A 72,089-nucleotide genomic window follows, 5' to 3' on the forward strand; every position below is an offset into this window, starting at 1 on the left:
ACTTCCACCCATTCACAGGCGAAAGAAGGGTAAAAAGTTATGGATGTCCTGATGAAGGTGCTCCTAATATAGTGTCATAGACTGCAAAAGAAGAGATATGTTTCTCAAGGCAAGTTCTTTGTAAAACAACAGTAAAAAAAAAAAGCTTGAAAGCTCTACACACCTTTGAGGTATGAGTGTGAGGTTAATTGGACAAGTGAGATTTTCACATAGGCTAAAAATTATAGAACTGTCTGTAAGACTGTCCCCCGTTACACTCAGCCATTTTAATTGGTATCACTAAGGGAGTGGTCTAAGAAATACTGAGAACCACTATTTTAGAAATGCAGTAGCCTCCCAACTTCTGATCTTTGAAGCTGGCTTTTAAACTGCTTGCAAAGTGTGTATCATATTCCCATCAATTCTTTTGTGTTTACTAAACACTTTATATATTTTAAAAGAAATTGAATAGAAGATATGGCTAGATACAAGTATAAAACAATCCAATTTGAACAACCTAAACAAGATATTTCTCAAAACAGCAGCATTTAGAAGCCCGCAGCACTTGATATGAGTGGAAATTAACAAAGGCATCTGAAATAATCAGGAGAATTAAATAGGCATTTGCTACTTACCAAACTAGCAAACAATATGTTTCTAAAGGTCATTTCCATGGTAGTGGAAACTAGGGACTTTACCCTTTATGATAGCTTCATAGCGGATGAACATAGAGTAAAATTTGTTTAGGTTTTTAAATTCTGCATAGTTTAAAGCTGCAGCGTCTACCTATATGTTGATGTTAACATTTATCCTATTCTGAAAAAAGCCTGACTGAAGTAATAGTGAAAAACATAAGAGTCAAAACACTGAATCAAAACACTGAATTTTGAGCCATGAAAGTAAAGATGATTTTTCCAGTTTTTGTCTTTTTTGGTAATCCAAGTCTTTAAAGTCTTCTTTAGGCTTTATTAAAACCAATTTAACTTGATTAATTAATATTTTTGGTAAATGACACCACTGTTGAATATTTGGTGCTTACATAATTTCATTTATGAATAAACAGGCACTGTTAAAACAAGTCTTTGAAGTCTAAACATTCTGAAGTGAAAAACGAGGTGTCAACTGCCCTCTGCTTAACCTTCCTCCCTCCCCCAAACCAATATATCTCAAACTTTTACAGTGTAAAATACTTCCATGTTTCTTTCAAACAGCACAGAAAATAATACATTGAAAAGAGAACCCTTCTCTTACCTCGATCTATAATATAGTTTCTGGTTTTGCAGTTCACCTTGAAATAAATTTCATTCTTGTTTGTTTGTTTGTTTTATTTTCCTTTTTTTTTTTTTTAACCTGTCACTGTCTCTTGTAGACTTATGTCCATATCACTTTGTATCACAGTTTAACTTATTGTTTAGGGTTTTTTAGTTTCATAGGATAGGTTAGTGTTGACTGTGGGCTAGAAACTAGCCATAATCTGTCTCTTAATTTCTTTTGGTGGCATGGTGTAACATTCTTTGTGCACTGCATGTTTCTCAGCTTCAGCCTTCTGTCCTCCAGTTTTCAAGAACATCAGCTTTAAAGAACTATCTCTTTTTAGTAAAACTTGTATCAAATATTATTCTGTAGTTGTTCAATAATTTCATGTTTATCAACTTTTGTTCCACTGTGAATAATTTCATTAATTTTCAGACACCTATATACATTGACATATTTAGATGTTTTGTACATAATAACAAAATATGTATTTGTCATTATCCAAATCTCCATCAATGAATTGAATTATTTAGTGAGGGATAAGTTACATGATGTTTGCAACTACTTTGGCCAAGAGAGTTTGAAGGTACCCAGGAGAAACCAAAACTATTCAAGGAATGATTTTTTTGAACTCAGAGTGAGTGCTTGTTAAAATAAACAGCTCATTTAGATAATCTTTTCTTATGGCCTTGATATGGTGTCTTGAGCTGGATTGAGTAAGACTCCCTGAACTGTTTGCTTTGCTGAATTCTTATGTCCGGCTGGCCTGTGGTTCTCCATGATGACTCCGATTTATGCATGATGTTTCTATTGATTATCTTAAATTCTGTGCAAGATACCTATTTTAACAAGAGAGCACCCTGTGGGACCATTTCTTCATCTGCAGGAAGTTCCTTCTGACAAAGTGTCTCCTGTACTACAAAGGTCAGAATTTGTTTCTACACCAGGAACTACCTGGGGAAGCTGCTAGGACACCCAGGTCCTTGTCTCAGAATGTTATCAACACATTTAAGGATTCAGGAAGTGCTTGGCACAGGCAGCCTGGGCACATTTCTGGGACTGGCTGAAGTTCTTACCTGGAGAACTCCTATAATTGTCACATGCTTTTCTGTGAAGTCAATGAGGGTTTCAGTCAATTGCCTTCTCTCAAGCTGGTCCATTGCTTAGCACAGAGACTAGCTGCAGAGTTACTTGCATCACCCAGGGAATCCAGTGTGCTGGATGTACACACGGACATAGTCCTGATACCCAGCTACGCTGCAATAGGACAAATTTGAATTTCATCCATAAGGATTACAGTTACAACTTAGATTCCATAGATTGTGCCACAACTTTAATTATAGCACAGTGAAACACCTCTCCCTTACAGTAAAGCAAGTAAATTACTACCTTTCAGATAATGTGGCAGACAAGTGGGAATTCCAGTTTATAGTTCAGTGCAATTTTATCTTATTATCAGTGCAATAATATTGTATAATCAAAATACTCTCTTTTAATCATAGAATCATTTAGGTTAGAGAAAAACCTTTAAGATCATTGACCATTAACCTAACACTGCCAAGTCCTCCACTTAACCATGTCCTTAAGTACCACATCTGCAGGTCTTTTAAATACCTCCAGGGATGGTGACTCCACCACTTCCCTGGGCAGCCTGTTCCAATGCTTTGACAACCCTTTCGATGAAGAAATGTTTCCTAATATCCAATCTAAACCTCTCCTGGTGCAACTTGAGGCCGTTTCGTCTCATCCTATTGCTTGTTACTTGGGAAAAGAGACTGACACCCACCTCACTACAACCTCCTATCAGGCAGTTGTACAGAGCGATAAGGTCTCTCCTCAGCCTCCTTTTCTCCAGACTAAGCAACCCCAGTTCCCTCAGCTGCTCCTCATAAAAGTTGTTCTCTAGACCCTTCACCAGTTTCATTGCTCCTCTTTGAATGTGCTCCAGCACCTCAATGACTTTCTTGTAGTGAGGGGCCCAAAACTGAACACACTACTCAAGGTACGGCCTCACCAGTGCCGTGTACAGGGGGACGATCGCTTCCCTGCTCCTGCTGGCCACACTATTTCATATAGAGGCCAGGATGCTGTTGGCTTGCTTGGCCACCTGGGCACACTGCTGGCTCATATTCAGCCGGTTGTTGACCAGCACCCCCAGGTCTTTGTCTGCCACGCAGCTTTCCAGCCACTCTTCCCCAAGCCTGTAGTTATGCACCGGGTGGTTGTGACCCAAGTACAGGACCCAACACTTGGCCTTGTTGAACTTCATACAGTTGGCCTCAGCCCACTGATCCAGCCTGTCTGTCAACACATGTAGTAGTCTTTTTAAAATTAATTTAGTGCTCATCAATGATTCTGAACTGACAGCTCTTGAAACACTCCTGCTCCTTTGTTATTCAGTACCATTTTTTTATAAAGCTTCTTTCAGTGCTTTTCCTCCCTGTTTCAGCTTGACCTAGTATGATCAACCCTGAGATAGGGAAGCATGGTGCATGTAAGAGCTGAGACTTTGAGATTTGACTCACAAAGATGTTCTACAATACCTCAGTGACATGAAATATGAAATGAGCAAGGGTTCCATCTTGATACGAAGGAAAAAAGGTTTATATGCAGTCACAACTTTATCTATTCTAGACTTTTTTTACAAGTGATTAAACCAGAGAGCATATTTTTCCTATAGCTTTTTGACAACCCCAAATTTTATGTCATGTTAGCTATTGTCAATTTGTTAAGATGCAATGAGTTAAAATTTAACTTTTACCAAAAAGTGAAAGGGTCTGTAACCCTTTATTAATACCTTGTTTGTTGAATTTTTTTCTCCCCCTTGCTTTGATATTGAGTATTTGAAATTGATTACATAATTCAGCAGGGTGAACCATCTACTCTTAACTTTATGTTAAAATTAGGGCATTCTCATTTGAGTGAATGTCTGTTCTGCAAGCTGTTACATTTCCAATTTTTGTATCAGTAGGCTTAGATTGTCAAATATATAATTTTTAGGTGCTCACTGGAAATTTTGTAAGTAGTTAATTCTCATTGAAATAACAGCAATTGAAAAAGAACACAGACCTTCCTGAAATTAGTAAAACATTTTCTTATGATAATACAAAATATTTCCTGAAAATGTTTACTGTTATTTTTTCCAAAACTGTGTCATATAGTCCAACTAGATAATTTTTAATTGTTGGCTTTGAAATGCCAAGAATTTTAGTACTAGTATCCTACATACTTGCAAATAGGACTATGGATAGTGATACTATACTGAAATCTAAGCTGACAGCTGCCTCTTCAGTATTCATTAAGGGCGATATTAATATTCTGATAAATACATCAGTTTCATTTCCTTTGTTCTTATGATTTTGTTGCAGTTTCTAATTTAATATTGTAGTGAGAAACTGGTTTTAAATAAACCCATACAATTTTGTATCTTTTCTGTTCAGTGGGGTTTTTTTGTACTCATGAGAGAAATTTGAAATGTTTGCACTTAGTGTGAACACACTTGATAGAATCAGGCTGTGACTTGTTTCCAACCATTTCCAAAGCTACAGCATTACAGCTGTACCATTATATACTTTTTCTCCTGAAAAATTACAATGTGACTAAGCTCTTGTAAAACTAATGAAATACGTATTCTCTTCTGACCCACCCTTCACATGCATTCTTCCTCTTTCTTTTCACTACTTTCAGATGCAAAGGTAGATTGGAGCACTTGAAACAATTATTCGTGCTGAAGCACCACACTAAGAAGGTGAGGTTTGCCACATGAAATTTTCTGCTGGAAATTTAGCAGCTGGCATCCACACTTCTTGAGCACATAAGAGGCCTTGCTTATACTAAGGATTTCGTTACTGATTTTTATTGTCAGGATCAATGACCATGATAATTTTGGTTTGTAGCAGTATATTAAGTTTCAAATTTTTAATGAATGCAAGATTTGGAAAAAAACCAAGACAACCCTCTTTGGAAGGTTTTGATGAGTGGAATTGTCCTGAATTTTTCATTTTTAAATTAAAAAAATCAGTTTTCTAAAATATGTCTCTGTCTAGGAGCTCCACAATATTTTCTGCACTGTTCTGATTTATAGTATACATTGATGGGTTTAATACTGCTGCTGTTATACTTGTATTAAGGTATGATTCAGTTTAGTTTCCCATTGTATGGATTGTGTTTTGTGTAAAGTGTTAAGCCAGACCACAACAGAGTGGTGTCAGTTTGTCAAGAAATGTCTGTTTAGTTCTTGAGGTTTTGTTTAAATTTTGTTTCAGTTTTAATAGTTTGTGGAGTATTAGAAAAATAAACTCACATGTTCTTTTCTTGTATGTCCAGTACTGCTTCTTAAAAATGCTATTGTATGTCTCAGTGGTACACAATGTCACAGATGCGTAACTGGGTGACTGCACCATAACAATTCAAAAAGGGCAGAGGAAGGTAGTACAGAGACTAGTGTGTACTTTGGAAGAAACAGAACGTTTTTTAAGCTTTGATGTCTTGATCAAAATGTGGTTTAATAAAAAGCTTTTCTGTTACTGTTCATCATTCACGCAAGTAACTTGTTCTGTGCGATATTATTTAGGGAAATTTAATTTCAAACCCTTATTTAAGATGACAACATAATTCAAAGTAAGTTTTTAAAGAAGGAGTGGACAATCATCTTTTCAGAAATACCTCAGGTTCAGTGTTAGAAAAACGTGTATTTCTTTGGATGCTGTCCTAAGAATTTAATGTTTCTCTGTGAAATTCTACTGTGTTTTTTATTTACTAGAATATCCTGATCTAGTTCCTTCATGTTCAAATCTTTATTTTTATCCTATTATATTAGTACTAGGCAAAATCATAGTTTATGTGACTTGAAAATGCTAAAAAAGGTGCCTGACTTTACTATAACGTTAATCATGTAATAACTTAAGCAGGTCTCTCAGCATGAGTAGGGCTAGTGGGAAAAGAAATTTCTGTGTTGTAAGGGTTATCTAATCTACCTCTGAGATGTTAAACATAATCCTGGTTGTAAATATTTAGAACATTTCTCAAATAAATCTGTCAGGTTCATAAGAACTTTCACATTACCTATAACAAAATGCATTAGAGAAACAGCTATAGGATATCAAGAACTTTTATCTCTCCATGTAAAGCTTCCTAGGTAATTTCCTAACCTTGACTCCCACGCATTTGCTGACAGCATTTTCTAGTGCTAGCTCTAGCTACTAGCTAGTACTTTATTAAGCTTTCAAAAGAAAAAAAAAAAGGCATGAAGAATAATTGTTTACTGCAGTGTGATATTGTATTTCTATGTACTTGGATATGATTCTTCTCTCACATATATGTGATGTTGCCATCTGTCACCATATTTTAAGGAATGATTAATATCCCTCTCCAACAGAAAGAGCTTTACACTCCTCAACCAGACAAAAATGCAGTGATAGGAAAAAAAAACAGTAATATTTAATGACATGCTGCTGTATTAATTTCTGTATAGCTGTTCTAAATGAGAAAAAAGATTGTATAGAATACAAATCCTTATTAGGTTTGTCTGCCTATAGGATGCGGATTTACTCAATGTGAAAAGTGATATTTTAAACTCAGCAATCTGATTTTTTCATCTAATCTGATTAGAAAAAAGAGCTAGTTATGTATTGCAGGTAAAAAAAAACTTTAGAAGTTTCATGAATTATCACAGTTTTCAATAATGCATTGAAAGTTTTAGCAAAAAAACCCAAAGAAAAATGAACTAAAAAACTTCTGCAAGAAAAACAAACCCACCAAAACAAGTAAACAAACACAACAAAACCCAGAAAGGGAGAAAGCCAAAACATTTTGACTTCTATTTGTGAAAAGATTTTCTGTTTGTCATTGACTTAATTTAATGGTTAAAAAATGGGTTGAATAACCTGAAAAATGAAACTTTCTTTTTAGTAAAAAAATTTCATATCAATTCAAGATTGTTATCAGCACTAGAGATGCTTCAGAACAGGCTTAGTTAAACATCTATCATGTTTATAATCAATATCTGTCAGGAAACATGAAGTAATGGTTGATTCTAAGCTGTTTCCAGTCTGATTCTGTTTAAGTAAAGTTCTTTATTAGATTCCCCCCCTGCCCTCCACTTTCCAAACAAATAATAATGAAGAATAATAAATATCAGCAAACAAAATTTTTTTGGTAAGCCCATTTTTTTACTTCTTTTTTTAGTATTCCAGCTCAGCAAGCGGCAACACTCTTCCCAATGCAACCCGGCTGGCTGTTGGCTTTTCTGCTAGGGCATGCTGCTGATGGACATTCAGCGTGTTGTCCACCAGGACCCTCAGGGCTTTTTCTGCCAAGCTGCTTGCAACTGGTTATCCCCAGCATGGACTGGTGCACAGGGTTATTCCTCTCCAGGTGCTAGACTTTGCATTTCTCTTTGTGGGCCTTTGTCAGTTCCTGTTTGCCCCTTTCTCTGGATTGTTAAGGTCCCTCTGAATGGCAGCACAACCACCCGGTGTATCAACCACTCCTCCCAATTTTACATCCTCTACAAACTTGCTGAAGGTGCACTCTGTCCTGTTGTGTGGGCCATTAATGAAGATATTAGACCGTACTGGATCCAGTAGCAACCCCGGTGTCCACCACTTGTGACTGACCTACAGCTGGACTTCATGCCACTGATCACAACAGTTTGAGCCCAGCAGTTCAGCCATTTTTCAGTCCACCTCACTCATATTTGAACCACAAATACCAGTGTTTGTGAAGCTGTGATAATGCATTGTATATGGTTCCAAACCCATAATGTATTTCCACATCACAAGGACCTCTATTTATTGTGGCTCTACAGGGGCATGTCCTGCACCTGATAGAGCTGTGCACTCCAAGGGGTTACAGACACTGCACGTACTGTGGTTTTCTTCCTTAGGCTGCACCAAGTATTTGAATACTGCAATGCAGTTCTTCCAGCGTGAGTCACATGCAGGTTGCAACGACAAGGCTAATATGTACGTTTCATTGGTTTTTACATGCTTCATAAAGAATGCTGTATAGTCACTTTTGTAACTGCTTAGATGTGCATCTTCTTTACAAGGGAAGAGTGCCAGAAAGAGAAGGCAAATTCAACATATTTTCTTCACAGCTGAGTTTGTAGTTGTTTGGATGTGAATCAGAGCATGTAAGACTTGCTGGGATTTTGGTTTTGTTTTTTCTGATTGTAAACTCATGATTTTAATTAATTCCTTCTCTTTTCCTTAGGAATTAATTCTTTCTTTTCTTTTTATGACCCATGAGTGTCATCCTCTATTTTTAGTTTCCTGTAAAATATATATATAGTTTTATCATTTTCAATGTGCATACGCATTTTGTAATTTTGGTACTGGTCCAAACCCTCAATTAGGTAAGCCATATGTTCAGTAAAGCAGCTTCAGAGTACAACAGATCAAGAAATCAGAACCCTGAACTAGCATTCAGCTTACACAGTTGTCATTGCTGCCTATCCGTCCCTTGTTCCATTATACTGAAGTCCAGGCCACTTGTGGGTACCTGATAAACTGTTCTTCACAGTCCCAAAACTTTAATCTGTTTAGCTAGTAAAACAAGCCACTTTATTATTTATCATTTGAATGTTGTTACATGTACATAACCAACTACAGTTATGCGTGTCTTGGTGAAGACTAACTGTATGCATTGGAAATCAGTTCCCAAAATAGAAGGCTTTCTGGACAATTAAAAGTATTTTTCATATTCTTCTAGATACTTCCATGTACAGAAAAAAACTGGAATTAACAAATATTTGTTTCCATATCTAAGACTAGTAATGAGCCCAAGGCCTGGGTACTTGAAATGCAGTTAAAATTGATTAACTAAATAAGATATTAAACTTCTGAGCAGGTTTCTGGCAATTTGATGTTTGTATTGCAGTAGTTATAGGAACTCAAACTCCAGCCAAGATCTGGTCCCTGTCCTGGGTTCCACAAAAACTCAGAGTCAGGATAATACATCCTGCTATGATTGGCTAAAAATTAAAATAGAAGAAATGAGAAGTAGATGGTGGAATGGAAAAATAAATCCAGAAACGAAATAGCTGTAACAGCAGTTGGGATCAGCTGGAATCCAAGTTTGTGACTCCTGATCAAGCACCTGTTTGTTTGGCATGTGCTTTCTTCCTCATGAAATTGCTTAGCTTTTTCTACTCTTATAGTTCTAATGTGAATGCAGTGATGCTGAAGTGTCGTACACCTGTCTCTTGTGAGTAGTCTCATTGCTCCATGTTGAGCAGTGTGGTTCCTCCATTTTGAAATACCCTTTGTGAGTACCATCATGTTTCTGATTTTCATGGAACGTTTGATCTTAAGTGGTTCAAACTGGTCAGCCAGTAAACTTTGGCTTGTATCAATTAGGCAGAGAGGGTTTGGCTGCTGCTTTTATGTAACTGTTATCTGTATTTTAAGGCAGAAATGCTTCTGAGCTATAATGGCTTTCAAGGTTTCACACTTAACATGACAATTTGGAAAACTTTCAAAATTATATAAAATACAGACTGACTCCTGCTCCTCTTTCTGTCCATATCAAAATTCCCTGGTAGACTGGAATGAGTTCTTCTGTAGGGTTCTTCTGCTGTAGATATTTCAAAGTTAAGACTAGTGATGTGGATTACTCTGTGCTTTTACAAGAAGAGGGTCGAATTCAATGTTAAATTAAGTTTTAAAACTGCTGTTGAAGATATGATAATAGATGCTGTGAGCATTCAGTGGAAAATAGCTTTTTTATCTTAATTAGCAATCTGTCTTGAGTACAGGCTCTTCAGGAATCATTCCTTACCATGGGTTATATAAATCACCGCTTTTTTTATTGCATGATTTTCAGTTGTTCTTGTCAAATGTGCTCTGACAAACTTTTACTACTGAGGTAATGGTCAGCGATAAGTATTTCTTAGACAGAAAAACTAGAGAAACTCTTGTGGTATGCTGAGCAGTTTCAACTTCCTGGGACATCAATAGCCTTGGTTGAATGTTTTACTGACTACCTAAATCTGGAATAATACCTCTCTTCTTAAAATGCAACGATTTTACCTAGAATATGAGCGCCTTGTAAAACAGGGTGTTCACCCTTTGATCTCCCACACTAACATTGTGTGTGGTAGAGAATACTTTGGCTCTCCTTGCTGCCAGAGACAGCAGAGATATTGCAGAGGTCAGTATATGGAGTGAAACTGGGATATGGCTTAGCAGTGCTGACTCCATCCTTTGCAGTTCTCAGAACATGGAACCGAATGATGGATGTGACACCAATATTAGACACTCTGACTGTCCAACAGCATAAGGGAGAGATGAGAAATCTTATCTATCATCTGGTCTTATGTTGTTTCCTTGGGGAATTTTAATGAATAAAAATAACGTACAACTAAGAACAAATGGATATCACTAATCTCTCTTCCAATCCCAGAGCAGCAGTGATTTCAGTAATTCTGCAGAAGCCAAGTTGAGTTTCTATAGCATAAATTTAATTATGTCCTGTAAATTAAATTAAAAAGGCCTAGATCTTCATATTTCACAGCCATTACATGTGCTCAAAGTGTATAAGCAATAGCACTATCCTCATTTTATTGCATATATTGCATTTATTCATTTTACACTGAAGTTATTGACTAATTTAATGCAAGGTGAGGAGAGAATAAACAATATGTTTTAAGACACCATTTCATGAAGCAGGGAGCAGTTTGATTTTCCTAGCCAAGGACAGACAACAATGCCCCTTTTCCAGATTCTGCAAATTTTTAATATGGTATCACAGAATGGTGTGGGATGGAAGGGACCTTAAAGATCATCTAGTTCCAGCCCCCCTGCCATGGGCAGGGATACCTTCTTCCACTAGACCACGTTGCCCAAAGCCCCATCCAACCTGGCCTTGAACACTCTCAGGGATGGGGCATTCACCTTCTCTGGGCAACCTGTTCCAATGCCTCACCACCCTCACAGTGAAGAACTTGCTTTCATCTAATCTAAATCTACCCTCTTTCAGTTTAAAGCCATTACCCCTTGTCCTATCACTACATACCCTTGTAAAAAGTCCCTCCCCATATTTCCTGTAGGCCCCCTTTAGGTACTGGGAAGGCTGCTATAAGGTCTCCCCAGAGCCTTCTCTTCTCCAGGCTGAACAACCCCAATTCTCTCAGCCTGTCCTCGTAGGGGAGATGCTCCAGCCCCCTCATCATCTTTGTGGTCCTCCTCTGGACTTGCTCCAACAGGTCCATGTCCTTCTTATGTTGGGGACCCCAGAGCTGAACATGATACTCCAGGTGAGGTCTCACAAGAGGGGAGTAGAGAGGGAGAATCCCCTCCCTCAACCTGCTGGTCACACTTCTTTTGATGCAGTGAAAATGATAGGGAAGAGCTGTTCAAAGGCAAACATAAGTGCAAGAATCTGCTCTCTAAGGACACCTCTTCAGAGGAGAAGTAATTTTTAAACTAAAGGGTACTTCATTAGTATTCTTAAGTAGACAAACGGGATAAATAAAGGCTATACAAAATATTACAGGACACTTTAATTAATAAGGAAATTAAGACATCCTTGAAGCATCTTTGGTGGCTTTTTTTGCATTGAAGAACAGAAGAAAACCTCAAGAAAAGGAACAGAAGTGGATCCCCTCAACAGGCAGAATACTCTTAAGTTGCTCCCTGGAGTGTTATGGCTGATAAATGCCCTGGGAAGTTTCTGAATGATGGCAAGGACAAGAATTTGATTTCCTGTATGCTCCAGTTTTACTTTACAGATATTTTTCTTACGCAATTTTGTTTCTAATTTTGTAATCAAGAACCCCGACCATTGCTTGCTAGAATATGATGTTAAAGTTGTGCAAGATTAAAATGCCTGCATATGGTTTGCTACAGTTATGCGTCTACTTCTATAGAAAATGTCACTAAGGTAACCGGTGTTAAAGAAAACTTCCTAGGCAGTCTAAAGCCCATGGCAGTCTTGGCAATTTTATGAATGGAAAAGGGGGCATGGAGGATAATGTTGATCTGCAAAGATCACTTTGGAAGGAGTGGCATGAAATGTCTCCCCATTTTTATTTATCAGTTTTAGATTGGTTATTAGGAATTTCTTCCCTGAAAAGGTTGTCAAGCATTGGAATAAGCTGCCCAGGGAAGTGGTGGAGTGACCATCCCTGGAGGTATTTAAAAGACATGCAGATGTGGCACTTAGGGACATGGTTTAGTGGTGGACTTGGTAGTGTTAGGTTTACAGTTGGACTTGATGATCTTAAAGGTCTTTTCCAGCCTAAACGATTCTATGATTAGAAGAGGGTATTTTGATTATACAGGATTTGATAAAACTAGAAAGGCAGAGGGTTGACTTCTTTATCACATAGAATTTTTTAATTAACAACATTTTTAAAATTCCTCTAAAATTATGAGCTTTAAATGATCTAACATATAGTTTATTTTCAGAAACAGTATTTCATATGTCTGTTTGGTATAATTTGTACCTCTTTTAACCTCATTAAAATCCAAGGAGATCTTTTTTTTATGGCCAAGGGAGTAGTTAGTGAAGGACAAAGTAGTGTCTGTCATTTCAATAAAGGAAAGCAAAAAAATCCCACAGGTCATTTCTACTGAGAGATCTAGTTGGTATATACTAGGTCTCATGAGCTATCATTGTTATAAAAATTAAAGGACATTGGATCGGGTAATTAGGATTTATACAAAAGTCTTTCTGACAGAATAACCCCCCAAAATTAATTGGAAAAGTATCTATTTGATAATGTTATACTCGCAGGACTTCTACTTACTTCCTTCACTTTATTTTTTTCACTTTTTTTTTTTTTTTGCTTCCTCAACAAAACTGTCTTCAGTTGCTATTTATTCATGCAGCTGATAACATATTACTGGAGGTATGTGTGTTGGTTTTGGGGTTGGCATATTTTACTGTTAAATTTAACAAATGTTAACTTCTTTTATCGTGAAGTTATATCCATCATTAGAGGTGGATTATTATTACAGTTCTTAAAATTCCTTTATAAAAATATTTTTGTGAATTAAAGATAAAGATGTAAAGGAACAGTGCATTATTTGGTTTCATTTTTGTATCCGATTACATCCTTGAAATTAAACTTTTAAAGTACTTCTGCAAAATTCAAACTTTTAATATCTTTTCTATTTCCTTTGAAAGGAACCTAGTATCAATAAAAATAAAAATTAAAAAAGACAGTTAAAGTTGCTAAGTGGAACAGTACACTTATCTGTCACATAAGCATAAGCACTTAAAAGCAAGAAAACAAAGTTAAAGACAAATCCTACTCTGCCACATGATAATAAGACATTTTTCTTACTATCTGGATGAATACTTTGTCAAAGCATAGTAATCTTAAATTCAGCTTGCATTTTTCAGTTATTATTTTTATAATTTTAATATAAATATATGGTATTTGCTTTTTTTATAAGCATACTGGATAGGATAAGCCAAAAAATCAGTTAATGTGAGGGTTTGTTTGGGGAGGGGCGGAAGGTATTTATAGCTGTTTTCAAGAAATTATATATGCAGTAATCAAAAAAAGAGTGCATAGTTTTATTAAGTTGGGGAGAAATCATATATTTAAAATTCCGCTTGATGCTTAGCACTGTGTCACTGATGCATACTTATATAATTTTTTACATTTTCAGATTATTTTTTTGTGTGTGCTGTCAGTACAGCCTGTAGCATTTTCATAGACTGGGACTTCTTCCCTGCATCCTTAAATCTTGAAGCCAGGTTTCTTCCACATCCATCATCTCAGCATTGACAGTAAATTCTTGTAATGGGCCCATAACCTGTGTATATACAAATTAAAAAATAAAGGACTTTAAAATGAAAAAAAAAAAAGATATATTTTATATATGAAGGAATTTAAAATAGAAAAAATCTGAATAGGTAGAGCTATCTACACTTACTATCTGTAATCTAATATTACATATTAGATTCTTATATGACATTACTATATGCAATCTAAATAGAGATTATATATAATACTAAATAGATATCTAAGTCTAAATAGATATAATTGTAAATATATATGTGTAAATAGAGAAGTCTAAAATGATACTTGTGTCAAAATACATAAGTCTATAGATACATAGAATATCAATTGAGATTATATAAGTGTAAATATATAGAAGTGTAGAGGTAGGTCTAAACAGATATTATATATAAGTGTAAATAGGTATATATGTAAACATCTATATGCCTAAATAGATAAGTGGAAATAAATAATATAGATAAAATGTACATATTCCCTAAAAATATATATATGTAAATAGATACATAAGTGTAAATGTCTATGATATATAAGGTTTTTAAAATGCAAAGAAACCCTATTTATAGAAAGGCTTTAAAAACTCGACCCCACCCACTAACTATCTTTCAAAAGCTGCCTTTTCCCCCTTTTCCATCCCAATTTGGGGCCAATTCCCTCTAAACAGGGACTTTCCCCTGCAGGGCTATACACACAGAGCAGGAGCTGCCACGACGGCACAAAAATACCCCAAACCCTCTGATTCTGGGTTGTCAATAGGGAAAAAAAAAAAATAGTTGGTGCAGGGGAAAACACAATTTGGGGCTCTTGGGAAAGTCAAATCCACCTGGATTTGTGCATTCAGAAAGCAAAAAAAAAAACATTTTCATGCACAAAACCAAAAGCAAAAATCACCAATTTTTATGTTGTGGAAAAGCACTGAAAAAAAACCAAAATTGAATATTTTGGAAAAGGAAAAAATTCCCCAATTTGGGATGAAATGCTAGCATTTTGAAGGGCATCACTGGGGATTATCTGGTGGGGATTATCCCGTGTGGCTCAGTTATCCAGAGTGGATTATTTGTTATGGGTTATCCCATGTGAGTTACCTGCTGTGGATTATCCGCATGCACATCGCCCACCATATGTCTGTCTTCCCTCTTCCTGCCCTGTCCATCCATTCTTCGCCATCTGTCTGTCCCACTGTGTCCATCTGTCCCCCGTGTCGTGTCCATCCCATGAAGGCTCACATGTGAGTTTTTCCCATGTGAGTTTGTACCCACGTGAGATTTTTACTGCGAGTGATTTTTCCCACATGAGTTTTTACCCACATGGGACATTTTGTCTCAAGTTTTCCCATGTAAGATTTTTTTCCAGGGAAGTTTCCCACACGAGTTTCTTCCCATGCGAGATTTTTCCATCCTTTTTTTCACATGAAGTTTTTTTTTAGTCCAGGAGGAGCGCAGAGCACTGGACAAAATCTGATGCAAATAGGGTCCATTTTACCTAAGATAGACTGGATAGCAGTTCTACTATGGCTACTTCATTGGGAGTTCTAGTTTAATTCTGCAGGTATCATGGGTATGAATCCTGTTTACTTCAGATGCATTCAAGGAATCTGAATCTGAGATTGTATTGCCCACTGCTGGTTTGCTATTAGGTGTGGGGAATGGAACATAATTCTAGAATTTCACTCCAAAGTTAGGTGGTAAAATTGCTGGGTATTGAAAGAACAGAGAAACAAACTTGAATTATAGCATCATCTTTGTCTATTTAGCTTTGCTTTCTGAATATTGTTATTATTTATTGATTTAATAAATATACAATCAAAATCAACAGACATGTTCTTCAAAGCTCTGTTTACTGGGAAAATAAAAAAAAAGGAAAAAAATTATTTGGTCGGTGTAGTTTCTCTTAGTTTTATTGTCTCTGTACAGAACAGAATGGAAACACACGGGTAAGGAAAAGAGGGATAGAGTTTATCTTAGCTTTTGGAGTAGTGGTTCCCTCTGTAGTGAAGGCTCAGCCCTAGTGGTTTAATTCTAGTTTAACTCTACCTCTAGGTGATTTTTTTAAAGCTGTGTCTGAAGATATACTACATTCAGCGAAGTGGTATTTAAGAGGTTACCCTAGTATATGCCTTCTAGCGCAGGAGCTAGAGACCTCTACCAACTGCTTAGACACGAACATATGTCTTGGCAAATGTGTCTTAACAGCACCTGCTGGATGATTGGGCACTTTGTTTTTGCTTATTGTCCCTGTCCAGGGTTGCTAGCGAGGGACTAAAGGATTACAGGGACTACAGTGATGGTGGATTGTCATGAAAGAAGCTGGTATTATCTTTATTAAGCTCCTTACAAAGAGGGAAAAGATTTTCACCTTTTCTCCCTAGGCCTTCAGAGAGATGTATGAACCACCCAAAGGAAAAAATAGTGTGTAATTCCAGCAAGCAGTGGCACGTCTCTCTGTCCTCTCATCACCTGAAAAGCTTTGTTCCCAAATCTGACAAAGGCTACACAGTGGGTTTTTTTTTTTCTTTTTTTTTTTTTGGCAAGCATATCTCTGATGATCAACATTTTCTTATAGGTAAATGATGAAATCTTTGAACTGAAAGAGCTTAGCAGTTAGTTGTGTATTGATGCTCTGATACGGTGTAGACGTGGTTCTCTGTTCCTCCCTCTTTGTCATGTTAGTCTTCATTTTTCCTTGGTTCAATGTTGTCAATATAAGTTAAGAGAAAAATGCATCAATGATCCTAATCTGCAAATCCTGGCAGTTGAACAAAATAATAATACATGGAGGTTCTTTTATTTTACCTTCTGATTTCCGAGACTTATCATTTGTACTTTCTGATGGTCTCTCCAAGAACACCAGAAGCAGAAGATCACCTGTAAGCTGATGACTTGCTGTGGGAGTGGTATTAATTCCAACTGAGAGTGACGGAGTAATGACAACTGGGTTTGTGCTAGCAAGCATAAATAAGGTAAACAAAGTAAGCTTAAGCCATTGCTGACAACTAATTAAGAACTTGACAGAAGCACAAAACTAGAGGCAGTTTTCACCAAAGAATAGTCAACAATTTTTAGCAATACTATTTTAAAAATTATAACTTTCAAACAACACTTCAAAAACCTGTATTAAAGATTTAAAGATCTGATTTCTTTTAAATTTGTTATCTGCAAATTTATGTTTATTTTAATACTATTTGCCATATATATCCTACTTTTGTTTAGCATTTCTTGCTGTTTACCACACTGGAGTTTTGAATGATGGCGTGTGGTTTTTGGATGGTTTAATATTGGGAAAAAAACCCCAATATTTATGATTGCATAAATAATATGAAGGGTAACTTTTCTGAAATTAACACATGTAGGTTTGCCCATTGATAAAAAGTTTGGTTTTATATTTTTCTCCAAGATTCACTACTATTTATTGTAATGTGTAGTGGGATGACCCTGGTTGGATGCCAGGTGCCCACCAAAGCCGCTCTATCACTCCCCCTCCTCAGCTGGACCGGGGGGGAGAAAATATAACAAAAGGGTCAAGGTAAGGACAGTTTAATAAAGTGATAGCAAAGGTTGCGCGCACGAAAGCAAAGAAAAAACAAATGATGTTATTCTCTCCTCCCCATCAGCAGGCGATGCCTAGCCGCTTCTCGGGAAGCAGGGCTTCAGTACGCGTAGTGGCTGCTCCGGAAGACAAAATGCCCCCACTTCCGTCTCCCTTAACTTAGCTTTTATATCTGAGCTGACGTCATATGGTATGGAATATCTGTTTGGTTGGTTTAGGTCAGCTGTCCTGGTTATGTCCCCTCCCAAGATCTTGCCCTGCCCCAGCCTGCCATTGAGGGAGGGGCAAAAATGTTGGAGAGACAGCCTTGATGCTGTGCCAGCACTGCTCAGCTGTAGCCAAAACGCTGGTGTGCTATCAACACCTTTCTAGCTACTGATGCAGAGCACAGTGCTATGAGGGCTGCTATGGGGAGTATTAACTCCATCTTGGCCAGACCCAATACATAATGTTAACCAAAACTCTTGTAAACTGAGGTATATCAGATTGTCTTCTCATGTTTTATATTTCCTGTGTGGCAAAATCCTCAAAGATCCTAAATATCTGCCTGAATTCCTTTAAACACTACATGAAAGGCAACACCAGGAAGTGAATAGTTTTAAAATTTGCTGATTCTTGTGGGATTCCTGTGTATTTAATAGACCCATAATGCTGTACTTTCAAGTACGCATACCTGTCTTGGTTTAAAATATAAATAAAATCTAAAATCAGGATGTTGAATAACTTTTCACCCCCAAACTCCTGTAATCACATGGCTACTGCTGTTTGGATTTTTTTTATTTTTTAATTTTTTTTTTTTCTTTTAAGAAGAGGGGAGAAGACTCAGTATCTTTGTGAAACAGCAGCAGCCCCAAAATGCCAAATAGATCAGTGCTAAATCACACACAGTTTTAATGCCATTGTGGTAAGAGACTTATATTAGAACTCAGCTGTGCTTAATTGCTGGATTGAAAAATTAGGGGTAAATCTGTGATTTGTCTTGCTGTTGGTGTATTATGGGTACCAGCTATCCAATTTGCTCCAGCCAAAGTAACCTTTTTTTTTCTTCCCCCCCCGCCCCCCGCCTTTCTTATAACCATGGCTCGTGACTAGATATACAGAAATGAGGAAACTTCTTCTGTGGAGATTTTATCACTTACCTGGATAAAAATCATCTGTACTATTTCAAATTACCTCCTTTGGGCTAGAAAAATATTTCAGAAGAGCAAGGAAGCAGAGACTTACTGACTTTGTGAAGAATTTTCCTATAATTGTTTTCACTTTCAGCCAATGCTCTTAAGTGACAGAGGGATTTCATTTTACTGAAATGTTCCTCAAATGATTAGGAACAAAGAAAGGAGTGGGAATTAGTTGCTTATTCTTTTTTTTCCCTTTGAAAATAATAATAAATAACTAATGCTGAAGAGCACTAATTTCTTAAATAGTTTTAGTGTAGTCCTGATACAGTACTGGAAATATTTTTATCTGATTTTCTTGTATTATTTTCCTTGTGATTTTAAAATTCCAGGATATTCTTGAGACACTGATGCCAACATTTTGATAAACAAAGAGCATCTGTGACCCAGAAATGAGGATATCAAAAATGTCTAAGATTTAACATGATTTGACAAGATGCTTTGCTGGTGGACTTTCAGTAGGAATGATTCAGCCTTGCTGAAGCCCAAAACTTGTATTCAGGACTTCACAGTAGCAAATTTCAGTAGCATCTAAAGTGTTATAGCCCTGGAAGTAAAAGAAGGGGCTGTTCCCAAGTAATGGTTGCTTTCTGGAGAAAAGTTACTCCATGGGTTTAGAGAGTGGCAAAGAAGAGAGACAGAAATTGCCCTAGGCAAAACCCAGGTAGTTGTCAGAAAGGTTTGGAAAAATGTAGAGAAGGGTCTGTATAGCCTTCGGGATGCTGCAACCATAGGGAGAGATGTGACTGCAGAATGAATTGGATTACTCAGTTACACACCAGCTGCTTTGGAAAATTACAGTAATGCTTCCTGTGTCAACACAGAGGAATTATCCAAAATATTTGGATAGTCTTTTTAAAAATAATTCATTATATAGTAAATACTTTACAAATATTTTCTTAATCTGTGAGTTTTCAGCACATAGGTCTTGATTTCTATTAACATATTCATTAATTCCTTAGGTAGTTTGGACAAACATCAGTGTAAAAACTACCTGTTATGATTTTCCTCAGCCGTCAGCTCCCTGTGGTACAAAACTGGGAGGCTGAATTGGGCAGTATTCTTGCTGTAAGCTAAGTGAAAGGCTGATTGCATTTTTAGGCAAAAAAAACCCCAGGCATTAAGTTTAGCAGAGAATTTTTGAGTATATTATTCATTTGGATAACTGAAAATATTTAAGATAGGCAAATATTTTCAGATACTAAACAACAGGCAGCAGTATTCACAAGCATGAAGTTATAGACAGTTTATTGTTTAGAGGTAAACTCTCTGTTCCCACAAGAAAATATATTATGCAGATATATCTCCTGAAGATATAGTTAAAATTTTTTATTAATTTTCACTGAAAAAAAATCTAAACCTTTTAAAATATCCTCTGAACAATCTCTGTTACCAACTGAGTAGATATAAACAAAAAGATTTCCCCTACTTTCTGTTGCCAGGATTTTTGTAAAATTTTCTGTGAGTGCTATTTCACCATCATTCAGATATTATTCCCTATACAGCAGATAATAGTAGATAGTCCAGCTTTCTTTTAAATTTCTAAGACAAAGGCAGGAGGGAGATGAGACTTGCAAAGAAGGATGTCTTGCTAATAATAGGATATATTACATTGTAACAAATACACTCAACAAAGCAAATTAGTACCTTGCAGGAAGCTGGGAAGCATGGAAGAGAGGTTTCCAGTAGGTTTCCTCTAAAGAAAAGGGAATTTTTTAGGGTTGAAATTTGAATAAATCTTTATATATTGGGGGTTGAAATAAGTAGCATAAAGATGAATATCTGACCAGGAAACAATGACAAAACATCTTGGATATCCATAGCAGTGCAGGATTCTTTATCACTCTGCTGCTTGTGTTCATCATCATTCAGTTTACTGCTATTTTATTTACAAAAAATTATAGTGTTTTATGATGATCTTAAGATTTTGCTGGCTGCAGTATCTGTGTGTCAACATAATCAGACTGAACAGTTATAGAATGTGCCTAAACAGATGGAACATTAAAATAAGTATGAGGTTTAGTTGTACATTATGCTAGAAAAGATGACTAAAATGGGCACAAAACCAGATGTGGCTGTTGGGCATTCTACATGGGACTGAATTTCTTCCTTGTGCTGTTATCTCTGGAGTCCTTTAAAGTATTTTGAATGAGATTTGTATCCAGTACTTTAACAGCTTAAAAATAGGTTCTTGCCTTCTTTTTTCAATAGACTGATTTTTGACAAAGGTAAATCTATCTCCATTTTCTTGTAACAGCTTTCTGCTACAGTCCAGGACTGAACACTTACTTGCTGTAAGTTCTCTCAAAATATATTCTATTTAAAAACCTTAAAATCCTATAACTTTGGTGAAGTTGTTTACACTGGTATTGATATAAGCTGTATGCAGCCTGTCTGATCACAGGTATTTAATTTACTTTTACCTGTCTTGCTTGCTTGTAGTGTCTGTGGCTTGTAGTATCACACAGCTGTGTGCTGTGTGCTGCAAAGCATTTACATTTTGAAGAGCTATATAGTGAAATTCAGCAGCTTTTCTTGTTGTTCTTACAAATTGCCACTAGCATACCAGCTGTATAAATAGATCATCATTTTTACAATAGGACAACCTGAAAACAAATGCCAAAGTCTGAGTTTGAAGAAACAGAGGTTCACTAGAAAAAAAAAGAAACGTAATCAAAAGAATACGTCTTTGTCTACTTTTTGTGGTTAATATTAGGATCAGCTGGAAAAGACAAACTCCCATTAAATATGCAGATCACCAAGAATTTTATGATTTTAGTGCTTAATTCATGATTCAAAACTAAGCAACAGTAAGTGCACCATCTGGATAGTTAATGATTATAATCTTTTCTGAGTTCTGTTACCAAGTTCCCAGAGTATGTTTTTCTCATTTATGTTCCTTTGTCAGTCAGTGTTAAAGCTGACTAATCACATGGTTATTTAGGACTTCATCTCGGTGAGGAAAATTATAGATAATGTTGTTTGCTTGCAGAAAATTTGTAAGGCTGTGTCTCTTCTGTGCATAGTTAACATTTCATTAAGTGCCACTTAAGTTTTTTCAAGATTGTCCAAAAACTGTTGGAAAATTGAGAAAAGAACTGGGCTATGTATGAATCTCCTGCTGAAGCCTCTGGAAATGAGCTATGATGATTCTGGTCCTGGTTCATGACTCATTGTGTTGTGTTCACTTAGTTCAATTGCAGTGACCTCTCTAATTTTCCAGGAGGAAAGGATAGCTTGTAAATATCCCTAAAAGCATGCCACGCAGAGCATAAGTTTTGGTATATTTTCCTTGGCCATAGGCAGGTTAAAATTGTTCTCTAATAGCAATGGGAAACAGTGTAAGCAGGGTGACTACCACACCAAACAAATAGGAAATATGTAGAATACAGATGTATGATCAAAAAGTGGCATCTTTACCAGTGGCAATGTATTTTTGCACTTTATATATAGCAACGTAAAATAGATCTGGAAGAGAGGGTCCATGACTTTTGGATGCTGCATCCAGGGTTGTGTGATTCACATCTAACACTTCCCTAGAAACTCAACAAAAGTGTGCAGAGAAATTGGATTGGTTGGAACTACAGGCAGAAGGTAGCATGAAGAATTAGATGCAAGGTTTGTCCTAGAGTCAATTCACATTTAAAGACTTTCTAAAAATGAATTTCTGAAAGCATGCCTTTTACTTTATTTTGCGTGAAGAATGATTCTGAGTTGACCTGTGTAAACCACCAGACCTGACAGAATTATTTTGGGAGTATATCTCATTTAACTTTCCCTGATCTTTATGAACTATTTGTCATCCATTTGTGGTGCATTTTGGCTGCTATGCAGACATTAAGACTATTACTTATATACAGACTATGTATTGTACATTACCTGCACACTTGGGATTCTGTTGATCTCTGTTGGTTACTTGTTTGTGTGCGTTGCAAATGAAAATTTCCTTCATTCTCTACATACAGTTGTCAATACTTTTTACTAGTGTAATGCATCAGTCTAATAATTCAGCAAGTTATGTGCCTGAGGATTAAAGAGAAATGAATAGAGAGAAAGGTCTAACAGTTTGTGTAATTGTAGTTAGGAAAGGAGTTTGCTCTGTCATTTCAGACCCATTAATTACTTCGGGTACTAGCTCCTAGGCACTTAGATTGTTGTTTGGCTCTGAAAGATTATGAGAATAAGAAAATAAAGGACCCTTTCTGCCTACCAGCTGTAATTTTCTTAGTTTCAACTAAGCAAACTTTGGGAAATGTTTGAGCTAACTTACTGCATGGTAAGGTCACACGTGACTAATGATGGAATGACAGGACCAATTATATCACAGTTTAAAAATGTAATTAAAATGGGGAATTTTTCAAGCCCACTGGCATTTTACTGCTACCTACAGAAGCAGAAAAAGTATATTTGCCACTAACATAATTTTCACACGAGAGATTAAACCTGTATGCCTATGCCCTGTTGTCCTGGTTTCAGCTGGGATAGAGTTAATTGTCTTCCTAGTAGCTGGTACAGTGCTATGTTTTGAGTTCAGTATGTGAAGAATGTTGATAACACTGATGTTTTCAGTTGTTGCTAAGTAATGTTTAGTCTGAAGTCAAGGATTTTTCAGCTTGTCATGCCCAGCCAGCGAGAAAGCTGGAGGGGCACGAGAAGCTGGCACAGGACACAGCCAGGGCAGCTGACCCAAAGTGGCCAAAGGGGTATTCCATACCGTGTGACATCACATCTAGTATAGGAACTGGGAAGTGGGGGCGGGGAATCGCCACTCGGGGACTAGCTGGGTGTCGGTCGGCGGGTGATGAGCAATTGCACTCTGCATCATTTGTACATTCCAATCCTTTCATTATTGTTGTTGTCATTTTATTAGTGTTATCGTTATCATTTTCATTATTAGTTTCTTCTTTTCTGTTCTATTAACCCATTCTTGTCTCAACCCAGGAGTTTTACTTCTTTTTCCCAATTTTCTCCCCATCCCACTGGGATGGGGGAGAGTGAGTGAGTGGCTGCATGGTGCTTAGTTGCTGGCTGGGGTTAAACCACAACACCTGTGTCTGATTTTGCTAATATATTTTCAAGCTGAAGGAGAAAAATTTGATAACTTTTGCTCTTTTTTAAGATAGATTTTTGCCAAAGCCTACGCAGGTATTTAAAATACAGTGTTATAGGCTTTCTTTTTTTTTTCCTTTTTTTTCTTTTTTAAAGGGTATTTACCATTTCCTGCAGTAGTAAATGTGCAATGCCTTAGCCACCAATCCTTTTAATAAGTGGATAATCTAAATTTGAAACACCAGAGCGTACCTAATACTTTCAGCTACTATTATAATCTGCAATACAGTAGTTTTCAAGAAGAATATTTCATTTTCAGCAGTAACTAATGACTGAATCTGGTAAACATTTATTTCCTCTCCTGAATCAATCAACTTCAATAAAAATGTATGTATCTTATTCTGTACTAGACTGTATATATATGTACACGTATTCTGAAGTATGCAAGACCACAATGTTAATTAAAAATTAATTTATTAAAGCCTGAAACACTGTAACATTTTAGAGGTAGAAGTAGAATTAACCATCATCAGATGTGATCCCCTCAGTTTTGACTGAAAAAATTATTAAGTTGGTTGAGTAACTGGACAAAATAGATGCTGATTGAGAGTGTCCGCCTTGTGTGAGATTTGAACGATTTAATCATTTTTACGGCTTGTTTATTTGGCTTTGCAGGCCTCTGTAGAGATTAGCTAAATCAAAGCCAAACTGAATGAAGTCTCTGGACGCACTCTTGTATTTCTACCATCCCAGACTTGTATAACAGGTAGTTTTACAAACAAGCTTTCCCTCCCACCCCCGCCCCTTAAGAGAGAGGCATTATTCAAACCTGTGTGGAGAATCTAGCTTTTCAAATTAAAACAGTCTGTCTGTGTTTACTCCAAGCCATTTGACAGCTAGCCTGAGACTTCCACTGCTTTGAATGATTTTACCAGTTCCAGAGATAACCCTTTTGCCTTTAACGTGAAAAGACCTGTCAAAGTCTTTCAAAATAGTAGATGCTCTTAGAATCACTGGCATAGATTTCCCTCTACCTAATGACATATGCTATACAGGCTAAAGCTTAAGTGAGGAAATCACAAGTTGCCACGTATTAATGAGAAGAAGAATCAGAAGCAGGGATGGAGGCTGTCAGCAGAGGTGGCAATAGTTTGCTAGTGTGGCAGACAACTGGGGATATGCTTTGAGATATAGATATAGATGACATAGATAGATATAGATATAGATGATATAGATATAGATGTGTATGACTACAAGATCCCCTTTTTTTTTTTTACATACTCCTGTGTTCCTTCTTCCCCTCTTAGGAACCTGTCTTCCTAGCCAGGTGGTCTTACATGCAATCAGGATTCCAAATTATCCCAGCCAATTCATCCTGGGCAGCTACAGAACAACGAAGTGCAGCAGTACGTGCTTACACACTGACTTAGGCAGGTGAAAGGAAAGGAAGCCTTCCATCACATATAGTTCTCAGCTATACTCAGAGTAGTCAATATCAACCCAGGGACAGCTGCACCCACCTAATCATCTTTATAATTTATATACATTGTTTTAGTTACATATATATTTCTTCTGCCAAATCTATACTTAACTATTAATGTGTCTACTTCTTGAGTCTAGTTTGATTAACAAATCCAATTTCTGTTAGTGATGTTATGATGATGTCATTATCTCTACTTAATCTTGCACTTAACAACTAATAACAATCCTAATTAGTAGTTAAATATTTTAAATTAACAAACATATTGTCTTTGATTTTGTTTTCCTTTTTCTCACCAACATTTGTATATAGATTTCCTGTGAAGTAGATCATTCTTACCTCTTATCACACTTACAATTTCTTTATTCATATAATGCAAAATTTGCAGGCTTAAATTTTTATTGCTCACATTTCTGCAGAAACAGAAATCCACATAGAGGCAAAAGAAAGCAAGCAACGCGGCAAGTGCGAATACACTAGATTTGGAAAGTATTCCTAGCAAGGACACAAATACTGCAGTGAAAACTGGTTTTTTACTAATAAGCATATTCTGGATCCCTCAAGGGTATATTTTGTGTCAGCAATATGAGTTTTCTTGAAAGAACTGTTGCGACTTAATTGTTCCTACATCCTTATTACAGACTCTCCATTCCTCATGTCACTGTTCATCTAGATATGTAAACAAAACCTTGAAATGTAAACATGGCTTGAGGCTGAGAATATAAGCAAGGTAGACTGCAGAAACATCAGGATTGTGTTTATGGCATAAATATGTTATCCTAAAATTTATGCTGGCTCTTCACTGGAGTCCTCCAACACCAACTGAGTTTAGGCTAACAAAAGCTTGCGACTAGTTGAAGCAATGTGCCATATTGAAAACTTAAGATAATCCTGTGATGCCAAAATATGTAGTTCAGGGCTCCCCAAATGATGGTATTCTGTTTGTTTGCAGATCACCGGTACATTTTACTGGTGATTTCTGTCATATTTCTGAGCGGCTTTCTCATTTTTGGTGCTCTCCTGATCCCCAAGAGAACTGCTGCAGTACTGAGGAGAAGAGGCCATGCAGAGTGCAAGGGTGTGTTGATAGAGGGTGACATGAGACAGGACTTCACTTCTGAATAAATCTTAGTAAAATTACTCTGTGAAACTTTGTAAAAGTGAACTTAGTAGTCTATTTAAATGAAATGGCAACCATTTGAAATGCCTTCATGAAGTAACTAATGGATTCAGTTGGTTAAAGACTTAGGGTGAATAGTGGAGTAAGTTTGATTTGCAGTTTCCTATTAGATGTCTCAGAATGATATGTGGGGGAAAGACAACACTAAGAGGTAGTGTAGAGCATGTACTAGATTAATGAAATAAGCAGAATTTAATAAATGGAAAAGTTCTTCTGCTATTAGATAGAACTGAGAGTTATTGGAATCATATAGTAAAGCAATTCAGTTGGAAAAAAAAATCATAAATAGCCTACTGTTGCCTTTAGCATTTGTTGCATTAGATTGAAATGGTTCCTCGGAAAATTATAAAATATATTAATGCATAGACATGACCATGCACAGAAACTATTTTTCTTGGCATGTTGTTTATAGACTGATAAAAAAGAAAATAATGAGTTTTGGTGTGGTAAGTGACATCTATATTTTAAATATTGCTGTTCCTGTGATTTTTTTCCATTTGCCATGTTCCTTTGTCAGTTAGAAGAAACTAGAAATTAATACTAATTAGAGGCACAATGAATGTTTGATGTATACTACTCTTTTAAGCCAGCTTCATGTTTTTTTTTCTTCCAGTTCTGATGCTTTCTCACAATGGCTTATATTGTTCATTATGACTGAATGAATAAGTATTTTTAACAGTACCTGCCCTAAAACCAGGCTAACATATACTGTCATAATGAGCATCATAAGCCTTCTCCTTTTATTATAAGATATTTTATGCTTTATGAAGGATAATTGAATGATCTAAAAAAAAAATCCAAAACAATCTGGAAAATATATAAGAAATTCAGTAGTGACAAATGAAAGACAACACACTTGGATAGGAATAATCATCTTCACAGATAAAGGATGGGAAGAACAACCCAGGTAGCTTTTTGGCCTTGCTTTTAGCTCTGTAGGTTTTTTCCCTTCTTCTAGTAAGAAAAGCCTAAAACAGGGGGCTGTAGCATCTATCACGGGGGGTGGGGGGGGTTGCCATACTTTATTTTAGCAATTGGAAAATTCAGAATCTGTAGAGTTCTAATTAAAATTTTGGGAGGCAGTGAAAAGGAGGATAGCAATTTTCACTAATAGTGTGATAGCTAAATTTTGTGCTAATGTTTCCATTACAAAACCCTTTTTAGAGTTTTATTCAACCACGAAAATGTTATAACATGAAACTCTTTCTATGTGCTCTCAGTCTAGGAGTATTTAAAAAATCTGTTTAACAGCATTGCATATTCTGTTTTTCAATGAAGCAACAATAATAACCAGAAGCTTTAGTGTAGTATGCAGTCAGTGATCTCACAACATCAGTATCTTAAAAGAGGTTTAATATTCTATGAAATAATACTCTGCTTGGAAAAACTGAATTTATACAATTATCCATTTTTACATATTCCCATAGACAGGTGGATTTTTCTTGTACACACTGACTACTGTATGAGTCATGTAGTATGACAGAGTGGGAAGGAAGCCGCTGTTCTTGTCTGCTAGATATACTGAAATGCAAAAATGGACTGCTGGTCTTCTTGATCTCTTTAACCTGAACATGGTTAGGAATATGGAAGAATATTGGCACAAGTTGGAAATGGCCTAAAAAAGGTTTGAGCATTTGGGCCTTTCAATTTCAGTAGTTCTGAAGACCTTATTGCACCACTTTTCTTGCAAGATCCATAGCTCATGTTCTGGTAGCTTCACTCTGTGCCTTCTTTGGGAATAAAAGGAGAAAAGATAATGAATGAGGACAGCCTCACTTCAGATGAAGGATGATCAATACCTCTCTCCATCCCAATGTACAGAACTGTGAAAGACAGGAGAGGAGAAGGCATTTTTTTGACTATGCTGTGTCCAAGAGTCACTTTCTTCACACTTGCTATAGTAAACTTGCTTATTTCCTTATAATTTAGAAATGAATTAATGATGTCTTTACACCTGAATATCTCTAAATGATCCCTGCTAACCTATAAGGCAAGTTTTCTCCTTATGGATTGGCAGGTGGGGAGGTTTGTTTAAGAGTGTTAATTTTACTTAGTAGGATATGTTTACTTTAAAGTTGGTAATAATGCATCTTATGTGACCTTAAATTATGTGCAAGTGCTCAATGTGAATGAGTGTTCTTTTACAGTAAAAACATTAATGGCAGAAATTTCCAAGTGAGCTAGTTTTATGAGGTCAATCAATTCTTGACCCTGTCAGACTTTCCTTGGTAAAGCTATTGTTCAACTAAAATAGCTTTTCAAATAAACAGAAGTTGTCATAGTTTTCTTCCATTTTTCAATTTTTAATATGAAGTAATATGCATTGACCAATACTTTGATCAATGATAAAAAATGGAATTTGAAATTAAAAAAAGTCTACTATTACCTGAAGCAGTAGTTACTGCTTGTTTTTAAACTGTTAGGCTGGAAAGTTTGAAGTTTTGCTTTAAAAAATAGGAAAAAAGTGTTATTGATTTAGAAAAAATATTTCTAAATTGCCACCTGACATTTCTCAATCATACAAATGGTGTTGGAAATCTTTAAAGTTAACTCAGATTTTTCAACTAAATTCTTAAGATATATTTCTATAAATATTGAGATCGCAGTTTTAGAGACCGAAGTCCCATGATATGTTTATATATTTTATATGTCCCATAGTACACAGTGTAATATTAAAAGAGAAAATTAGTGTTGAATTTAATTATGAATTTTAAATCTTCTGCATTAAAATCTGAAGGTATCTCTTTTGTCTGTGTTGTGGTTCTTCTGTTTAAAAGGGAGATTTTGTTAAAGCACAATAAGTCTACCTGCCTAGGTTCAATTACCTTTTTTAAGCTGAAAATGGGACTTTAGGATGAACCTAAGGTACTTGTTAGAGGAAGCAAAAGGTCTGAGATGGTAGGTGCAGTTACATCTTGTACAGTGGAGTTTCACAGTTCCTGAAACATGATCTTTACAACACAGGAAAATTCAAATGATCAGTAGAGTTTGCAAGACAAATTCTCGGAATTTTCATTAGCTTGCAAAACCAATTGCATTTGCTACCTCTGTCACAAAAGCCCATTTTGAATAGTTCACAGAAATATTAATTCATACATTTAAATTTAGTCCTGTAGATTTTTTTAAATCAAAGAACATATCTAGTACTTTCTATCACAGGAGACCACACTGGGCAACTAAAGAATGTTTTAAGACGTTATGTGCAGTGTATAACCTATTTTTATGACAAAAATAATGAAATTCTACTGTTGAAAGAGAACAGGAAAAGTAAATGAATGGCCCTACTGATAAGATAAACAGACAAATAAAGTAAGAATTGTTATAATTAAAGTAGATTCCTTAAGGATTATTCAGAAGCCATAATATAGTGTTATCCTATAATGTGCACAATGTATGCTACAGAAACCTAACAATATTCCCAGGAAGAAAGTAACAATCTTGAGTGACAATCCAGGAAAGCTTTTAAGATCTGGGATGCTTTGGACCGGATCTTTAAATTTTTCCATTTACAGGTATTTCATATTGCAATTTTTATGTATTTCCTTTTCTTAGACAGAAAGTTAGGTTTGAATAAAAGTGTTGGACTAAATTTTTAAATCATCAAGTGGCATGTCAACATGAAGACCTCAATAAACATAGCCTGATTTTCTGTTACTTAAATGAATAGAAGTTTTGATTCTCATCTTATCTGAAAACCAAGTACCTTCACTTAAGAGTCTGTGGATATATGTAGTTTCCAATGTACAAATTCTCAAGAACTTTAGTAGAGGCGAGTGATGCTGTGGGGAAATCTGAGCACAGAGCAACCTTGCTTTGTCTGTTGTGGATCACTGTTTTATTACAGCACCTAATGATGAAGACAGTTTGGTAGGATCTGATGGAGTCCTTTTTCTTTGTTATTACGCACTGGATTACTGTCATACTCCTCAGTGAGACTGAAGGCTTGTGTTAGACTACTGCATTCTGAAAGGTCTAATCCATGAATTGTCCATCCTTGCAGGACAACAGCACTGAGCGAAAGCAAAATGTTCTAAAACTGACTCCTAAAACTAACAGGAGCAGCTGTATGTGGAACTGGTGTTCAAGTGCTAAACCAGCCCTAGTGACAATAAAGAATGCAGGGTAGAATAAACTCTTCTTCAGGACAAACTTGCAAGCTTTTTCTTTCATTGAGCAGTTTTTTTGTGGTAGCTGTTGCTAGTGCTCTGGTGCAGTGCTGTAACATACTTTTCACCTAAACGCATGCTCCTCAGTCATTTGTCAAATATGTCACTACAAATTCTGCCATAATGCTGTGATTTGTTGGTCTGTGCAGCTTTGATGGAGCTGTCAGTACTCTGGGAGCAATTGCTTATCATCTCATGTACCTTCAGATCACTGTCCTGTAATTTTAAATGTAACCTTGTCCTCGGAAGGAAGATACTGTTTTTCTAAGTTACTGGTAAACTTCCCATGCAACTATTCCTTTTCTGGATCTGTCAGTTGTACACTTCATAGTATCCCTGAATCCTTGCCAGAAGACAGAAATGCTTCTTCATATTCCTCTGCTTCTTTGGACACACTGTTAAATAAATAAAACTGTAGATAAGGATGGATTGCTGAAGTGGTTTGGGCCACTTGTTTTATTTAACTATGGGGGTTATTTGTTAGTCCAATAGGAACATTATTTCTCCCTAAATAATTAAATAACATCTGCTTTAGACAATTAAGTCAAATAGTACCTGAGTGCTTGGGACCAGAATACTTCTACCAGCCTCTTCACCTTTTCTGCTTGTATCATAAAATCTCACTTCTCTAGGAACTGCGTAAGGAGTAAAATTTTTACAAGGTTAGTTCACTTAGGACCCTTACTTTTAAAGGGCATATGGAGGTCTAGAAGAAGAAGAGAGTGTTATAACTCTTCAAAATATAAAATACCTAAAGCATAAGGGACAGAAACTCCCCATCTTCTTGCAAAATTTAGATGTAGTGTTCCTAGGTAAAAAGGTGCCTTTAAATCCAAAAATGGATGTAATTATTCTAAATGGCACAGGTATTTGTTTCTAGTAAATTGTATTCTGTATAATGGCATTTTCCAGTCAACAGTCAAGCTCATATTTTTTATGAATTCATGCATAAATCACATTCTTGATTAGAAAACCATTGCCTTACATCTCATACTTTATCCAGTTTTAAATTTAAAATCTAGGTACGGAATAAAGAGGAGAAAAATAAAAGTGAGTTTATACTCTGAACCCAATGGAATGAAAGAAAAACTGCTGTTTCTAAGTTAACAATTACAAAATTTCATGAAAGTACAAATTTATCTTATTGATTTGAAGAAGTACAGGACATTCAAACCAGCTTTTATTTCTGCCTAAAATTAGGACTATGTTACCAATATTTTATGAAAAGTAGACTTTGGTCACTTCTATATTTAACTCCACCAGTAGAGAATAAGTCTTCAAGAATTTGTGAGAACTTAGAGAAAAAATACCATAGAACATGATTCTTCAGTATTCGTAAGGCCTGCCCTGTTTGTCTCTTCTGTCTCTGAGCACTGAAAGCTGGCTCTGTCCTGTGAAATTAAATCTTTCACTGTCATTGCTACAACTATTCATTTTAAAATTGATAAATATTATATATACTTACCAACATAGTGCATTCTATATAGATATATGGATAGATATAGATATTTATGTACTGTGTTGGTAAATCTTTTCACTTTAGGCCAAGGAGCATACAGAATTATTAGGTGACTGTTAGAAAACCATTGGTTTGAATTTGTATGTCATATTATTGTTCAAGACTGAGTGTCCTAATTATGATATTTAAGGGAAATAAATGCAATGGAACACATAAAACCTGATGACTGTGGCAGTTCCAAGCCATCATCTTAGTGCTTTCCTTCCTGCTAACTCTGAGATTTGCTGCAAACCCAAAACAACCACTGCATAGGTGTTAATCTCATTACATCACAACTAGCCAATTAAAGTGTAATGAAACACAGCTCAGCCCTGCATTCACAATGCAATATTCACAGTCAGTCCTAAAATCAACCCCCACAGACAGAATAAAAGGGCTCAAAATCTGTTCCCTCCACCTAATCTCTCTTCTGTTTTGTTGCTTCAGTTCTTACTGGTATGTTCACAGCAACACTGTTTAATTTGTGTTGTAGCAGTGTCCTGAAAACATCTCTCCTGTTAGAGCTTCTTGGGTAGTTCATGATGAGTACATGTGAGGGAAGTTCATTGCACTAAAGAGCTTATAATCAAGATAATGATAACCTTTAAAATAATTAGCAGTGTAAAATCTGGAGTCCACAGATCACCTTGTTCTCTTCATTCAGATCCTTATCTTTCCAAGGAGGGTTGACAACAGTGGTGGCTACCTTGTATAATTAATAGGGAGTATGTTTTTAAGTATTTTGTATAATTGGTGCTAAAGTCTTAAAATAGACAGAGTGAGATAGGAAGAAAAGGTTGTTTACAAGCAACTTTATCATTTGCTAATTTATGAGGTATTCCCTTTTGAGCCTTAATAGTGGTCTCTTAAAGTAGGGGGGTTGAACATACAGAATAAATTGGGGTATTTTTAATTTCTGTTTGAAATGGACATGAAATGAATACATGGTCTCATTATAAGAGAAATGGAAAATTAAATTTTATCTCGAATGGAAAACAACCTTGGAAGTAACTAGCATATCTTGATTTGTGATTTCTTCATTTTTTTATTTCAGACACATCTGTCATTTTATCTTTATTATTTTTATGTTTATTGAGAGCTTTATAATCTTGTTTTTCACTTAGCTGATAAAAGTGTTACATCTCATCCTCTTTTAGTGAGTGTCTTGTTTTCTCTTGGGCATTTCATTTTAATTTCTTTTTTAAATACCTTCCCTTCTTCTTTCATTTGTCATCTTTCTTACTAACTATAGCATTACCCGTTTCTTTTCTTTAATAATGTTTGTCTAGTATTTATCTATTCATTTTCCCCCCTTTTTGGTTTCCTGGTGGCTTTGATTCTTGTTGTCTACTCAACTGTTTTTGATTACTTTCTTTTTATTATTCCACATCCTCCTGCTTCAGCAGTGTCTTCCTCCTTGTTCTGAACTCCAGGACTATTCACAATACTGAATAATGACCTGTTGCAGTTGTAGGTTCCTTTGAAAGGCTAACTTCTCTTCAGGACTCTGGTATTTTCCCAGAATGTATTTTCTCTGTTTATTACAATGATTTGGTATTCATGAGGGCTAGATAATTTCTTTTTGCCCGGTGTTGATGAATTGAGAAGAAGTCAGTGAAAAAATTCCCTTTTGTAATCATCTTACTGTAGTCAATACTGTGCTTTGCTCTTTGATTTTTTCTGTAGCCCAAATCTTCAAGGTGATGAGAACTAGTACAAAAGAGGAGATCCATCATGTCTTGTAGGAACGGAAACACTGCAATCCTTTAGAGGAAGGTTTGGTTGCTTGTTCATAATTATTCAATTACAGAATGGTGGAAAATCAAACTTCCCCTTTGTCATCATACTTATGTTAATGTTATACATGTGCCATCTTTGTTAGAAAAAATGAGCATAATAGTTCCAACTGAAAGTAATTAGAGTTAATTGTTAATTGCCAATTATTATAGAGTCATATTACTGTCTTTCCTAACCTAGGGCTGATTTTAAAATCTTTATTTTTAGATGCAGTGTATATTTCTATGAGCATAGAAATCTGTCTTGGTAGTTTAGTCTTCATCTTGTTTATTTTTTTTTAACACATTGTCTGTAATATACTCACTGAGATGCAGTCCTCCCTAGTGAATTCTTGTAAACTGCTACCTTCACAAATAACAGTAATTGTCCATTTGCTTATGCCAATAAAACTTATTATATTTTTTTCATAGAGGGGAAAAATCAGTATCAATTTTCCGTAACTTTTCTCTCAGAAACTCTCTTAATGCTGATTAAGTCCTTGGGATTTTAAAATGTGATGTATTTATTTGTAATACACAGGTGTATATTCTATGCTGATCAGCCTCTTTCTTTGCCAGTCCTTATCAGTATCTGTAGGTTGTTCCCATGCAACAGGAAGGATTTAGGCTGATTACACCTGATACTGTAAAACTTGCTTAGCACTTAAAAAAGAAAAAATATCAGTCACTTCTGTGTTGAGTAGATTCTGTACTTATCTCTATTAATTTAAAATACAACAAGATAAAGCTACAGGCATTTATTTTTAGGAGGAAAAAAACCTACTTAAAACTGTATTAGCAGCTATGCAAATGTGAAAGTTTCTTCAGAATAGTGAAGTAATGTTCGTTTCCAGAAATCACAACAAATGATGTGGAGATAGGTAATGCACAGATTTTCCTGACTTACCAGAAGTCTGTTTGTTGGTGTCCTGGGTTTGGCAGGGATAGAGTTAATTTTCTTTCTAGTAGCTGGTAGGGTGTTATGTTTTGGGTTCAGTATGAGAAGAATGTTGATAACACACGGATGTTTTCTGTTGTTGCTAAGTAGTGTTTAGACTAAGTCAAGGCTTTTTCAGCTTCTCATGCCCAGCCAGCAAGAAGGCTGGAGAGGCACAAGAAATTGGGAGGGGACACGGCCAGGGCAGCTGACCCAAACTGGCCAAAAGGGTATTCCATAACATGTGATGTCATGCCCAGTATATAAACTGGGGGGAGTTGCCCACGGGGGGTGGATTGCTGCTCAGGAACTAACTGGGCATCAGTTGGCAAGTGGTGAGCAATTGCATTGTGCATCACTGGTTTTGTATATTCTAATTGTTTTATTATTATTATTGTCATTTTTATTATTATTATTAGTGTTATTGTTTTTATCATTATTATTTTCTTCGTTTCTGTCCTAGTAAACAGTCTTTATTTCAGCTAGTGAGTTTTACTTCTTTTTTTCAATTTTCTCCCCCATCCCTCTGGGTGGGGGGGAAGTGAGTCAGTAGCTCCATGGTGCTTAGTTGCTGGCTGGGGTTAAACCATGACAGCTGGTCATGAGACTTCAAAAGAACAGTTGCAAGATTATCAGTTCCTTATCCTTGGCACTGTTTTTTCTCACTGTGGGGAGTGTCATTATAGCTCCCCCCATCCCTCTGCTCTACAGTGACCCCATGACGACAATGTTCCAAATTGAGGATGATACTGTGAAGAATTATTAGCCAGGGTTCATTCATGTAGCCCTTTGAACGTAGGGAACTTTTTATTTGTGTGAAGATAACTCTTCCAACTGGTCTCAGTCCAGCTCTCAGTGGAGAGGTGTCTGCAGTCTGTAAATAGCAATGACGGTGCTTAATAAACCATAACAATAGTCTCAGCAAGAAAACCTTATTTAATAAAGACAGTGAGTCTGTTGATCAGTTCATAGAAACTCAGATGCATACAATTGTGCTTGGTTTGTTTCAACTAGATTTTTTTTTCTATCTTTTTTTTCCATTTGGGCTTTTCCCATGCCACTGCAATAATTCTCAGTTTAATCTTTTAAACGGCAGCTGCTTTGCATTTTCAGAACTTAAGAATTACATATTGCATAGTGTAGGAAACTTTAGGATTCTTCTTTTCATGGCGTATGTGAAAGATGTCTTTTAAAAGTATGTCTTTCCTTGAAATAAAATTAATTATAGATCTACTCCTCCCCCCACATACGCCAATATTAAAATGCACCATAAACTATTTATATGATCATTTATTTACTGCCTTTAATATACTGATGGAGGAAAAAAGCATAGGCACAATAATTTAAAAGGTTTTGTGCATATACTTCTTTCCACTTAAATAAGCTTGCATGTAACTTAGCAGAGCACACTTGAAATTTTTTAGCATGATGGTCTCTTCAGCCCCTAGATAGTTAAATACCACCCTCTGCCATCACAGGCAACTGATACCTAGTCTGCTCAGCTCTAGAGAACAGCAGTACATAGAGTAGCTATAGTAAGAGACCAAAAGGGGAAATAGAGGGGAAAGATGAAGAATATAGCTAGGAAGAATAAGGAAGGTCTAGGACATTTTCAGTGCCCTGGCACCATTTAGTAGGTGTTTGGCTTGAACTACACCAGTTTCGTCTGAAAATGTGGCTGTAGGTTTGTATGTTCTGATGTTTATTTTGGCCTAAAATAATGTGATTTGGTATAGCATTCACAAATAGTTGCTGGATGTGTACACTGCTTTGTGCATCATTTTATTTTGCATCCGTGTGTATGTTCGGAAGTACATCTCAGTATTAGTTTGTGGCAGATGCCCTTTACAAACAAAAATAATTTGCTGTTTTTAAAGACCATCTTAAATTTGCCTGTGAAATCTTTTTGATCATTACTATGATTGTCTAGCAATCTGGATTTAATTGCTTTTTGGTTTTCCTACTTCAGAGACTGAAAGGATGCATACCTTGACCTAAATGTTTTTAACAAAATCAGTGAGGCTTTTAACATGAGTAAAGCATAGGTGTATGAGTAAATGTTTAGAAGGTAGGTGAAATATTTTAATGAAAAAAAATACCTCTGATCTTGTTTTGGAAGACCAATTACAAGTTTTCCAAATAAGAGGCCTAATTCTAAAATCCTTATTTCTTCCTTAAAAGTGGAATTCTTCCCTAAAAGTATTGGCTAGATTCCTGTAACATCTTTAGTTTTGGTGTTAGGAATTTGCTTTTTAAGCAGTACTTTGAAAGTTTGTCCCCTTAGAGTGAAACTGGAAAAAAAACAGACTTTGTACTGATCACATAATCACTGAGAAAGAATAAAAATACAAAATTGTGAAGACTGAAGTGTACTCTAAATCATAACCCGGCAGGATGGCATCTGTTTCCAGCCAAATTTTCAGTCTTGAACTGTCTCCTGAAGTAGACACCTAAAGGCAAGTTTGTTCTTTGAAGGGACTGTAGAAAGGTTACTCTTTTAAGCAATATGTTTGGAACTTCTCTATGAAGTACGAGAGATCAATTGAACTGCAGTGCTTTTTTACAGCTGTACACGTTTGAAGAGGAAAAAGAAAAAAACAAAACCAAAAACATTCCTTGAGATGGAGAGAAAGGAAATCTAGAATCACATGTTTAAATTTAGAGCCTAATATTTAAAACCATCCCCTGAGAGGGAAGTTGCAGGACTCTATCCCTATCCCGCCTTATTGTATGTTTTATTCAGTGATTGTTTAATGTAAAATACATTTTAAAAACTACTAGCAGAGGAACTAAACCCCAATGTCTTCATTCACAGATAAGCACTCAACCTACTGATGCAAAAGAATCATAAATATTCTTACTTGCCTGCTGTCACTCCTACTATTGAATCTTCAATACACTGGAGAGTGTCACTTTTGCAGAATAGCCAGAAGATTTTATGATACTTCATAGTTGTCATCTTGGAGATCTGTGGTTTTCTATGCTTGGGCATATTCATGAATTAAACCAGGGTACTTTGAGTATTATTTATTTTATAGAACAGATGTGTGGAACAGCTTTTACCTTTTCTTCGTACCCTTCCTTTCTATCTCCACACCATGTATTTCCAAGAAAGTTTTGAGCAATTTAAGCAATTTTTTGAGCAATTAAAGAATTTCAGAGCAATTTAGTGTGACAGGTTCATAGAACCTGACAAATCTTAAGTACTGAGTTATTTGGCCATGTCAAGATTTAAAGGTTGCCAAGAATACCTGGAAGTAGAATTTTAGGTGCTGGAAGTTCTTTAAGGCATATATCTGAAGTAAGTAATTTTGGTACCTCCAAGGCTTAAGTGACAGCTGAACAAGGGCTTGCAATTTTGGATTTAAGAGTTTAGATTCCTTTTTTAATCCCTCTTTAAGTACTGAAATCCCATTTTTGCATTTAGCAGAGTATCAAGATAAGGGCTTCTGTAATGCCTAGTTCTTACATTTATCCATTAACTGTAAAAGCAGAAAAGCAATAATGACTGCATCCCATTCTACTGTTTGGATGATTTGTTCTTGAGCTAGAAACATTTGGTTTCTAGGAAAAATAATTTGCTTCATTTTTATGGCCCCTTTATTTTTTTCACCAAATTGTATTCAATTTGTGGAAGCAGAATTCTTGATAATACAGAAATTTATATTCTGTATGTATGTATGACTTAAAATCCAGAGAACGTTCTTTTCATTTTGACTTCTGCTGATTACTTTTGATCTGGTGGAACTCTTAGAAAACACTAAAATTAATCAGGATTACATATTGGCAGCATTGAATTTGATAGGATTACACCATTAATACTAAAACATGAACTGCCTGTTAAGAGATACAGTCCAATGTACAAATTCTCAGCTGAGGTGACTATATCAGTCTAGCCACCACAGCACAGTGCGTAGCAATATAAGTTAGCTCGTAATGAGTTTTGTGTTGCCCTGACCAGTTTATTGTCAGTGCCTGAAGTAAATAATTAAAAATGTGCTTTCAATTAAAGCTTCTCTGCGGTGTGCTTCAGTCTCACTGATAGTATCTAGCATAGACTAACTCGAATTTGTTTAAAAATGCATTTTAAAATACACCCCCCCAAAAATACTTCTTGTGTGTGTGTGTGTGCCGTGTCTGTAGAATTCTCACAGCTCTGTGAGTCTTGTGGCTCAACAGTGGCATTTTCACTAGTTACCATAAAAATGGCTATGGAAATTAGTTGCAGTTAAAATACCCTTTCTTCCTCTTCTGCTTTCTCCATTCTCAGAATGAACTCCTTAAGTCATTGTGATTATGTATATACATTTCATTTCATTCTTTTTAGTATTTGTTGTTTCACTTGGTATGTGATACTTGATATGTGATATTCTTACTCCTATGATGCTATTATTTGGGGGATAAAAAAATTACCAAAAAAAATCAGTTCTTTAACTGAATTTTTTTTTACAATATTTTTTCACAAAATTTTTTCTGTTTCTTTCCCTCTGTTTTTTTGGTTTTGGGTTTTTTTGGCCCATGGTGGTTGTTCAGCATCTCAGTGACACATGCAATTACTGTAACTGACAAAACAAATGCCACCTTGATAGCAAGGAAAAAGCATGTTTGTTGTTGCCACCACTGAAAAGTAATTACTTAGTTAAATCAGCAGAAATGAAAAATACAATGTAAAGAATCCTGAAAAATAAGTAGGATATTAACTTCAGTTCTATTTGGAACAGTAATTATATGGAAATGCCAGCTTCTGACTCAAAAAGGTACTCCCAGACTGTGATTGCATTTTGATTGATAGCAGTGTAAATCAGGAGTAACAGTGATGTTGGAGTCAGTGGCATTACAGGAGAGAAAAACAAATGTAATTTGTGTACACTCTTTGGATTATTCCCAGTTTTACCGTTAGTCAAACAAGAGTGTGAATCACACTGATAAAACCAGGATTCTTGTCTGCAGCTGGGTCCTATTGCATTGTAATCAGCAGCACCAACTGTTGACTACCACTGTTGCAGTTTCTACAAACGCATCATAATGCTGAACGCACAAATTAAAGTGCTTCCAAATTTTACCTATTAACAAGGTATGACCAGAAGAATAGACATGTAAAATTGAAGATACCAGCAAAGTATAATTTTGAAAGAAAACTACATTAGATGTGAAGGAATAAATATTAAGGTGTTAAAGTATCTGTTTGAAATGGCAGCTATTTGGAGCTTATGGGCTTTTAAGCTTTAAGGGCTTACAATGAGGGTCAAGCACAGGAAATTGTCAGGGGACAATGATTTAAATGTTATCCGCATGAGTGCTTATAACAGGCTTAGTAACATCACCTACATGGGAGGAATAAAGGACAGAGGTAACAAATGCACACACATAGTAGTTACATGGAAAAATTATCCAAAACTTAGGAGAATTTTCCTTTTTTTTTTTTTAGTCTGTAGCTCCTGCAGCTAAAAACACCTGAAACAGTGTTTTTTCATACTTTCTCACACTGGTTATTGTCAATACTTCTCATCTTGACAGACATTTCTGACTTGTGCTGGTTATTCTGTATACCATGACTCTGTGGTAATATACAAGAAATTCCAACTTGAATTATGTTAAGTGATTTTGGGCTTTCACTGAATTTAGACGTCTACATCCCTTTTCAAGTCTTGGAAACAAAAATATTTTGTCTATGGCAGTGATGGGCGTTTTAGGTTTCTGCTTGGTTAATTATTTTTTCATATCTTCCGTTGGTTCATCTGTGTGGATTGACTGGGTATGTAAAGTTGTACATTTTAGAAAGTACCACCAACAACAAAATTAAAAGGTTTGGGGAATAAAACACTAAGAAACTGTTATATGGATTCCTTTGAAAGTACACGCAACTGGATTTTTGGGCTTAAGTGCAACTTTGTTCTCATTGACATCAGGAGCAATATTGAACTAATAATTAGCTTTTAGTGCATGCCAAATGTGCTATTGAATGCTCTGTGATGAAGACCTTAGGCCTCGCTAGTTTTTTTTATCGTAACTTATGACCTGAGGTATTTATATCTATTGATTGTTGAGGGCTCTGTTGGATAATATTCATTGTCCCAGCCTAGTCGAAGTACGTATAATGATTTACTGGAGCAAATGCAACAAGAGCAGTTTCGTCATCTGTGTAGAAGCAGCTAATTAATTTCTGTTCTAGATGTTGCCAGACCTGTATTTTTTTTCTAAGTTTCTATTTTCAGTGTAATTTCATATAAACAACTTATGATCTTGACCCTTTGTACTTTCTGTTTGTATTTCTTGAAGAAATGGAAATGATAGTGCAAACTTCAGGATTGGAATTCAGTTTTAGAAGTTGTTCAAACACATTACAACTACAATTAATTTTATAATGTAGGATTACATAAAATGCAGCAAAAGCCATTCCTTTAAACTCAGCCTGCCAGCAGAATTCAGAATTTCTCTTTAGACTGAACTAATTCCCAGAAGGGCTTATTCTGCCAGTTTATGTAAAGTGGCTTTTTGAAACTGGAGTAAAACATTCGTGTTCATTCAGTCATGTCCAGTACTGCCAGCTAGTGGTCATGACTTCAAAAGCTTAACCTAATGGAATTTATGCTAGCAATTTAAAAAACAGAAAAATAGAATGAAGATAGAAAAATGGAATAATCTGCAGGGGTGGCTGGCTTTCCTAGTATTTGTCTTGAGCAATATGAACAGGTAAAAAGAACCTACCTGCATTAAGTTTTCCTTCAAGTTTTTATCCTTTTGTATCTATCAGACTCATTTCAGGAAGATAAATTAACTAATTCATGTCACAAATTGCCATAAAGGCATGAATAGTCACAGGACTTGTCCACAGAAATCACAGAGGATTTTCCAATTCATTATTTCCATAAACAATATTATATGAAATATGTAATATTTAGAATACTGTGAAAATATATCTAATATGTCTGTTCAATGCAGGAAAGCTTTGTCTAGAATTTTTCACTTTAAATACATCCAATTTATCACAGGTTTCAAAAGGTTGGAGCAATATGAGTTTCATCTAAAGGTAGTATTATCATCTAAAAGCTAATATTAAAGTTCTTATTAATCTACCATAGAGAGGAGGGAGGCAGAAAAAAGGTTCTAGAAAAGTATTGGACTTCTGAAGTTGTTTCTAAGGTCACTTTTATAAGATGCAATCATTGTGTTATATATCCTCTGTTTCACACATGCAAAGTAATTTCTAAATCATCTTTTCTTCTCCTTTTCATGTAACTTTGATCTCTATAGAAGTTTTGTACATCTTCTGAATGGTGAGAATTACCAATAATTTTAGATACTACCATTTATTTTGAAATATTATCATGCTCAATTTCATTTGGCATTGGGCTTTTAGAATATTTTTGTACTTTAAATAATAGCCTAGAATGTTTGATTTTTAAATTATATGTTACTTTTGGAAGTTTACAGTATTTTATGGTTGTTTTAATGGAGGCTTTGAAAGTCTTCTTTAACATGCTTGTGAATTCACCTTTTAAGTGACCTGAAAACAGTTAGGATTTTCTTTTTGATATTTCTAATGGTTCCAAAACAAATGGACACAATTTATGAGTTAGAAATTTATTTGAACTGCAGATCCTGTAAACTCTTCCTGTATATGAAAATGAAGCCCAGTTCTCCAATTGCTATAGCTTTACCAGGAATTTTGAAAATCCTGCACTTCTAGTTTAAAATCCTCACCGCCTAAAATCATTGAGAATTTGTTCTAAAGATCTGCAGGGGCAGCTCATCTGTCTGGTAGAAACTAGCCATTTTTGCACAGTTCTCAAGATAGAGCTTCCCTTGACAGGCCTCATTGTGAATGCAATAAAGAAGGAAGCTGCCATAAAAAGAAAATTCTGTTTAACAAGCTGTTTAAACAAGAGAGCTTTAAGGTGGAAACCATAGCTGCAAATCCTAGTTGTCTGCTAACATGGTTCTGATTTGATAAACCTATAAATTTTTAATCTGTAACAATATCAGATTGCCAGATAAACTTTCCTCTTGCCTTTCCTTCTTTTGGTACCTCTGAGAACATGAAGACTGGGAAATTTGGGGGGGGAATTCACCCAGTTTAAAAACTTGCCCATTTTGAGAACACTTCTGCAAACTCTCTCTTCTTGTCCTTTAATTTTGTAGAATGGAGTCTATTTCTTTCTAATGTGCTATACTGCTTCCAACTGTTCCAAATGATACGTTAAGGTTTTTCTTTTGGTTTATATTTTGATCTTTCCCAAAGAACTAAGTGTTTAGTCTCTGTAAGAAGTGAGTGGGATTTGGGCCTATTTACAAGAATGCGATAATGAATGTCTTTGACAAGATGCATTTTCCACTTTTCCATCTTGTTTGCTAGTGGATCAAGAGAAATTTATACTGCAATGAGAAAAAATGTCTGGAGCTTTCCACATTACCTACCTGCACAAGAGTCAGACTGATTTCAGGTTTATAAAAGAGAATGGGAAACCAGAAAATGAACTGCAAACATTAAACATCATTAACAACTACCTTCTTCATATGTGAACACATAACTAAATTCTTATTTATTGCGAGAGCAGTGTTGGTTGAGTTCTTCACCTGATGCTGTGATTGGGGGTTAATGGAAGCTGGTATGTTGTGCTGGTTTTGGCTGGGATAGAGTTAATTTTCTTCATAGTAGCTAGTATGGGCCTATGTTTTGGATTTGTGCTGAAAACATATGTGTAAGGTAGAAATACTGTAATAAACCATTTATCCAGAGATACAGCTCACAGAGCTGTCGTTTTTTGAGCAAGTCCAATAGAAGACAACTGAAGCAGTTTTTCACAGTGTTTAGGTTCCTGGTTTGTACCAGCTCTCTCTGTTTAGCAGACAGGTGGACAATTAACCAGATTCTGATGTGTCTGGCCAGGAAACTTGCATCTGTATCAGTGGATCCACCTGCACCATCCATCAGTGCATCCACCTGCATCAGCGGGGGAAGCAGGACCACTGGGCAGTGATTCTGTCCCTCTGTACTTTAAACAAAGAACTTTTGTTAGAGAGTCTCCCTGAAGCTGTGCTTTTTTTTTCTTTTTTTTTTTTTTTTTATTGGGGGGGTTGGTTTTTTGTTTTTCATACAGTAACAGACTTTTCTGGAATGTGTGTTGACTAGCTAGAGGATTTCTATTAGGATGCAGATGTTTGTGGTTTAATACAAAAATGCAGTTATACTAGTTGCAATTGGGAAGATATTGGGAAGATAATTTAGGAATAGGAATGTGATTTTGATATGAGTTCTATGTCTGTAGGGTATTAAACAGAAAATCAAATAACATCGTACATTATTAATGGTTTTGACAAAGTTGACAGGAGGAGGTAGAAGTGAGCAGTACTCCCCTTGTGTACAAATGTTGAGTCTTTGATGAGGTACAGTATTATGGCAAAGAGCACTGCATATTAGCCTGTTATGTTTTGTTGTGAAATAGATCTGTGTAATTACCTAATTTTTGAAGCATATTTAAATGTGAGTTAGTTTTTACTTCTTGATGGTTTTTAGTTTTTCACTTTCTCCTTCTGAGTTTCCCCTCACCTTTTGTTTACATGAGAGAGCGTTTTCAAGCAGCCATGTTCTTAAATCCTTCATTTTCTACTGTGTGGGATGCTGTTGCTGATACTGTTCAGGTACTTTCAAGACTGCGGAAACAAAGACAAAAATCCTCCATGCTTTCATCCTTCTGTTTCCCTGCAGGAACATCTGAAATGTCTGTCAAGCTCTGTATGAAGCCACTGACAAGGGAAGAAAGCACTGGGCTCCACAGACTCTTCACACAGGTGTGTGTTTGTTCATTGAATTTATTAAATGTTTAATTTCATTAGAAAAATTGTTTAAAGAGAGCGGGATGATAAACAGTCATTATAGTAACAAGTGCCCTTTGGATACAAGGTAGCCGAGACCTCACTTTTTGCTTCTTTTAAGATAACAGCTGGCTGAGTTTCTAGGAAAATTAGATCTGATCTCAGGGCAGCCAGTTTTATCATTGTTGGAATGATAGATATGCCAGAGAATATAGTCTATTAGATGTGAGATTTTGAAGCTAAAAGTCAATTTTTTTTCTTTGATATATTTAAAGCTAGATACAATGTGTGCACTGCTAAGAGCCTAAGGAAGGTAGATGTCTGGATCACACTGAAGCCAAAATGTTACCCTCTTTAGACTTCACAAAAAGCTGAAGTTCAGCCTAAATTTATTTTTAGCTGAATCACTGCTGCTTCCACATTGCTCATCTCCTAGAATCTCAGTATTGGTTTTGCCAGTGATGTTGAGATATTGATAATGATGGTGAGATACTGATTTTGTCTATTAGTCAGCCAGCTCTACCAGCCTTTCTGAATGCACATGCTGGGGGGGGGGAGAAAGCAAGAAGGTTTTTCAGTGTTTTAATCCCTTTGGAAGACGACGTTGTACTCCCATATTGGTGTCTGATGTCAGGAAACTTGAACATAATTTTAAGTATTGAAATTTATGAAAAATATATACATTCAAACTAACAAACTATAAAAATCTGACTTTAAATCAAGCAACAATATCTATCCATTGCTTTTTAGGACTTGTACCATAATACCATTATAATGATGATCATAAAGTAGTGAAAGTAATGTTGCTGATGTTTTATAATACTAAATTAATATTTGTGGTTAGTTCATTATTCCACCTCTGGTATCACAATATGTTTCATTATATACCTTCAGAAGAAACCTGCAGAGGACCAAAAGAATGAAAAAGCTGAATTGCTTCTAAAATGCAACTTTTGCATAAAATGGAATATTATTGCATTGCGGAATGTACAATTGTTAAGGGCACTTAAAACTAGGGAGGATCATCAGTGTTTATTCAGCTTTTTCATTCATTGTTTCAAGTTTCCTGACATCAGACACCAATATGGGAGTACAACATCATCTTCTAAAGGGATTAAAACACTGAAAAACCTTCTTGCTTTTTTTTGTCTAGTAGTTCTCTGTTAAGTGCATTGCTCTCCAGTACTGTAATGTATAGATTTTTTTCTTCTAGAAATTGCTTTTTAGTTTAGGACATGGATATTGGTCAGTCTTGAGTAGCAAATACTGATATGTATGAAAAGTATTCTCTATATCAATACTGGGTAGACAAAGTGTGGTTCTTTTCACTTTTTTTTTTTTTTTTTAAGTACCTTGAATGTAAGTGTGCTCTGCTAGGGGCAGTCATGTGATTAGTCTAATATAATGGCAAATAATTTTTTTGTTAGGTAGAGTCTTGCAAACTTGTGTTGTGATCTCTGAAAGCAGTACAGGCCTAGTGAAACAGTGGGAAATTCACTTGTGAATGGACTGATGCCTAGCTTGTCCTGATCCAAAGGTCTGGCTTTTCATGCACCTTCAGCTTGCTCCTCCTGCCTGCTGCAAATTTGCATGCGCTTTCCAAGGTTTGCTTTGCTCCAGGTTAGTGTCTCAAGCAGCTCCCTGGATTGGAGTATTTTTTCTGGGAGCTCTAGAGGCGGAATTATATCCTGTTTTTTATCTGTCCTTCCAGTTATGTCTTCTTTTACTTTGTCTGTCAAATATTTCAGAATACATGTGCTGCTACTTGAAATATTTTCCATGTCTTCATCTTTTGCTTGGTGAAATTGTTGGTATTGAAAAAGTGGATGGAGCAGGCTGAGTGAAAAGTGTTACATTGGAATCTCACACTTATAAAACTGAAAACATCATAACAAAACACCACTCTGGAAAACTTAACATCTGTCTCTTCCATGCATATAATATCCATAATTGTTATTTTTTGCAAGTGTACTATCAAACTATGTGACCATATAATGGGTAATATATTGATAATCTAGTTTATTTGTTGTCAAATTATTTGTTATACCTCTGCAATGTCATTTAGTCATTATCTCATATGTGTTAAATATGCCATAGCTAATAATATCATTGTTGCTCCTGCCACTTTGGAGTGGATCTGTGCTGGTAATAAGACTGAAACTCCTTTAAATCTCTTTAATGCAAAGCCTAGAAAATCTTTCTACTTCCCTGGGCATGGTGCAGTTGCCTGAACAGAAGCATCTAGTGCCATTTTGGACATGCTAGGCTGTATTACCTGTCTTGCAGCTACTACTGGAAAAGGGCATGGTCTTCTACAGGTCATGTCATGTCTATCATCTAGGTGCAGATGTTTTTGATACCCTAAGGCAACACTCAGTGCTTATGTTGGGCCAGCTGAATTGACCCCTTCGGTATCAGATTTTACCTGACCAAAACAATGTGCCTGCTTAAGATATCTTTTGACTCATGCCTACTGAAAACATCTCTGTGTTGACCAGTTGAGTGTCGAGTAGCCTGGAAACTTCACAACAGAGCGGAATGCATTGGGGTGATGCTAGCTTGGGTCAGAAATTGCTATACATACAACTATATATACACTATACACAGACTGTATCCAAGCCAATAACCAATGACTCTCACCCATGCAATATAGTTTTAATTTCTTTGGGTAGCTCTTTTACTATATACTATATAGACCTACTTTCAAGATTTAATACATGAATTAACAGAATTGACTATGTTCTAAGTCAGAGGGACTTTGGGCCCTACACCCCTGCTAACATTTCAGATTTTCATCTCTTGAACTAAGTTTATATTAGGGAGTCTTAAAATCTCAGTGTGCTTATTTTTGCTCTATCTGGCAGCAACTAGGTGCATACATGTTGGCTTCAGAGCAGTTTTCTAGGATTCATTAATGCCTTGTTTTCTACAAGATAAGCAAAACTGTTGATGGTTTTCCATTACTGTTTTTCAAGGGGGGAGCTTCTTTTTGAGATTAAAGTACTTTCTTATTTTAATCAGTTGCTTTTTTTTCTTTTTGAAATTAGTGTAATGGCATTATTTTTAAAATATTTTAAGGACATTATATCAAGTTTGTGTTCACTAATTTCAATGTTTAAGAGATTAATTTTTTTGGTAGAGCAAAGTCATATTTTACTGTCTCTTTTGTGATAGGTTTCTGTTCATTTAGCCTAAAAACATTTTCTTTAAACAAAACCAGTCAATTTTGTACACTACATCTAATGCCCAGTCTAAGGTTGTCTTGTCCTCAATAAAGATAGTACAGATCTCAGAGTGGCTCATTTCTGTAGGGCATTCCAATGTCATGTAATTTAAGATTCTTTTGATTAACCTATTGATTTAGGAGGATAAAAGGTAAACTATTTTTCTTTTTATTGTCTTTTTCCATGAGCTTCCTTTCTTTTCACAAGTAAAAGAAGAAACAGAAGTTTCCACTCTAATTTTTTCAGTACCTATTAACATTTGAATGTTTTTTTGCTCATTAGTAACAGTGTAGTTCACTTTAAAAATCTTTAGGTAATAATGAATTAGTAAATCCTTAAAAAATAACTAATGAATTCACTAGAAATGTTTTTCATAAATACTGAGAATATGGAAGTATTATGTTATATCATATATATTTAATGATATGTTGCCAAAAAGTACAGATTTTCATCAGAAAGCACAAAGTGTTACAGGCTTATGGTTTTTTAACATGTTAATGTAAAGCCTCTGATGAAAACAACCATTGTCTTTTTTTTTTTTAAGATATATTTTTTTTTATCATTTACAAATGGAAATTTTTGTTACACCATTTCAGTATCTAAAATGGAAATGCCAACACTTTTAATTTCTTAGAAGTAAAAAGTTCATTTTTCAGAACTGAAATTTAAAAATTCTGTCTAAAACATTTTTCGTTCCTTAATTTAAAATTCCCACTCTAATCCATTGTCTGTGTCATGCTCTCAATAAAAAATGTTTTATTTTTCATCAGGAATATTTTCATGTGAAATATTCTGGTCAGCACTGTGACACACTTCTTTCTCTGGAAATTTCTGTGAAAAATATGTTGTGATTAGTTATGTTCTGCAACTGTGCAAGACGGGGATTTAGCTGGTTTGCAATTTTCCATAAGTGGAGTTGCCTACTTTGAAAAATGAGTTTGCCAGCTGTTATTAGCATCTGCAGTACTTCTATGTCATGCTGTTTGTCTATAAACCAGAAGTAGTTTGTTACTTGTAAAGTAAAGAAGCTCCTAAATTCCTGTGCTTAAAGAATCATAAAAGGGTATATGCGCTGATAGCTTTTCATCTTGGTTTATTGTATGCCTGTGTTGACTAGGAAGAGACTAATAAATAAATTCATGTTTAGAACCAAGGTATAGACTGCCATGCTTGCTGTTGGAATGCCTGGACAGGAACTTTAACTAAAATAGGAGATTGTCACAGAAGTAGTTGCAGTCATAGTATGTTTGTTCATGGGCAGCCAGCTGGAACGTAACTATAGTGAAAATGGGCTTTTTTCCGTTTGGGTGCTGGTTATACCTGATGCCGCACTGAAGATCCTTGAATCTGCTAAAAGCAGAAGTCAGGGAGAATTACACAGGTAGACTAGCTTCCAAGCCTCCATGATTTCCATGGAAGATAGCTCAGTAGGTAGCACTACTGAAAACCAAGCAAGTATTTCAAAGATTGGAGGAAACTTAGTTCAGAATCTTGACTTTGGGTATTGCTACAGGGTCTCCTGTATTAAAATTCGGTTTGTAGGATCCAGATTCTTAGAAAATTTATGTAGATCTATGATGATAGCTCTATGTTTTAAACATCATCTTCACAGTCTCTGGAAATTGTAAGTCTGCTGTAGAGTAGATAAATTGCATTAATTTAACAATTACATGAATCTTTGAGCTAGGCAACATTTTATTGTTAATTGCTTAATCTGAAAATTGTTTCCAGGTTATTTTCCCCATACAGAAATTATGTTTCAGAATACATGCCCTCCAGAATACAATTACAGTAGAATCTATATCCAGAATGATTAGGAACAAGCAGAATTAATATTTCTCAAAGTTTACATTTACAAAATTTTGCCTGATTATCAACATATAACAGAGTAATTCAGCTATCAGTAACCACATATAACCATGGCATAAATGAATACAGCAAACAAAGTAATTAAACAGTAGTAAAATGAAAAGGGTTATTTGGGTTTGGGTTGGGTTGGGTTTTTTGTTTTGTTTTTTAAGTAGAAGAGAAGCATAAAATGTTTCATCTAAGGGAGAGGGCAGCAGATGTAGGAATGGGCAGCAGTCATTTGTCAACATAAGAAAACCATAATGGTAGCACCAAGAAGAAAATTATGCTAATAAATGTCATGCCTGATGGTACCATTATTGCCTGTGGTACATGAATGATAATGAGAATTACATCACTTCTTGAATTTCTAAATTGTTTTACAACCTGATTGTTTATACATTACATTCTGCTTCACAGCTGGCAAATTTTCAGTGCTTTCCAAAGAGTTTATATTGTAACATCGTACTTTCTTTGCCTTTCTTATATACGCAGATGTTCTTCCATGTTTCCATAAAACTCATTAACTTTTTCCCTGAGGCTTGTCCCCATTTGTTCAGCTACACGGGCTACAAATTTCTGGTACAGAAAGGCCAGATCACCTTTCTACTTATGTGGGAAAACTGCCTTTTGCAATCATGCTGTTTCTGTGCTTTGGTTTTCATCATATATGAACCCAGCACTGGACCTAGGCTCCGCCTTCTTATTTATATGTATATTTTCTTTCTGGGTAGGATTTGTAAACTTTTTTTTTTTTTTTTTTTTTTAAAAAAAAGAATGTTCTGCTGCACTTTAACTTTGAAGCTGCCGATCTAACACTTCTTTAATTTCTTTTACCAAATACCATTTTCTTTTATTTGGATCACAGCAGAAGTAGTGATAAGAGATGTGTTTTAGGAACATCAATTTCACAGCCTTGCAATTCCAAAGAAGCACACAAATTATTTTATTTAATATAGACCCTGATATGTAAATCCCACACAGAATTTTCTCTGAACTGTATCACACAAGGTCCAATATGGTTTTGAAGATAAGTTGAACAACAATAAGTTTTGAAAACTGACAGATCCTGAAGTGATAATCTGTTTACTTTAATATCAGTAGTCGTAAACCCCCGAATTTGTTCTATGACCAAATAACTCCAAATAGTGTAATTTGCTAAAATTCTGTTAAATATCTTTTTCTCATTTTAATTAATGCCTTCCTTAACACTTACAATCTATACATAACTGGCATAATTTCAGTGAGGCAATTCTAATGATTCATTGTAAATTTAGAGTAGCTGGTGTTCATTTCTACCCTATCATATGGCATTCCTGGTAATTCCAGAATGAGAGTTTTGAGGTGATTTGCTTTTTCTTCTCAGAAACTAGTATTAGTAATTTCCCCCACCCCACCCCCCACCCTGCTCTTTTTGTGACATGGTAAGCACAGTGGTCATTGTTCTTCTCTCATCCAAGCTGATTCTGGGATGGTAACTGTTACTTTGGGTTTTTCCATTTTCATAGCTCCATATGATTATGACATACTGGTTTTCTTTGTTGGTACTGACTCTGAAAAATAACATAATTTCTAATTGAATCAATGTCAGTTTTCTGGATTTCTGGGGCTGTGTCTTGGAGATTCCTGATTTTCCTCTTCTGTTGGTTCAGAATTTGGCCACCTGTCCCTTTCATCTTTGATCTTCTGGAATTATCTATCTGATGGTCAATTTCAATGTGTGTTAGTGAAGCAAAACCATTGCAGCTACCAAAAATTATAAATTATAATGGTGGACCTCTCAAGAACATTTACTGGGTTTGCTCAGTTTGTGGAGGAGCTCACACTGGAAAGCGCAGAAGGCCCAGACTATTTGCCAGGAAAGAAAGGGGTGCTGTAAAGAAGAGAAGTCTTCCAGTCTGCTGGGATATGAAGCTACTTGGATAAGTTATATTTACCTTTCTAAAATTTATAACATAAAAATGGTGAAAAATTGTTAATGACCTATCATCTCTTAGTAATTTTTTGCACCATGCAAGGAAGATTAAATTTAGGTTCTAGCGCTTCCTTTCCCTTTGTGTCACTTACAAGTTAAATGATCTGTAATTTCAGAGGCATGGAAAGCTCGCCCTTAGTGAGAGCAATCTGTTCTCAAATCCTGACAAAACATATATTTTAATTCAAAACCTTCTATGTTGCATCTAATCAGTTGGATAGTTCCAACTGAATAGTTCATCCTAAATGTGTTTAACATACGCAAACCCTATCTGAAAACACATAAAGTGTTTACTAAACCAAAAGTAATAAAAAGGTCTCAATATAGCTGAGAAAGGATACAAAAGAATAACAAGGTGACAAGGTAGGTTCTTTCCCTGTGTGAATTGGCACGGGTCCCTTGAGAGTCAATACAGTTTGATTGCAGGTGTCTCACTATCTAAGCTTGTGGAACGACATGAGTTTGAAACACAGTGATTTGGTGATATATGCGAGAAAATACCTACCTACGAGGGATGGATATACTCAGTTGCAATGAAAAAAGCATCTTAATTTTGAATGTACTTTTGCTTATGTTTTTCAAAGCATAACATGTTCTTGCTAGAACATGCTGCAGATCATGTAGTAACATCTTTGTAAGGTTGCTGTACCGATGCACAAATTCTGAGAGACATTTTGAGTAATTAGAGTAACTTTGGAACTTTAGATAAAGTGAAGGCTTATCTGCGTAGAAACTGTTCTGAGCCAACTGTGAATTTAGTATTCATTGCATGCTCCCACTACTCTCTAGCAAATATGTTTAGTTTTTACCAGGAGTGCATTCTTGTGTTGCAGCTGTCTACATGAGTGAAATTAGTCAGTGTATTATTAACTCAGAGCCTGGCTTGTCATGTGCTATCTTGTTATGGACAAGTCCTGACTTTTTTTTTTTTTTTTAAACTCTCTTCAGTTTCTGGAGTATAAGAAAAGAAGTCAAACTGCTGAACTTTATTGCTAAACATCTTGCAATAAGCAGTATTCTTTACCAACCTGATTTATCAATTTTTATTGTTCGCTTATGTACAGTTAAGCTGCTTCCATAGAACACAAATATGAAAGATTTCTTCTGAGTTACCCTCATGTTAACTGTAGCCCAAAACTGCATTCAGAAAAAGTTCCAAGTTTCACTATAGTGTTGAAACAACTTGCCTGTTATTACAGTGCATGCGAAGAAGAGTTTTGGAAACATACAACTCTTCAGCTTCATTTAAGTTATGAATAGCAAATTTACAATATCACAGCTTTATAAATCCTCAGTATCCTGTTAATTATGCTTTATGGGTCTCTTAGGTATTTCATAATCCTTGCTGTAGCACAATATATTTTTCTTTATTACAATATGTTGCTTAGTAATGCACAAATCTCACTTAAAATGCAGCTGCTTGTGGGATTTTAATGGTTGTCTGTCTTTACTTAAAGGATGGCATCAGTAATAGGTCTCTGTCTCTCTGTGCTGGCAATGAGGATGACAGTTTCATATCATGCTTGTCAAAGTTGCCATCATTAAAAGGGTGCTAGTCCTCTTTATATGTCTTTTCAGACACTGGAATTAATGAATCAAAAAAAGCCCATATACACAAGGGGGAGGAGAAGCAGTTTGCATAATCTGGGAAGCTATCAAAAAAAAAAAAAAGAAGAGGAGGAGGGGAGAGGTAGAAGCAGAAAGCAATATACATTAGTCTTTAATGATCTGCACCTGGATTCAATCACCCTTTCAGGCCAAGCACTGAGCATTAGAGAATCCAGTTTCACAGCTGGAACCAAACATTGTGTCTCAGCAAGCCAAAACCATCAGGAGTATGAGAAAGGACCATTTTGGGTTAGGGTTGAAATGCTCAGTTCATAGTTAGATTTCTATTCAAAAAAGGCTAATTTCATCAAGCAGGTCTATTAAAAAACGTAACTGCAAATGAAACCATGATGTGATTTTTTTTTTTTTTCTTTTTTAATGAGCCCCCATGAACAAGTGAAATCACAAGCAATATCAACCACATACAAGCTACTTATAGGAATGACAGGTCGGTTTGTTTTTCCCATACAAATTAATCCCTTTTCCTCGCCTAGGACCTTTGTGCACACTGAGCTGTTCTCCTCTGAATGTCCTATCTTACTGTAATTAGCACCTGAACTGATATCTTCTAAGAGAAATACAGTGCTGTTTTGAAGCACATTCATAATTTCTCTCCTGTCTTGCTCTCAGAGATGGCTAACCAACTGTTAAAGGCTGAGTACCAGAAACTCAGCTTTTGATGATGGGTTTGCAGAATAACTTATGTTTTAAAAATAATATCCCTCTTTGTTCACCTGCTGTTAAATCACACTTGATACCTCAAAAAGAGGTGTTGAAGAATGACTCTGCCCAGCAGGTTCTACTAACAATATATTTAGATTCTAACTAAGATAACTTTATTTTCAGACTGATGCTAGAAATCTGTATGGTAGTTGGCTGTGTAAAATAAAGCTTGATTCTGCTAATAGATTTCTGACACAAACGTGCTTCTCTGACTGCTGTCAACTAAGCCATGGTTTACTTCACTGTGAAAACTGAATTGCTGCCACTATGGGTGTTTCCACAGTAGCATTAGCGTTCAGTATGACACTGGCTTAAAGCTCTCAGCTTTTTAAGCAAAGTTAGTAGGAAAAGGGGAAAGAATGTAATAAATGATGGCAGGGTGTGGGAGGAAGGTTGCTAAGTAAGATTTGGGGTTAGGAGAGAGAATGTAAAAGGAAAGGTCTTTAGTTGCTTTGCTGTTTCTCAGAATAGGGGTGACAACTTAGCTAGGGAGGGTCTGTCATGTTGCTGTAAGGAGGGCTACCATTCCCTGTACCTCTTGGTCCATTCCTGCATAGTTATAGGTGTACAAATAGTTCCGGTCTGAATAGTTTATGAGAAAAAACATTCACCAGTTTAGTTGTAGATTGTAAGAGAGTTTGAGAGAGAATGGTTATAGACGATGGCATGAGTGATTAGTAACACAAAATTGTAAGCTTTCTGGCTAGTGAGAAGCTACTTTTGACCTTGACAAAAGAGGAAATGTTTTCTTTGTGTATCTGATCAGCTGGCTCGAGTAGAGGGTCTTTTGGTGCCTCAATCACTAGTACAGTAAGAGGAGGAACTTTAAATAAAATGGAGAAGTTTCTGTGCAGAAATAGTCATAGTTTGAAAAGAATCTGTAACTGTGACTCTATTCAGACTTTAGGTATGTGATAAGATCCATGAAGGTTTGGAGCATTAACTTTACATTTGTGTAATGTTTTACTTAGTCACAGGTGGATTTCACTCACACTTTATTTCTTATTGACCCCAAATTGTTGTGCACAGATTTGTTATTTTTGTCTTGTTACAGAAGCACAACCCAACCCTTTTTTTTCTTTTTTTTTTTTTCCTTTTCTAGTCTGTGCTGAGTTTCCTCCTTCCACCTGAAGTTTTTTACAGGCTATCTGAAACAAACATTAACAACCTTAGATCCAGGTTTCCTGGCTCCTGTACAGAGTCATGGAGCATCAGAGTGCTTCATCAGCAAATAGCTCTTTGCAATCTGTTTGCAGAAACACTGTTAGGCCTATGCTGCCAAAGGAATGCAGAAAACTTTTCCACAGATGTTTCTTTTTCTGCTTTCTACTCTTTACAAACAATAAAAACATATAAATTTTCTAGTCATGGATGAGAGAGAAAATTGGTGACAGAGGAAATATTGTGGAATAAAAAAGACTATACTTTTGAAATGACCCCCAAATTTGCAGGGGTGAAGATTTTGTCCTATATATGGTAAACAGTGGGATTACTATTTAAATATTCCTTGAATAAAATGGTGTGAAAAGTTTACATAAGTGCATTTTTCTCCTTCACAACTTTTGTATTTGGTTGGTGAAAATTTAAGTAATTAAATGAAAATAATTAGATAACAAGCTCAGGGTTTTTTCTCTATTATGCTTGCAAAATTGGGGGAACTGAGTTTGTTTAGCCCCAAGAAGATAATAGCAAGAGGTAGCCTTCAAATTCATAGATATTTCTGCAACAGTTATCTGGGTTTCACAGTAATCTGTGTTCTTGTGTTCATGGCAGGTAGGACAGGACATAATAGACTTAACTGGATAAGGCAAAAAAAGATGTAGGTTATTGTGAAAATTGTGAAAAACCTTCTAAAGATAATTATATTGAAACACTGGAATAGATAGCATGGAAGACTAGCAGAGATTTCATTTCTGCAGCTTTTAAATACACGTCAGATTACTAGTTAGGATGAAATCTCTGAATTGTGTAGGTGGGAGAAACGTTTCCTCAATGATTCTCTGCATGTGAGTATTTTCTGAAAGTGCAGCCATTTCAAAATACATTAAAATGACAAAATGTGATCTATTTAAGGCTTTTGGATATGTAACAATATATCTTAAACAAAAAATAATTTTAAAATTACCTTTCTGATAAAATAGTTTTGAGGTAGCCTTATCTTGAAACCAGGAAGTTCAGAAAAAGAAAAATCTGGAGGATTTATGTTGGAGAACAGTCAGTGAATATTTGTGAGTGTATATGTAGTGTGTAATCTGCCACAAGAAGACTAAGTTTTTAAGTGTTTGTTAGAGGTGAGAGAGATTCATGTAAGCATATCGATCCTCAGAAAAAATGAAACAATTATTTGGAATTTACAAGATGATGTTGTCTGTCCTACAGTTTTTATCAAAATGTGTGCTCACATGTAGTATGACAAATTACTTTAAATTCCTATTTGGGCTACAATGTTATTTAAAACCAATTCTATGCACTGAATAGAATGTGTGTCAGGTACCATATTTAATTTCTACCACATTAAAATCATATGTGATCATGAATAATTAAAATAACCAGTAGAAAAGCATTGGCTTTGAAGGTTAAAAAAACATATTGTCTGCAAAAAGCTTTTTGTGCTCCACTTTGAAATTATGTTCTGAGGTAAGGAAAACCTAAAATGAAATCCACTTTTTTTTTTTTCACTTTGAAATTCAGAATAGAAAATATGCAAAGTACATTTAGATCATGTTTAGACAAATTCACTTTGTAGTTCCGTGCAAGCTACAGGCCAAATTGGTAGAACTGCATCAAGTTAATTGCTATGAAATGAAAGCTTGTACCAGTTCTCAAAGCCTTTATATTTACCCAGTTTCAATTTGTGCAAATCATGTTAAATTTAAAAAGACATTATTGTAATTGTGAACAACATTTTAATTTTTAACTAATTTTTTTTCCTTAGAAAACAATTATATCTCTGGAGTTATATAACTCTCAAAAATCTTGCAATGAAAATTGTTTCTTAAGTGATTTTCCTCTTCCATTGTCTTAATATGTCTTAATAGTTTGAGGAGCAAATTCTATTCTTTTCTGCCCTACATGAATGTTTTCTTTATCTGTTTGACTTTTGTTCTACAAAAAAGTCATATGGACCTATTTATGCAGGTGTTAATGGATGTGAATCAGTGTTAAAGCAGTTAATGGGTCTAGCAAAAACATGAGAAGTACATCCACTAAATTTGCATTGTTTCTTCCTCAACTGTAGAATTTTTTTCTATCTACAAACATGTTTGCTAAAGATGTGTTTTGTTTTGTTTTTTTTAAAAAACTGGCTAAAAGCTCTTATAAGAGGAAAAAAAATCATTGTTTCATAAAGCAGAAAGACCCTAAGACTTTGGAATGACAATTGCTGTCTTGCGCTTCATCACAGACTCTCCTGTATTACCTTCTGAACACAGTGGTGAGCTAAAAGCACAGCTGAGGAAGAGAGCAAACTATGCTGATACATTGATTTCACTGTTGATAAGGCACCTTGAATAGATTGTTACCTAAATCCTTATAGTTTTCAGTACTTTCTTCATGTTGCTCTTGTTTATGAAGCAGTGACCAAAAAGTATCTGGCATAAAGCCATGTTGTAGGCAGGGAAGGCAACTTGAGTAAAGATTCCCTCACAATTTTTCCACATAATAAGGAAAGGTATCACATTTTTATACAATTAGAAGTGTTTGTATTTTGTCCATAATGTTCTATTTTAAATTAGATTTCTATAAAAGTATTGCCATATGAAGTTGCAGCTTTTTATCTTCCCAAGATGTTTGCTTAGTAGACTGTAACTGGAGATTTCAGGAAGGAGAATATGGCAGCTTGTCAGTGATATGGTTCATTCAGCTGAGGAAATACAAAGCATTTTATGGTAAAAGACCACAGCTAGTGACTTCTTTTTAAAAACAAAACAAACAAAAAACCCAACAAAAAAATCCAACACCACCACCAAAAATACATAGCAAGGGAAGTGATCTCTTTCTGTCTCAGGTCTGAGCAAATCACCTGATGTTTATTTTTACTGTGTTCAAGCAGGTCCTTCTAACACTTTGCCTTTTAAATTTGAGAGAAACACTATCTTTGTGTACAAGTTGGCCAAGGTTCCTTGCCAGTTCCTCTTACTGCACCCATTAGGTTTTTTCTCAAGGAGCTGAAACTTTCTCAAATGTATCTTATCTTCTTTTGTTTACTTTTTATTTACTCTATTCATACCAAAATGAAGATTTTAAATTTGAAGATTTCTTTCAAATTTCTGGAAATGATTCATGCCTTTTAATGACAGGTAATGAAAGTATTCAAAGCATTTTCAGTGAATTACAATAAATTATCAAAAGAGATCAATTATGGGAACAAAGAACTCTTCTGATGCCTGAAAAGACATAGCTTATTCTTGTTTGATTAATGGCTTGGAGGAGGCAGTGTCTGTGGTGGGTTGACCCTGGGTGGACACCAGGTGCCCACCAAAGCCATTCTATCACTCCCCGCTCCTCGGCTGGACAGGAGAGAGAAAATATAACCAAGGGCTGGTGGGTCAAGATAAGGACAGGGAGAGATCACTCACCAATTACCGTTGCGGGCAAAATAGACTCAGCTTGGGGAAAATTAACTCAGTTTATTACCAATCAACCAGAGCAGGGTAATGAGAAATAAAACCAAATCTCAAAACACCTTCCCTTCACCCCTCCCTTCTTCCTGGGCATAGCTTCACTCCTGGATTCTCTACCTACCCCCTCCCCCCACCAGTGGCACAGGGGGATGGGGAATGGGGTTTACAGTCAGTTCATCACACGTTATTTCTGCCACTTCATCCTCCTCAGGGGCAGGACTCATCACACTCTTCCCTGCCCCAGCGTGGGGTCCCGCCCACGGGAGACAGTCCTCCATGAACTTCTCCAACGTGGGTCCTTCCCACGGGCTGCAGTTCTTCACAAACTGCTCCGGCATGGGTCCCTTCCACGGGGTGCAGTCCTTCAGGAGCACACTGCTCCAGAGTGGGTCCCCCGTGGGGTCACAAGTCCTGCCAGAAAACCTACTCCGTGGGCTCTTCTCTCCACAGATCCACAGGTGCTGCCAGGAGCCTGCTCCAGCATGGGCTTCCCACGGGATCACATCCTCCTTCGGGCACCCACCTGCTCCGGTGTGGGGTCCTCCATGGGCTGCAGGTGGATATCTGCTCCACCATGGACCTTCATGGACTGCAGAGGGACAGCCTGCCTCACCATGGTCTTCCCCATGGGCTGCAGGGGAATGTCTGCTCTGGCACCCGGAGCATCTCCTCCCCCTCCTTCTTCACTGACCTTGGGGTCTGCAGGGTTGTTTCTCTTACATGTTCTCACTCCTCTCTCCGGCTGCCATTTCTGTCTGTCCCAGCAACTTTTTAGCTTCTTAAATATGTTATCCCAGGGGTGCTACCACTATCGCTGGTTGGCTTGGCCTTGGCCGGCAGCAGGTCTGTCTTAGAGCCGGCTGGTATTGGCTCTGTCAGACACAGGGGAAGCTTCCAGCAGCTTCTCACAGAAGCCACCCCTGTAACCACCCCCCACTACCAAAACCTTGCCACACAAAGCCAATACACTGTCTTACAAGAAATGTGCTTCTTATCCTCTATTTGTCTATTTTCTTGGCTTTTTTGAGAATTAAATACATCCTTTTCTTACAGGTTATCTTGCACAGTATCCAAAGATACTTATCTGAGCGAGGACTATATGCCATTCAGATGGTTATACAATATACCTTATATTATGGTCAAATACTTGCTGCTTCTCTGGCACTAGTATATTCTAGTTAATGTTGAGTAATCTGAAGGATAGAACATTGACATTGATGGATAGCTATATTCTTCAACAAATCTTGATCTGTAATAAAATGAGAATCTTTTTCATAAATAGTAGATACCTTGTCTGGGTTTTTAGCATGCCTTGCTTGATCCAAACTTGTTTAGATTACAGCTACATCTGATGTAAATCAAAATCTTGACAGTCAGTAGGACTAAACAAATTTATAGTAGCTGAGACTTTGCTCTTCTGCTATGCACTACACCATATAAAACTTACTTTGTTCAATGTGTTCACAAGAGATGAAAAATTCGTTTTTATAAATTACTGTAGTACTTGGCAGCATGTCGCTATTTCAATCAGCAACCATGAAGGGAAGATTCCTGATTTTAGATTTCATTACCTTTATTTTCAGCTGTCCAAGAAACAGGATACCTCACTGAAACTACCTCAACAAAGTGAAATTTTTTCTTAGTAGCTTTCTACCTATACAGTGTCTCTTTTATATTTGACTCTGGTAGCTTCTTCAAAGTGATGTAAGGTGTTCCTTTCTTCCTATCCTAACCAGTCATGTAACAGTGCTGTCATAAGTAATTGTTCTGCTGAAGCGTTAAGTTTCCTTTTATGTTTGCAAAGCCCATGGGAACTTTGCTGCTTGGGAGAAGTGTTGCCTAAAGAATAGCTTATTCTGGTAGGTGGGATGAGGGGAGATAAAGCTTCTGGAAGGAAAAAAGTAATTCTTGAACTATTGAAAGAGCTATGTAATAGGCTGATACAGGTACAGACTCTATAGCCCCACTGGTTGACTTTGACATGCTTTTTTGATTTCAAATGCAGGAGGTTCAAACAGTGGTGTATTTTGCAGCTCTTCATAGCTCAGAAAGCCTGTAGGCTGAACAGTGTATGTTCTGCTTTGGCATTGTGCAGGGGGATGATCCAGTCTGGAGTGCACAGTTCAAAATCCTCAGTATGCCTCCAGTCTTTCTCTTGCAGTACAGAATCTCCTTACTGGTATTTACCCAGTACCTATGGAAAGAAAAGGAGACAGGGATTTCCCATGAAAAGGATCAGCTTAGCTTTGGAATACATAAATACCATCTTCCCTATGACTTAACTTTTCTTACTGGAAGTCAGAACAGCAGGAGATTGAACTGTTGAAAATTGCTTCTGAAGAATTCTGGAGAAGGATAAAAAGTAAAAGTAATAGCACATTCACTTTGTTGCTTCCCCTTCCATTACATTCTCTCTTATCCAATATTTTTATATTTTCATATTTTCCCCAAAATGTTTAAAGTAAAACTGAAATCTTTTACATTACCCTTCAGGGAAAAGCTATTTGTTTTTAACAAGATTCAGTATTTCTTATATTTTATTATTAATTTCTTTCAATGATCGTAACTTTTCAAGGTAGCCGTAGAGAAATAATTTCAAAAGAGTTTGAAACTCCTTAGATCACATCAGAGGAGATGAACAAATGACTGTTAGCCTTTCTTTCTCTTATCCAGAGAGTGACCGTGACTGTCTTTCATCAGGTGAACCAAAAATATAATTGTTTCCTATCAAAAAAGATTTTACTTCATTTTCTTTACAGCTTTGTGATCTAGATTCATTTTTATAATAAAAAGGTAATTTTGAATGCTGCTCAGCTCTATTTTTCTGAGCTCCAAAATAGAAAACATTGTCATATATTCTATATGACTACAGCTCTTGATATATAAAATGCTTTAGATACTGGGGAGAGATATAAGCACATCATTCAGATCTAAATGGATTTCAAAATGTTTCCTATCTTTCTTTAAAAATTTCTAAAGTGTTTGGCTAGAAAGATTGAGGGTTTGCTCCATAGCTGACTGAAAGCTGGTGGGCAGTTTCTCATTGCTAATGTGTTTGAGAGGGAGGGAGGAAGGGAGGAATATACTTTAATCAGCTTCACTTTTTTTAATGTCAGAAGGGAACCAATACTTATATAGTTTCAGATAATGATAAATTTCATACCTGTTGTCATCAAAGGTCACAGTGATTGGTTCCAGGCATTTGAAATTGTTTCCAATAGCAACATCAGAATATTTCTAATATTGGAAAAAATTAAACTTTGGCTACATTTTCAACATAAATTAGCTTGCCTTGGTAACTGAGATGATGCCAGAAGCTCTTGATAAGAGAATTCACAGTGACCATCCAAAAAAAGAGGAACTTCCTTTCCTCTTCCTTTTTAAATTTGAATTCCAGCCTTGAAAATAAAAACTGTTGCAGGTTTTTCAGTAGGAAAGGGACAAGGATGTCACTGTTTCTACAGCATATTGTGGCAAAGAGTGAGCATTTTATCCTTGCTGCACTTACTTGTATTTGGAGTTCTTCACAGGGTGTCAGTCTTGTAGCAAATCCTGGCTTGAATTAGCATATTCTGTTTCCTGTGCCTAGAATTCAAAGATTTGATACTTATTATGAAGCACATTAAACTGTAAAAGTGTTATGAAATTTTACTGCAGCTACAGTACTGTTTGTTTCTTTCCTAAAGTAGTGTGTGGCAGAATAGTGCAGCATGAATCATAACTTTTGCATGAGAGCAGGATCATGATCTATTTATATGGTTTTTCTTTATTCCTCAATGAATTTCAAACCTTTTCACTTTGTTGCTTAGCCTTACTTCTAATACTCTACAATATTTACATCAAATGTTATTTTATTTATCAACAGAAAGCAGAAAAACACAAGGCCTCTCCAAAAAAAGCCTAAGTTTTCTTTCTATTGTTCCATGATAATAAATCCTTGCTTTACCCAAAGTGACTGAACTTATGTTTAATATTTGATGTCATATTTTGTCTCAGATCTTCTCTCACTTAGAGTTTATGATGGAAGGCGAACAACTACTGTGCTTTGCATAGTGTTTTGGTGCAAAAGTATCCAGTAATAATAATTATAATAATAATGCTTACTTTTCAGCTTCAAAAGAGATTTCTAAAAGATTTCTAAAATATAAATATTCTATTTTAATGCAAGGATAAACCACTATAAATACTTTGGACACAAGAGAAAAATATGAATTCTATTACTTCTTCATTGATTTTGAAGTGGAGTTTGCATTTACAAAGAAGTTCCACTACCTAAAATAGTGATCTTTTAAATAATATATTTTCATGCTGATTTCTTAATTTACCATTTTTGTATATTAGAACAGTGCACTGTAAGAGTTCTTATTTTCGTAAATAACAGAAAGCTTCTGCTTGCTATCGCTGTTCTAATTATAGCCTCTAGTTCACAATAAATAATTTCAGAGGTGGTAAGAAGAGTTCCTTGTCTGCTCTGTTAAGATATTGCTAGTCTTTTTTTTCAGCAGGTGAGGGATGGACTTAATTCCAAGCTACTTGCCAGACCATATCTCACTACATTTTTTGAAGCAGAGGGATATTGATAAGATACACTAAAAAGCCTCAGTAACAAGGTTCTCATGTATTTTCTGAAGCAGTGTTGGAGTGAATTAGCAATAACCATATGAATACAGTAGAGGAATTTCAACAGTTCATACCAGCTGAAGAGCTAGACCTGAGGTAATAAGGTTTAACATGGGCAATAAGTAGTATATGCAATAATTTTCAAAGTGCAAGAAGGATGATCCTTTTGAGGACACTAAGAACACTCTTTACTTTAAGACATGAGATATTGGTTAGTTAAAGTCTGAAATTACAGGATTAAGGGGCAAAGTTAAATCTAGTAAAACAATTCTTGTGTTTTAAGATGAAAGAAAGACCTCTAAAAAAAATGAAAGCATGATTCAATTGTTTGTATTTAAGAAAACTGGGATCTGCCCTCTTTTAGTCTTTAAGAAATTGTAAGGTTGATGGAGTGGGTGAGTGGAGGGAGAGACCTCTATGGGGATTTTACTCCTCTGCCCTTTTAAAGGAAATGAGATAGGAACTTCATATGAGAAACCAAATGTCTTTCTCCCAGAAATGGAAGTGACTCACCTTTGCTAAGGCAAAAATTCAGCCTTGTGCATCAAGCCCACACAAGATGTGTATATCATCTGCCCAAGTTAACTTCCACTTAAATAGTAGTTTAATAATGTGCCTGAGGCATCATGATTACAATGAGTTTGCATGTCACTGAATGCCATGCTCTGAGGTAGACAACGTAACTTGTATATGTTGTATTATATATAGGAATTCTCATAGGAATACTGTAGCAGTTAGGTTGCTTCTTATGAGCATGAGTTTTAGATAGTTCTTGATCTTATGGGCTATTCTTGCAAATGCTAGAACCTGGGCACATATCCATTTGTTTCAGTGAGATTTGGATCAAGTTTTGGAGAAAACCTGAACATCTTTATTACTTTTTTTTTTCTCTCTATTTATAATTGATTAAGTCAGAAGTAATAACATAGCTACCAACCAGAAGCTTTCTTGTTTCATATGCAGTCTGTTTCCTTAAAAGACAATAAGAATCAGATCAGTCCTAGAAAAAGATATTTTGTTTTATGAATTTCTTCTGAAATGTGGATTGTTACAGTGGCTGATTTCTAACGTAAAAAGGCAGTTGGATATAATAGAGCATAGTAAATAGCACAAAAAGATTATTGTTCACATTTTTTCATACTATTATGGTAAGTCCTGCAAGCTTAATAAAGCTTTAGTTCTAATCTTTTTTTTTTTTTTGTGCAAGATTTTAATTGCTCATGTGATGATGAACCAGACCCAAGCAAGCACACTAATCTGTGATTATTCGGTAGAAAAAAATTAATTTCTTGTCTTATGATGAGACTAGAAACTTCATCTTCAATTCCTCTTCTTCATGACTGGAGAGAAGCTCAGAAGTGTTCCTGGAATTTTTGTTTTTATGAAATGAGATAATGATATGAAAAAAATTTGAGTTCACCAGGACAGTTACCTGGTTTTGAATGAAACCTATGAAAATCAAAAGATTCCAGATCTGCAGGGTAGAAGAAAATGAAGAGGTGATTTTAGTATTTGGATAACACTGCACAAGTATAACTATTTGAATGAAGAATGTAATCCTTCCATGTATCCTTATCTAACCTTTTACTAAAGACCTATCTTATTAGCTGAACCTACTGTGTCTGGTTAAGGAAAAAGTTATCATCTGAACCCCATTGCCTGAGTGAGCTTGAGGAACAAACAGCTTTGGCTTTTATCCAGGAGGAAAGGAGAAAGAGTATTTTTCTGTCTCTTCTATTACAGCAAGAGTATCTCCGAGTTGTGTTTTGCTCATGTTATTTGAAAAGTCTCCAGGCGTTTACTTCCAAGAATTGCTGCAGTTCTGGGCACAGGCTGTTACTGAAGTACATGAGTAGCCAGTAATTTTTTTCTTTCTTTGATCTTGGCCAACAAAGCTACTCTACATAAGAGTCGGTATTAAAGACCTAGGAGGCAAACATCACAATCTGTATAGGTCTAACACTAGGATGGAAGAATGATGTTTGAGGTTGAGGCAGTTGGTTCATTAACTAGAGACTGCAATTCTTCTCATTAGCTATATGGATATATTTACAGAAATATGTTTTCACCTTACATGAAGAAAGTATATGTGTCTTCACATATATGTACATCAAACCCTCTCACCACTGTAATATCTAAGTCTATCCAGAATTAATTTTTGTTAGACATTAAAAAGAAAAAGGGAGAGGGAAGCATACAAATACTCAAAGCTCTGTTTGTTTACATTTAATGAAAAGCTGTATTACCACACATTACATCTTGAAGATCTATGAGGCTACTACAGAGTCAAGTTCTGATCCTCTTGTGATCTTGGAAAAACTCTTCAAAAAAAACCCCCAAACCCCCAAAAACTCCTGAAGGTTTGTTCCAGTAAGGGTTGCAAGAGGTTGTCTCGTAGCTAGCTGTATGATATTTTATTTAGGACCTCAAAAACCTTTTTACTGATTTTTTGGGGAACAAAACAACAGTAAAATAGAACAACTAGTTAAAGTGATACATTTAGAAAACATAAACCATTTAAAATTATACTGTCTTTCCAGCAGCTCACAATTCAGGCAGCTGCACATGTTTATCAGACATTGACTGCTTCTGTTACAGAGCCTTTTAGGGGAAGAAGCTGCTTTACACTAGTTGAAAAAGCACGATAGTAAGATCAGCAAGGATGCTTTATAACGCCCCTTAAGACCATATAACTGTTTTTCATATCTTCCCATTCAATGTGATCCTTCTTTGTTATTCTGCTGTGTTCTTCAAGGGTTTTAATTGGGCACGTGTTTTATTTAGATGAAGAAAAGGTCTACAAATTCAGGTAAAACAAGAATATTAAAAAAAAATTTGAAAGGATTTAAATGTATTTTACAGAATTACTTTCATAACACCTGACATTTTATATACCCTGTTTGTTTTTTTTTTCCCATGAGAAAAACCTAAAAAAATCATATAACCGCTGTTTATTTACTTAACTATGCTCTGTGTTTGCCTTCATTGGATTTCTAATTCAGAATTGTATCAGATATTAGCTGTGGAATATAGATACAATTTTTTTAAACTTTTTTTTTCTTGCTTATCAGAATATGATGGACCAAGCTTTGTGTGTTAGTGGTTACATTTCTAAAGTGATGAGTATTTACTGTGTGTAGCCATTCTGTGCCATCATTGGAACATGCAATGATGGCTTGATTATTAGAAGACTGTATGTTTTGAGATATCCTTGATATCCACTTGCCAGGCACCACATCTCCTCATTTAGACCTGTTACAGTATGACTGAGTGCTAGAATATCTGAAGTTTGCAAAGCATACTATCATTTTAAAAGATCAGGTTATGTAAAACTCAGTAACTTCTAAAGAAAAAATGCTTAGTTTCTGTGACTAAAATAGGATAACATTGTAGTGTTATTTCTTGTAGACTGAGGATAGTCTTTTTTTTTTTTTTTAAGGCAGTTTTAAAGTATTTATGTTACAGATTAGATTTTGAGGTTCAAATCTCTGTATTCCACTTTTGTTAATCTAGATACCTAAACATCTACCCTCCAAGGAAACACATCTGAAATATACTTAGCAATGTAGCTTGCTACAAAAGTCTTTGAATTTAAAATAAAAAGTCACTACAGTGTAACCTGCTGTTTGTTTGGAAATGCATATGTAAGTAGCTTTTTGTAATTGTTCATGAAGGTTTCAGACAGATATCCCCTCAGGTACCTGCGAATTTCAGTAGAGTGTGTAATGATATTGTTTATTCAGTTTGCATATTAGCATTCTTTACACCTCACTACTTCTTTAGACATTTGGGACTTTGTATAATTGGTTCCGTAAACTTATTTCACTTATCTGTAAACTTATTTAACTTGCCTACAGTGTGGAAATGATTCTCTATAATATATTGTCACATCTCACTATGGAACAAAGTAGTTGTACAATGACAGTTTCCTGCAGTTTACCTCTTGCCATTGGAGGGCATGGCATGTCATATTGAAATTCAGTCTGATGCCAGAAATTTTGTAAGTTGATGTGCCAACAGTGATGTTCAAAATTATTTTGCTGCTGAACAGTCCTCTGTTTCACTGATTTGAAAAGTCCAATGAATTCCTGAGTGGTTTCACCTTGCACTAAGGTTTGAACATACCTAACTTTATCCTTTTATATGTAATAAGAAAATATTATATTGGTCAAGAGAGATTTCTCATCTTTTATAGAGGTTGATGCTACCAAGTTCCTTGTCACCTTTCCACCTGTCCTCTGATCCACTTGGAGTTACTAGTTCTGGAATGATTTTTCTCTTCAAGGCATATGTTTGGAATTTAAGAGTAGTTTATGCTACTCAAAATTTTTGACTGCTGGAAAGGAATCCACAGCTGACAGGCTGTTTATTAAGGACTACACATCCCACATAGTAACCCACCAGAAAAAAAAGGTAGTCTGCAAGTTTCGCTACAATCGGAAAGTATCTATTTTACCTTTGAGTGTTGTATTTTGAATAAAACTAAATATGACACCAACTGGCATGATTATCATGAGGTAATTGGACCCAAGGGATTAGAAGCATTTGGCTACAGGTTGTACCTGTAACAACCCAGAATGTAAATTATAATAATTACTTCACAATAAAACTCTGTATAGCTGCACCTTATTTCCCAAGTAGCCTGAGGTTAGCAAAATGCTTTTGAATACCTTCAGCAATTTCATTTCCTTTGTACCTTAAGGTTACTTCTATTAACATCAGCTTGATGAAGAAGTGAAATGAACAAATGCAAATATACCTGAATTTTCTTCTACAACTTCAGTGCTGTTTTGTAAAGAAAATGTTTATGCCCAGTACTGTGTCATTATTTCTAATTTTTTTTCAAAATAAATTCTGCAGATGTCTTGTGTCTTACACAATTGTTCAGTGGTTATTATCTCTAAAGTTGAATTACACTGAGATTTTTAAGCAAGCCAAAGAATTTTGATACATTACAGTCAAAAGCTGAGGAGGGTACGAGGAATCTATGAGGTAGCTTTAAAGACTTAAGCCTTTTACCATGAGCTTTACACATCTTGGATATTTTACCATAGTTAATACTACTATGCTTATCATACCTATGTAGCCTCAACTGCTGACAATGTCACTTTCTGCACTAGAAACATCTTACATCACTTGTCAGGCTACTATACATTTGCCAGTCTAAGGGGAAGGGAGAAACCTCTAGGGTCATAAAAAATTAAAAGGGTGATTCATAGCTTACATGATCATGCAAGTAGTTCTAGCTCTGCTTACATGACCTGGTAGAAGAAAAGGACACATTAAAGTTTTGCATATGTTCTCTTTCACTTCCATATGTTCCTCTTTCACTTCCATATGTTCCTCTTTCACTATATGAGAAGAAATTCTGTAGTAGCAAGTTAAGGACCAAATGTCTTAACCTGCTCCTGTTTGGGCATCTGTATTCTACTCATAATTGGTAAGAACTGTGTATGTTCTCTGCATCTTCAGGGCCTAAAAATGGAATAACCTCAAGACATCATTAAAAAAGTAATGGATCTGTCTTTTGCCTTACTGGCACTTCTCTCACAGAACTGAAGTTATCCATTGTTATCCAACACTACCGCGATAGTCCAGCCAAATGTCTGTATTTCTACAAATCTCACAATAGAATTTCCCGTGGCTCTACCAACTCCAGTAGTAAGAAACACCGATGTTACAACTTCAGAGAATTTCAATCCCATAATACTTTATTACCAGTGATGCAATAATTCCAAACAATACAACACTAGTGGGAGAAGGACATACATTTCTAAGATCTTTACTCACAGCCTTTACTTGCCACACTGAATTATCCTGGAGTGTTTCTATGCATATTAGCATATATGTTAGACAATGAATGTTTCACAGTATCAGAGTGATGTTATGAATGGACGTGTTTTCTTGCACTGATGCAGTACTAGATCATTCATAAGATCTTTATAATTAAAGACAGCTATCTGTTGAACTAATCTGTTACTCCCCCTGCATTTGGCTCCTCTCTCTTTCCTTCATTTTTTTTCCATTAACAAGCAAACTTTTAACTGAATGACTACCTTGAGTCAATTTGAACAGGATCTCTTTTCACGGTTTCTATTACTTGATAAACTGCGCCTTGGAACTGACTTGTCCTTTACTCAATGTATCCCAAGCTTAGTTTATCTGCAAGTGTGTGGGGTTTTTTTGTCATTATCCATTGAAATATTTCACTTGTAAAGTAATTTGAAAAATTAGGTGCCTGTAATAGCAGTAGGTGGCTGTCTGATTCTGGAGATGCCTAAGTCCGTACTAAGCATAATAAAACTTTCATTAGGGAAAGTTTCTGCATATTTTTCTTATGCAGCAGACATTGCAAAGAAAGGTATTCAGTGAGGATTCCTACTTCTATTACATTTAAAGCTTTAGTGGAGCTAATGGTACTACAACTGGTGGGGAAGAGGGGGAAGGAACAAAAAAAAACCCCAAGCCCTTTCTTTTCTTTGATTCTTGTGTTTTCTCTTTCTTCTGGTACTTAAGAACTTCTTCATCCTGTTAATCTACTTAACAGGATGCTGTTCAACTCCACAGGTGATGATACTGTTCTACAGTAGCAGCTGTGAGTAAATGCACTTCTCTACCTTAACCTTTTGTTAGAAATGAAATACTTGTCTGACTGCACTTCTTTGTGACTAAAGGAACAACTGAATCTAAAGTTTTAAGCAGAACTGAAAAGTAAAACTTCTTTTCTGCTCTGGTATAAGGCCTGCAAATAGGCAGAAATTTGAGATACGTTTTCTTTTTTCTTTCTGAAAATATGGGTTGAATTTGATTTACCCTCTAAAACTTACGTATGTGTAAGAGTACAACTGAACAGTGTTTGCTAGCACAGTAATGACCTAAGTTGCACAGTCATTAATTATTTCCATCACAGAAATATATAATGCCATTAGAACAAAAGAAGACTGTCTTTATAACTTCAGGAAATCAAACATCAGCCACCCAAAACTAATAGCCTGTCATTACATTTCTGCTTACCAGAGAAGAAAATTTTGTTCTTGCTGATTTGAAAAGGTTCCCTGGAGTAAATGCTTCTATAACATACATAAATCATATCCACCATGAAGTAACCTAATAATGGTTTGGGGGTGGCATCATTAGGCTTCCACATAATATTTTGCCTGACAAGGGATGAAAACTGTCTTCTAATTATCAAGAAACTGAATAACAGGGATAAATAAATAACAGTAAATGAGATTCTTTATTATCTTTTCCTGAAAAACAAACAAAGAAAACAAAGCACACCTTTCTGGGATCTGATTTTACTAAAATCCCAGTTCCAAAGAGTATGCTCTTGCTTTCAGTAGGAAAAGAACTGGATTTTTTTTTATCATTTATTGCTTGCCATTCTTATTGTCTGTTCTCATAGACAGGGCAGAGAAAAATGCTTAGGGTTTGTCATTGGGGGTAGATCACTGATTTTTTTCTTCATGCTTCTTGAAAATCTTTTCAAGACATTGATCAAAATCTATTTGATTTTATATGTACTGTACCTGCAATATTGTTTTCTTGAAAACACTTTTGCTTGTCTTTTGTCTAGATGGGTATGCAGTGTCTTTCCTTTCAAGAAATATAGCAAGAGGCATTAATTTTTTCCATATTTTACTTTTATAAATCAAAGCACCAAATGTTAAATGCTTTTAAAACAACCAGAACTGCTAATCTGTATAAAATGTATTCATTTCATTTATTACACATGTAGTAACAAACTGTTATATAAGTGCTAGTATGAGAGAACATAAACTAAATTTTGGATGGTAAAAGAATATGATTTTTCAAGTTGTGTCAAAGAAATATGGTTGCCAGTCTTGCCATTTCTGCTCTAGCAAGGGAGAACACTAAAATGTCCCTTGATCACTTTAAGCTGCCCCATTGCACTGGGGAGGGAATATTTTCTTGTAGGAAGGATGACTGTAACTTCTGTTGCTTCCCTTAAGACTGAATTCCTTAGCATCTACCTGCAATTTGAATCCTGTGTCCTCTGACAATCATGACTGAAATACCCATCTTGAGAAAGAAAAACTATGAACATGCAAATGCCAGATCACTGTTTCTATGACACTGCTTCATATAGGCTGACTGACTCCCTCATATGGTGTGTATCAGGAAGGAGGGAAAGTTTGGGCTAGTGATATGGATCTCATATCTGAATTATTCATCTATAATGGTAATGAATTACTTCTTAATTTATAGTCTTCCAAGTTGAACCTAACTTTTCCAGTGCTGAAACATATTTCTGCTTAACCATAGTACCATTGTTAATTTTTTCCTGGTCTCTTTAATGTCTTGAAATTCACACTACACACTTCTTTTAGGGCTTGCACAAATGTAGCGTTCTTATCTTCTAAAGTAGATTTTGGATTAAAGCCCTGCTAAAAGCACATTAGGCAACTTGCATTATCATGATAAATCTTCCTGTCCTATCTATAAACCATGTATTTCAGGCAGTAGAGTCAGCAATCACAACATGAATCTTTTTCTACAGCGTGCCTGACTGAGATGATTTGAGGGTGTTACTAACTTGTATATACACACTTCTATGTTTCTGTGTGTACCTCAATGCCAACTAGTTTTATGAAATCAGAATCATCCTTATATTCTATTAGCCTATAATGACAGCCATTCATGGTTACCTTTTACTCTGCCAGTTCTCAATCTTTAGTTATAAAATTAATGAAATTGCTGACTTTTAAATGTCTTTTCATCCATACTCCAGATAATTACCTGTATACACTTTAATGATTTCCTCGTACACTTCATCAACTAAAGACATAAGCAATATGTCTGTCTTCTTTTGAGGAGGCATACATCTTAAAGCTATTTG

The sequence above is a fragment of the Haliaeetus leucocephalus genome, unplaced genomic scaffold (genome assembly GCF_000737465.1).
Source record: "Haliaeetus leucocephalus isolate CR32 unplaced genomic scaffold, Haliaeetus_leucocephalus-4.0 Scaffold208, whole genome shotgun sequence".
Classification (NCBI taxonomy): domain Eukaryota; kingdom Metazoa; phylum Chordata; class Aves; order Accipitriformes; family Accipitridae; genus Haliaeetus; species Haliaeetus leucocephalus.